Genomic DNA, 72,089 nt, shown 5'->3' with positions numbered 1-72,089 from the left:
CAATACTCGAGCTATTATTACTGGTCGCTACACTACAGACTCTACTAGTCTTACACTCATTCTTTGACACGAAGAAGTCTGGCCCTAATTGTGGAGCATATTTAAAATTGTCGTCCCCGTCGAATAGATGACAGGGAATTGGCAAATTGTTTAAAAGCAAAATTACTATACCATTGTCATCCTACGAGTCGTCAGAGAGGTCGGCAAGCTCGGTGGCATTCTGCTTTCCTTTTCCTAGGGGGGCCGACGGCCTCTCTGCTCGAGGAGTGCTAGCAGGTTCCCTGATTATGACCCCAGTCAGTCTTCTCCATGGAGGAGACGCTTTAGGTTGCTGCTCGGGTTCCTCTTCGGCGCAAGCACTCCTTGCCGAAGGCCCCCTCATATTCGATTGAGGGGCCCAGAGGCCAGCCAACCTAAGGTTAGCCTCTGTAACCAGATTCTTGACACTCTTCTCAGCATCTGGCATGCTGGCTAAGAGTGCCGATCTTGACTCTCCCGGAGTTCGGTTTGGTCGCAGCCACGGGCCTGAAAGACATCAAAAGTTTAAGACATTGTGGAGGAAAACACTAAGTGAAGAGGTCAGCCAGCGATACGAAAGTTTTACCTCCTCGTGCGAAAGCTAGGTTGTCTGGGACCAGGTCTGCCGTAAGGAAGTACTCTTGATAGTACCTCCCCACGTTTGAGATGTGGGTCGTGTCAGTCAGGAAAGTGCACCCATTTTCCTGATGGAAAAGGTGGAAGAACCCCGTGCCTTCATGGTTGGGGTTAGATTTGAGGTCGAATAGATAGTTGGCCTCATGAGGCGATGACACAGGCCATTTTTTCTGGTTGTATAGGATATAGAGTGCAGCAAGCATCCTATATCCGTTTGGGGTAATTTGAAAGGGGGCAACTCCAAAATAGTTGGCCACCCCCTGAAAGAATGGGTGAAGAGGCAAGGTGGCCCCTACCTCAATATGAAACCGCAACCAGCCGCTATAGGCGCCTCCAGGCAGATTAGCCCTTTGGTCTGGGTTGGGCTTGACTAGGGTCACCCCTGGCAGACTGTATTTCCTTAAGTAGTTGGCGATCATTCTAACTGTCACCCTACTTTCAGAGACTACATGCCACTCGACATCCAGCTGAATAACGTGTCAAGGGCGGGCATGTCTTTGGATGTTTGGATCGAGGGCATTATCGTCTCGACCACTAGTCAAGGGAGCATCAGCCGTAGCAGCAGGCTGATGAGAAGTTTCGAAGGTTTTTCTTTTTTGGGCCTTGGTTTTGGTGCGAGCCAGGTTTCGGGTCAAGACTGGGGAAGTGTTTGGATTAATACAAGAAAAGGGAATATCGGGTATCAATGTCGAGGGTTATTCTTTGTCCTCGAGCAGTTGAGCTAGCAGATCATCATCGATGGGTCTTTCTCCTCCCCACGGGTCTTGCATATAAACTGCAAACAAACAAAGGAGGAGATAAGACGCACAGCATGGGAGCTTATGTTGAAAGTTGGAATAACGTTGCTTGCGTCTATCGACCAGCAGCATTCTAACCAAAACACTAAGTTTTATGCGAGCAGTTTGAAAAATGGATCAAAAAGTAAAAAGTTTTTTCTGAAAAAAGCTTTTTCAACTCCAGAGGGGCGGGAAAAACCCAGTTTTTCAGCTAGCCTAAAAATCGAATTTTTACTTCGATTTTACGCCCTAAACCCATGATCCTGACTATCAAACTGATTCCTAACTTATATAGAGCAAACGTACACAACCCTATCAAGCATCAAACAGTATATGCAAAATTTTCACAAATTCCTACCCAAGAACACAAAAAGTTTCAGAGCACAGAAGCATCATGCATGGCATCTCAAAGGGTTAAACGTCGAAGAAAGTTTACTTGAATGAAGATTGGAGATCCTGAAAGGGAGAAGCTTTGGGTTTGCAGGCGAGAGATCCTCCGCAAAGCGTCTGAAACTTTAAAATCCTGGGCTCTGGAATATAGTTCTTGAGAGTTCTTGGCAAAAAGATGGTGTGTAAAGAGTTAATAGAAGAATGTGGGGATTATTTATAGAGTTGAGGTGTGCCGAAAAGGGGTAATCATGAGTTACCTTTTTCAAGGCATGGGGGAGTGTAACAGCAGTCGGAATGGTTTCTTGAAAACTGAAAAAGCATGATTGGACGTGATTAGGTCACTGTTTTCAAGAACGCACGAGAGCTCTGACAGATTTCATGGGGCATACGAAAAGTTATTTTCCTAAGTTAACTTATTGCTGGTCGCGATAAATAAACTTGGGGGGCAAATTTTTATCCATAAAACAGTTGCTGGTGACGTGGCAAGGATTTTCGACACGTGGCGGACACGTAGCAGAGATATGGCTCGCCTATCGACTAGCATTATTTCTACACGAAGAGATCAAGTTCCATATGCAACCAGTTTGGTCGCATACTCTGTTTATTTATGTAAAGATCTGTACAGTTGTGATGATATCCGAGAATATCTCTTCATTATGACTTGCAAATCCGATCATTAAGGATAGATATTATTTCCTAATTCATGTAACTCTTCCTGAGCCTATAAATACACAAGAGATAGCTCAAGGAAGGGGATCGATCTTTTTTGCTTTGAGAATTATATTACTATTATCCATCGTTGTATTGTTTTCTTCTTGGAAGGTCCGTGAAACTCAGGAACCCTAGTTCTTTGATCACACCTTGAGAGCTCAATATTAATAATAATATCAAGTGGACGTAGGTCATTACCAATCACTGGGGCCGAACCACTATAAACCCATGTGTTCTTTATCTTTCCATTAGATTATTTTCAAGCTCTATATCATTTTCTTGTCGTTTCCTAGACTCCGTGTCGTTGACCAAAATCAGAGTCAACAACAACAACAACAACAACAACAACAACAATAATAATAATAGAGAAAAATCTAACATTCCATTTTAAAACCCCTTTTAAAATGCTTAATTAAATAATTAAAAATAAAAATAAAAAACCAATTTTTGATAACATCAGATGTACCACACACATACAGCAGTCCAAGCCCTATGCGTGTGGCCTTGAAAAATGTGATTTTGATTTTTCATGTGTTTTTATTTTAATTAATTAATAATTAGATATTCAAATAAGGTATCATCTTTTTAAGGAATAAGATAACAACTTAAATTTCAAAATTCAAAATTTAAAATTTGAATTTCCATTATCATCTTATTATTAATTAAATAAATATAATAATCAAAACAAATTTTGACTATCCATATTTATTTATTCACGCTTAAATAAAATATTTGATTAAAATCAATTTCTTTTATTTCTACATAATTTCGAAATTGCGCAACTTCAATTATCACATAATTGCACATTTATCCCAAATAATAAATATTCTCTCAAATAGCCCATTCACAGTTTAACCCTTGTATCAACTCTTACCTTGATTATTGTTGATAGAGCCACCACGGGGACCTATGGACAAATAATTCCCAGCTCCAATAAATAAAAGATTATTAACCAAAACTCTTTGATTCAATAATCATATTTATTAATCTCATTATTATTCCACTATAAATATGAGATTGAAATCTTTAGAATTAAATACATATATTTACTGAGTACTTTATTGTAACCATAAATTATCCATTGATATAATCATTACATATAGAATAATCATCTATTCATGATTCATAATTAAATCAGAATAAAATTACCGTTTTACCCTTTTAGTTATATCTTGATTCCTAATGTACCATTGCCTTTACTAGTGAAGGTTAATTAATAATCTGATTATGAATTTGACGTCAGTAACCTTTGCAGTTCCAAAAGCCAACCCAATAAGGAACCATCATTCAATCTATAAGAAGGTATAGGTTCCATATCTGTTAAGTTGTGTCCCCAACCACATACATCATTAAGTCCCAAAAATAATAGTTCTTAGCTGATCATCTGACAAACCTTAACACATGAATCAAATGATCAAGTGACATATATAGGAGTTCATAGTAACTTCAGGATTAAGATCAGTTTGTATATGATCATTAGTTGGTGTGTTTTATAATACTACAAAATGGTATTTAAAAAAGTATTATAAAATCACATCTGGTCCAGTTCTACATATTCTCAGCATGCAAAGTACCTCCACTAGAAAGTCCTACTACACCAGTAACCTGGATCTAGGTCACATGTATTCATAATACTAGTGGACCGTACTAGCAGTAAGTAATCTAAAGATTCCATAACTTTATTTTACTGCGAACTATTTAAGTTCATTATCTCAATCTCGATCCTCTCATACCAATATGAGATTGAGATCACATAGATGAACTTGGGAATTTTTTTATATTTACTTAATATTATTAGCAATAATATAGTACATAATCTACATATATACAATAACTCAATTCATTTATTTATTTCATTAAAATCATTGTCTACTATAATTGGTTTAAGGGCACAATTCCCAATAATCTCCCACTTGTCCTAAACCAAACGAGGCATTTCCCTTAACCCCTGATTCTTACATTACCCTAAAAAAATTTAATAGATAAAGTCTTTGTGAATGGATCTGCAAGATTATCATCAAAGGCAATCTTCGAGACAACAACATCTCCTCGGTTGACTATCTCTTGGATCAACTGATATTCCCTCTCGATGTGCTTTCCCCTCTTGGGACTTCTGGGTTTCATTGAATTAGCTACTCCCCCACTGCTATCACAGCACAGAACAAGTGGCTGATCCATACATGGAACAACTTCCAGATCAATTTAGAACTTCTTGAGCCACACAACCTCTTTAGTTGCTTCACAAGCTGCTCTGTATTCAGCTTCCATGGTGGAGTCTGAAATACTGGATTATTTAATACTTCTCCAAACTACATCACCTCCTCCAAGTGTGAAAACTGATCCAGATGTCGACTTTCGACTATCTTTGTCTGATTGAAAATCAGAATCTGTATATCGAGTGGTGTTCAGGTCTCCACCTGAATACACAAGCATGTAATCTCTAGTATGTCTAAGATACTTGAGAATACTCTTTACTGCTGTCCAATGATTCAATCCAGGATTGGATTGATAACAGCGGACTATCCCTACTGCATGATAGATGTTAGGTCTGGTGCACAACATTACATACATTAGACTACCTACTGCAGAGGCATAGGGATATTGTCTCATGTCCTCCTCTTCCTGAGGTGTTTGTGGACATTGTGGACATTGTTCTTTAGACAATTTAACTCCTAACCAGGTAGGCATAGTGCCCTTCTTGGAGTTTTGCATGCCAAAGCGTTCTAGCACTTTATCAATATAAATTGCTTGAGACAGTGCCAAAATTTTGTTCTTTCGATCTCTACAGATCTGAATTCCCAAAACATATTTAGCTTCTCCCAAATCTTTCATCTGGAATTGTTCATCTAACCATTTCTTTACTTTTGATAATGTTTCTATGTCATTCCCAATGAGTAGAATATCATCAACGTAAAGAACAAGGAGTACCAAAATCTTATCTTTGATTTTTTTGTAAACATAAGGTTCATCAAAATTTTGTTCAAAACCAAACGTTTTTATTGTTTCATCAAATTTTAAGATTCCAAGATCTCGAAGCTTGTTTAAGTCCATAAATAGACTTAAGAAGCTTGCAAACTTTTTGCTCTTGACCTTTAACTTCAAACCCTTCTGGTTGAGACATAAATGATTTCGTTAAGATAGCCATTCAGAAAAGCTGTTTTGACGTCCATTTGCCAAATCTCATAATCCATGCATGCAGCTATGGATAAGAGTATGCAGATAGATTTGAGCATGGACACAAGTGAAAAAGTTTCTTCATAATCAACTCATTTCTATGTGTAACCTTTTGCTACTAGCCTTGCTTTGAAAGTCTCTACTTTCCCATCTACTCCTCTTTTCTTCTTGAATATCCATTTGCAACCAATAGGTTTAACATTTTCAGGTGGGTCTTCAATAGTCCAGACAGAATTTGAATACATTGTTTCCATTTCAAGGTCCGTGGTGTTTAGCCATTTTTCTTTGTCATAATCTTCCATTGCATCTCTATAATTTAATGGATCATCTTTGTTTGTGTCAGACACAAGCATCTGAACTTCATGTTCATAGCGTACTAGTTGTTTACCAACCCTCCTACTACGATAAAGTTTTCTATTGTTCTGAATAGAACTAGCGATATCCTCTAGCCATTTTTCTCTTGCCATTACTGGTGTTTGGTCTTGTTTACTTGAGACCATTTCCTCAAGTACGACTTTACTTTGAGGTTTATGATTATTTATATTGTCATTCTCCAAAAAAGTAGCATTCATAGATACAAACGTTTTGTTATCTTTAGGACTATAAATATACCACCTTTTGTTTCTTTGTAATATCCTACAAACATGCACACTTCAGTGCGTGATTCCAACTTACCAGTCTTTTCTTTAAGCACGTGTGTAGTACAACCCCATATACGAAAATGGTGTAAACTAGATTTAGTACCATTCCATAATTCCAATGGTGTTTTCTGAATAGACTTAGATGGAACAACATTGAGTATGTATAGAACACATTTTCTTGAATAACCCCAGAATGTCAAAGGTAATGATGAAAAACTAATGATCGATCTAACCATATCTAATAAGGTTCTGTTCCTTCTTTCTGAAACGCCATTTTCTTGTGGAGTTCTAGGTGCAGTGAGTTGGGATTGAATTCCATGCTCACACAAATGGTCCTCAAGTTCATAATCTAAGTACTCTCCACCTCGATCTGATCGAAGTACTTTTAGTGATTTACCTAATTGCTTTTTGTTGGGAATAGTGCCCTTAAAAAATTTTAGTTGACAAATGTTTCAAATGAAGTAAATAATTGAATTGAATTATTATATATATAGACTATGTCCGATATTATATGATAATATTAAGTGAATATCATAAAATTCCAAAGTTTATCTATGTGGTCTTTAGATTAATTACTACTAGTACGGTCCACTGGTATTATGAATACATGTGACCTAGATCCGGGTTACTAGTATATTAGGTCACTTTAGTGGAGGTACTTTGCATGCTGAGAGTATGTATAACTGGACTAGATGTGATTTGTTAATACTTGTTTAAACATCGTTTCAAAGTATTAATCAAACACATCAAATGATGATCATATACACGATGATCTTAATCCTGAGGTTACTATAAACTCCTATATATGTCATCTATTCCTTTGATTCAAGCATTAAGTTTTGTCAGAATGATCAGGCAAAGAATAACTATTTTGGGGACTCAATGATGTATATGGATGAGAACGTAGCTTAACATATATGGAATCTATACCTTCTTATTGTTAGAGAATATATTTTTATACTCAATAGAAATATGGAAAAACCAAAATACAACTCTATGAAAAAATACAATAGACAAGATAATATTGATTAAAGAAATATAACAACTCATTGCTCAAAATACAAGTAAATAGAAAGATGTAAAAGAAGAAGAAAATAAGATCAACAAGATCAAAAGAATGAAAATAAAACCAATAAAAAGAACAAACTCTCGCACAACCAAAGTGTAGAGTAGTGGGGATCACCAACTTGAACAATGTTCAAAACCTTTGTCCAAAAGCTTATTTCCCCCTATTCTCTAAGCACTAAGGGATCTCTCTAGGAAATAGCTCTCTGGAATTATCAAGCCTTTATGGTGTATCTTTCAGCCAAGTGCTTTGTGGATGGAAAATGGTGTGTCTTACAAGTGAGCACTAGGCTCGTATTTATAGAGTTTTGAGACACCCTTTGAATTTCAAATTCAACCAACCCCCATGGCTATTACCAATGATTAATTGGATGTTTATGGAATTAAAATAGAGATTTGGGAGTTACTTGGTTGTTGGAAACGTTCAAAATTGGATAAAACTGAAGTTTGGAAAATGTTGTCAGCCGCTCAGGCCGCGGCCTAAAAAATGTGGGTCACAGCCCACGATGTTTTCTGCCTCTTGGGTTGCGGCCTAAAAAACATAGGCAGCAACCCAAGTCGTTTTTTAGCAACCAATTTTCCAAATTTCCCAAAATGTTCCAAATTCATTCCCACTTGATTTTGTAACTTCCATACACATTATGGGAGTTAAAATCACATCTCTAACAGTCATATCTCTTATGACTTTTGAGAAATTCAAATCAAAATGTGTAATATCAAATCTACACATTATTGGGTAATATTTGAGAGTTACAAATTTGTAACTGTTTTTGTAACTTCAAAATATGTCACATTTGAGCACATACATGTGTCCAATTTTGTGACTCTCAATAATATGTTACAAGGTGTGACAAATCACATTATGTCACATTATTTAATCTAACATTATATTATTTAAAATAATATAACATTCCCCCACTTAGATTAAATAATCACCTTTTGTAACACTTATTTAATCAAACATTATATTAAAATATAATATTCCCCCACTTGATTAAATAATTACTCTCTATAGAAACCTTTGCATTGGTGCATAAAGTAAAATGTCTTTCAACTTGAATTTTACCTTAGTGTAATTATCACAAAGATTGTTGGAATTTTGGTTGCCGAAGCATTGAACCACTATCCCTTGATAACAAACCGGTGATAACACACACACTTTTGCTATGTTCACTTGAGATCTCATTGTCTCACTTTTGCACCGTTAATGGCCATGTGCACATTCCATTCATAGACTTTTCTTGATAATGACTCCCAATTCTCATGAGGGGCGGCACCACCCCTAGGTCTATATAGGTAGAACTTTTACAGTATTTTGTTACCCTAAAATACTTGTCTTTTCAATACTGAGTTCTATTAAAAAAACCTTTTTGTTTTAACCCTCATTTTGGTAACACTCTAGTACTCATATCCCAGATGGGAAATTTTTTTACTACTATTCACTTGATTGACTTGTTATTACCTATTGAACCTAATACTAGTTTGGTTACTAGTATTAAGATAGGTTACCATCAACCGTGAATCTCTTTAGGGAGTCTAAGTCCCATCCCTTGAGAAGTATAAATGATTCCATTTGAATCATTTCTTTTCTCATGTATGCATACTTAGAAACTCTCATTATTTTATTCAAACTTTGTTGCTAGCCATAGTTTGATTAAAATAGTTACCTCTTTAAAATAGTGATTTTGACCATAGTTAACACCCCCACTATTTTATAGTTTAATATTCAAGATAAACATTTGAATATTAATTCTAGAAACCTCTTTGTTTCTAAAATTATTCTTTATGTTTTAAATTGATTCCTTCTTGAATCAAAATATTACAAATAGTAACTAGACACCAAGCATGTCTAGATTTATCCATTCTATACACATATAGCCAATGTGATTAAGAATGTGGAATTCCAAATCACCTATTGGATAGGATGCCAAATTAATCAATTATTATCAACAAAATAAATTGATTAACTTTGGAGCATCACCCCCACATTTCTTACATAGTGATAATTACTTTAAATAGAAATTTCTTCATTTCTATTAAGTCATTTATCCTCCAAGATAAATCTAGACTTATAATTCTCAAAGTTCATCATGAGTCATCTAAGACACATGATAAACTCTCAATTGATCAAGATAAAAACCTCAATGTTTATCTCGATTTATTTACTTGCTAAAGCAAGGCACATTTCTTTCAAAGTATCTTTCACTTAGTTTCTTTCTTTTATATATTTCACAAAATAAAATATGTGAAAACATATGTCATGTGAAAATTTCTCAAAAAAATAATCACTAATTTTCACTTTTAGTTGTCTAAATAATCTCAAAATCACTTAAACAACTTTTGTGTATTTCTTAAGAGTCTCTTTGAGATTCTTTTGAAAAACCCAATTTCACATCCATTGATTTTCTCATTAAAATCAATTTGAAGATGTTAATTTTTTAAACACTTTAAATCAAAGAAAATAAATCCTCATTGTTTTATTAAAACACTTTAATTTCTTATGTTTTAGTTTAAATTTATCTCCTCATCGAGATTAATTTAAACATATCACCATCTTGAACCAAAATGAATAAAGTTCTCTTTTATTGACCATTGGTGTAAAGATTCAAAATTGCTTCTCCAATTTTGAAATGTCTCCTCATTGAGACATTGAATATTTAAGAATTATTGTCACTAAATAATTCTCAAATATATTTCCTTTGACCACACTCTAGACTATAAGTCTATTGAGTCAATATGTCATCCCACAATTTTTGAATCCACATTGATCCATTTTCTTGCAATGGCAAGACACAACCATTAAAAGATGTAACCCCCTTAGGTTCATCTTTTCTTATCTCATAAAATGAGATGGTCAACAATTAAATGAGAATTTTAATTTCCAAATAATACACTTTATTCACCAAATAAATGGTAACTTATTACATTCTAATGATATAGGATAAAACATATTATCATCTCACAAATATTTGAAATATAATTTCACATAGTTGTCAACATACATGACTAATATCATACTAATATGACTCTTTATTAATATGAAAATATGAATTAAAAATATCATACACATATGATTTCACATTTCTATTGATTCACAAAATCAATATATTTATACATGTCATATAAAACTCATATAGTTGTCATTCTAATAATTTCCCATTAACACAAAATAAGACAATTCTATGACATGCTAGCATATTACCCTATAATCTACTAGATTATTTATATATTAATCACATATAACAAAAACTCAAGATATTATATTATCTTCTAATCTAACCACTAAAAAACAAAGGAGATTAGAAAACAATGAATCTCATTTATAAACTTTTCTTCTTCTCATTTCTATCACTATATGAAAACCATTAGATCTTCTAAGAAAACCAAAGAAGAACATTACCTTATCTTACCCTCTTTTCAAAGTTGGATCCTCACAAGATCTCTATGGTTTCTCCTTCCATTGAAAAGGAAACTAAGCTTTTGATTGTTAGAGAATATATTTTTATACTCAATGGAAATATGGAAAAACCAAAATACAACTCTATGCAAAAATACAATAGACAAAATAATATTGATTAAAGAAATATTACAACTCATTGCTTAAAATACAAGTAAATAGAAAGATGTAGAAGAAGAAGATGACAAAGTTAAAACCATAACAATACAAGTAAATAAGATCAACAAGATTAAAAGAATGAAAATAAAACCAATAAATAGAACAAACTCTCACACAACCAAAGTGTAGAGTAGTGGGGATCACCAACTTGAACAATGTTCAAAACCTTTGTCCAAAAGCTTATTTCCCCCTATTCTCTAAGCACTAAGGGATCTCTCTAGGAAATAGCTCTCTAGAATTATCAAGCCTTTATGGTGTATCTTCCAGCCAAGTGCTTTGTGGATGGAAAATTGTGTGTCTTACAAGTGAGCACTAGGCTCCTATTTATAGAGTTTTGAGACACCCTTTGAATTTCAAATTCCACTAACCCCCATGGCTGTTACCAATGATTAATTAGATATTTATGGAATTAAAATAGAGATTTGGGAGTTGCTTGGTTGTTGGAAACATTCAAAATTGGAAAAAATCGAAGTTTTGAAAATATTGTCAGCCGCTCAGGCCGCGACCTGAAAAACATGGGCCGCGGCCCACAATGTTTTCTGCCTCTTGGGTCACGGCCTGAAAAACATAGGCAGTGGCCCAAGTCGTTTTTTCAGCAACCAATTTTTCGAATTTGCCAAAACGTTCCATATTCATTCCCACTTGATTTTGTAACTTCCATACACATTATGGGAGTTAAAATCACATCTCTAACAGCCACATCTCTTATGACTTTTGAGAAATTCAAATCAAAATGTGTAATATCAAATCTACACATTATTGGGTAATATTTGGGAGTTACAAGTTTGTAACTGTTTTTGTAACTCCAAAATATGTCACATTTGGGCACATACATGTGTCCAATTTTGTGACTCTCAATAATATGTTACAAGGTGTGACAAATCACATTATGTCACATTATTTAATCTAACATTATATTATTTAAAATAATATAACAATTATAAATTGAATAATGGTTCCCTATTGGGTTGACTTTTGGAATTGAAAAGGTTATGAGCACTCATGTCGCAAACTTGTTGTGACACAACCTTCACCAGCAAAATGGTACTCTAGGAACAAGATATAGCTAAAAGGGTAAAACAATAATTTTATTCCAATTTAATTAGAACCATTAATAGATGATTAACGTTGTATGTAATGATTATATGAATTGACACTTTATTCTTAATAAAATACTCAGTAAACATATGTCTATAATTATCAAGAGTTCAATCTCATATTTTTAGTGTAGTAATCATGAGATTAATAAATATGATTATTTAATCAACGAGCTTTGATTAATAATGTAATATTTATTGGAGCTTGATAATATAGGTCCATAGGTCCCAAGGGTGTCTCTATCAACACCATATCAATGTAAGAATTGATACAAGGGTATAATTGTAATTTGAGAATTTGAGACAAATTTTATTCTTCGGGTCAAATATGTAATTATATGATATTTGAGGTTGAATAATTAATTTAGAATTAATTATTAATTATTAACTTTGAAAATATATTTATTAATTTAATATATAAAATTTCGAATTTCATATAAATAAAATTTTGAAATTAATTATTTTATTTGAGTGAGAGAAAATAAATTTGGTAAGACAAAAAATGGTTTTTGATTTATTGAATTTTAAAAGATGATGATAATGATGATCATCAATTTCAATTTTGAATTTAGAATTTAAATTTTGAAATATGGTTGTCATCTTTTCCTTGAAAGATATATACCTTATTTTGTGGGAGATTGAATTAGTTAACTAATTAAAAAAAAGAAAAATACAAAATCCCTTAAAAGGAATAGCAGTACACGCCTAACACAATCCAAGGACTGTGTCATGCGTGTTCTACTTGTACTAATATTGTATCAGTGTAGTTTTGTTTTATTTATTTAATTTTTTAATAATTTGAAAATAGTTTTTTCAAATTTGGTAAGTTAGATATTTACCTAAATCAAATCCTATCATCATTATTATATTATATTATATTACTATTATTATTAGGACTAATAAGGTAATATAAATCTCTATATATATGATATAGAAGAAGAAGAGAAATGATTCACAATTCACAATACACAACATACACACGATACACAGAACACAAATCATTCAGAGCTTTTTGTTAGACAAAAAGTTTTTCCTTCTTCTTCTTTATTAAAGTCATTCTCAGACCATAATCCAAGTTCTCATGTGTTGAAAAGTACTTGTGATTCCTAAAATATAAATTCATGTTCTCTATGTGCCCACACATCTTGTGGTGTAGAGAACACTCCAGAAGATCGTGATTTAAGTGCTCAAAGTTTTGGATAGGAAGATTGTTAATAATACAAAAAGACTCAAGGACACTTGATAGACTTCAAGAGGTAAAAGTTTATGTTCTTGATTTTTTTTGTATATTTATGTACATATTTGTTGCATGATTAATATTATTGTATGATAATGTTTCTAGATAGTTTTATGGTCATATAAATTGTTTATATAATTAATGAAATTTTTTTATTAGTGTTGTTCTCTTGTTCATAATAAAACATTACAATCAGCCCACCATGCAAAGTTTTCGCTACATGCTCTCAATGGTTTTTCTAACAATTGGTACCAGAGCAGGTCATTAATCTATACATATTATTAATTGATGTGTGAGGTTATATGCAATTTTGTATTATATGTGATATATGCTTGAATGGATGTATGTTTATTTTCATGATGATAGATTCTTAAGGGTTGTATATAGCCTCGAGACTAAGCTCGACCCCGAGCTGCTGCCAGGCACCGTGCCTGCTGCCCTGTAATGACCCAACTATTTCTAAGACCTTGGACCATTAAAAAATACTAGACTTAACTACTACTTTTGAAGGAAACATAAGAAATAATCATAACTTTATTAAAACTCCAAAATAAATATTGTATCAATAACATAAAATTATAAGTTTAAAATGTAATATGGCATGGCTACCCATTGTTTGTAAAACATAAAACATAACTTTACATTAATTGTTCAAAAACTAAATGCGAAATTTCAAAAGAAACATAATCAAAAAGACTAAATAAACGTCATCCTCGATCGACACGCAGTCCACTCAGTCCATTCATCCTTAACACACAAGCCAAGCTACCAAGGATCCTTCTGCCTCCATATCTATTTTCCTGCATCACACTAAAAATAAAGGAGTGAGCCTAATGCCCAGCAAGGAAAAAATCATAGATAAAAAACATAAGGCTATAAACATATGACTAATAAAACATATATCATATAGGACTATAATGGCCGTCATACTTCTTGGGGCTTGTTAACTAAGCAAGTCATATGCCCATAAATTTTGTGGGGCTTGCTAGCTAGAAAAGTCAAATGCCCAAGGACTATAAAACTTACTATACATATACATATCATAACATAAGCTTAACATAATATAACATAACATAAAAGCACATAAAGTCTATCCTATTTTCCTTACCAAAAGCCGAGATATTTGGAAACAAGAACGGGATTAGAACACTCCATAAACCAACAGTAGAAGAGGTGAGAATATCTAAGAATAAAGATGAATATGAAAACTAAACCATCAAGAAGAAACTTACCAAGAAGGACCTTAAGTTTCAAGAACATAAATACCTAATCAAGAATCATAAACAAGAGTTAGGATCTGAATAAAAGAAACTAAAGAAAACTAAAGGATTATAAAGAACTGAACTTAGGAATAGGAATACCTTGATTGATCTTATGGATTGATCTAAACCTTTATACCAAAATCACATTATTTCTCACTTCCCAAGTGTTTAGAAAAGCTTAGAATGATAAAGCTTTTATCCCAAACCCAAGTGTATCTCTCTATAGTAATACTAGCACCTTAGAGGCTATAATCAAATGCTTGAAGAATGAAGAAAATGGCTGAGCACTCGGTCCTATTTATAGAGTTTGAGGAGTGAAACTATCCTATTAAAAAAAATACTTAAATTCTTAAATAAACATGATTATGATAAGTGTCATGCTCTTAATGGTTCTGGAAGGTTCTAGAGTTTATAGATCTTTCTTTTATTTAAAAATACTTAAACCTTAAATAAACATGATTATAACAAGTGTCATGCTCTTAATGGTTCTGGAAGGTTCTAAAGTTTCCAGATCTTTCTTTTATTTAAAAATACTTAAATCCTTAAATAAACATGATTATGACAAGTGTCATGCTCTTAATGGTTCTGGAAGGTTCTAGAGTTTCTAGATCTTTCTTTTATTTAAAAATACTTAAATCCTTAAATAAACATGATTATGACAAGTGTCATGCTCTTAATGGTTCTATCTAAACCTTAGGTTAATAAATATATTTCTTGGAACAACAATATTAATCAAACCTTATGTTATAATTACTACTACTACTGTTATAATTACTACTACTACTACTACTACTACTACTACTGCTACTGCTACTGCTACTGCTACTGCTACTGCTACTGCTGCTGCTGCTACTGCTACTACTGCTACTACTACTGCTACTACTACTGCTACTGCTACTGCTACTCCTGCTACTACTCCTGCTACTACTACTACTACTACTACTACTACTACTACTACTACTACTACTACTACTACTACTACTACTACTACTACTACTACTACTACTACTACTACTACTACTCCTCTCACACTGCCTCCCTTTCAGAACTATTACTCCATAAGACTTTGACTATCAGAATACTATTAGATCGTAATTCCTTCATCCCTCTATCTAGGATGCTAACCGGCCGTTCCTTGTAACTCAAGTCTTTCTGAAGTGTTATCGTATCATACTTGAGGACGTGAGATGGGTCTGACACATATCTACACAGCATCAAGATGTGAAATATATTGTGACTATCTGCTAAAGTTGGCGGTAGGGCTAATCTATATGCAACTGTTCCCACCTTGTCCAATATCTCAAAAAGACCTATAAACCGGGGACTAAGCTTGCCTTTCTTCTCAAACCACTTCACACCTTTCATAGGAGATATCTTTAAGATGACTTGATCTCTGACTTTGAATTCCACATCACGCCGCTTGGCATTCGCATAACTTTTTTGTCGACCTTGAGCAGTGAGCATACACTTTCGAATCAACGCTACTACATCCTGAGCTTCTCTAACAACTTCGGGTCCAAGAAGTTGCCTTTCTCCTATTTCATCCCAATGTAACGATGATCGACACCTCCTTCCATAGAGTAACTCATAAGGTGCCATCCCGATCGTTGACTGGTAGCTATTGTTGTAGGAGAATTCTATCAGCGGCAAATACCTACTCCATGATCCTCCGAAATCAAGTACACAAGCGCGCAACATATCTTCTAAAATCTGTATGGTACGCTCAGACTGACCATCTGTCCGAGGATGAAATGTCATACTAAGACTTAAGTTGGTACCCATAGCTTGCTGTAAGCTTCCCCAAAATCTCGATGTAAACACCGATCCTCTATTGGACACTATTGTCTTAGGGATTCCATGCAGTCATACTATCTCCTTAACATAAATGTCTAAGTATTGGTCTGCTGTGTACGTAGTCTTGACAGGCAGGAAATGAGCTGACTTGGTTATTCTATCTACTACTACCCAAGATGAGTCATGCTGCTTACTTGTTCGTGGTAGTCCTGTCACAAAATTCATGGCTATGTCGTCCCACTTCCATTATGGAATACTAAGCGGTTGCAATAAGCCTGCAGGCCGCTGATGCTCTGCTTTCACTTGCTGGCATGCTAAGCATTTAGACACATACTCTGCTACATCTTTCTTCATTCCTGGCCACCAATACACCACCTTGAGGTCATGAGTCGTCTTGGTCGACCCTGGGTGAACTAAGTATAGGGTATTGTGCGCTTCTTCTAAAATATTCATCTTAATTCCTTGATCATTCGGTATGCATACCCGATCCTTATATCTCAAGAACCCTTATCCTGATATCGAGAAATCTGTGGCCTTGCCTTTTTTGACTGCATCCATATGTGCTACTAATGTGTCATCATGCCCTTGCCCAATCTGTATATCTTCTAATAGACTTAACTGGATGGACAAGTTAGCCAGTTTACCAATGATTACTTCTACTCTAGCATTGATTAGCTCTTGCTGTAGCGACTTTTCTATTCCAGCTAACGCTACTAGACTTCCATAACTCTTCATGCTTCGTGCATCAACAACTACATTTGCCATTCCTGGGTGGTATATAATTTCGCAGTCATAATCCTTTACTAGTTCTAACCACCTGTGCTGCCTCATGTCGAGATCCTTTTGCGTGAAGAAATACTTTAAGCTTTTGTGGTCCGTATAAATCTCACATTATTCTTCATAAAGATAATTGCGCCAGAATTTTAATGCAAAGACCACTGCTGCCAACTCCATATCATTCGTGTGATAGCGTTGCTCGTATTCCTTCAACTGCCTTGAGGTGTAGGCTATTACCTTGTCATTCTACATCAGCACACAACCCAAACACATCACAGTAGACTACAAACTTGTCATTGGGTGTCGGTACACAGAGTACTGGTGTTGAGCATAACTTATCCTTAAGCAACTGGAAGCTCTCTTCACACTTATCCGTCCAGCTGAACCTCTGCTGTTTCCGGGTCAGGTTGGTGAGTAGAGTGGCTATCTTAGAAAAGCCCTCTACAAACCTTCGGTAATAACCTGCTAGTCCTAGAAAACTTCTTACCTCGGACGCATTCTTAGGTCTTGGCCAATCCTTCACAACCTCTATCTTAGATGGGTCTACAGCAACTCCGTCCTGGAATACTATATGGCCAAGGAACGCTACTTGTGACAGCCAAAATTCACACTTCTTGAACTTGGCGTAAAGCTGGTGCTCCTTCAGTCGTAACAAGGTCATCCTTAAATGTTCCTCGTGCTCATCTTCGTCCTTTGAATACACCAAGATATCGGCAATGAATACTACGATGAATTTATCCATGTAATCCTTAAAGACCCTATTCATTAAATCCATGAATGCGGTTAGAGCGTTGGTAAGACCAAAAGACATAACTAAAAACTCAAAATGTCCATAACAAGATCTGAAAGCTGTCTTGGGAATATCCTCTTCCCGTACCTTGAGCTGGTGATACCTGGATCGTAGATCAATCTTTGAAAACACAGTTGCTCCTCAGAGTTGATCAAACAAGTTGTCAATCCGGGGTAACGGGTACTTATTCTTAATCGTTACCTTATTCAGCTCACGGTAATCTATAAGCATTCGCATGCTTTCGTCCTTCTTCTTCACAAATAGAACCGGTGCTCCCCATGGCGAATGGCTTGGTCTAATGAAACCCAAGTCTAAGAGTTCTTGCAGCTGCATCTTTAACTTCTTGAGTTCGGTAGGTGCCATCCGATATGGTGCCTTGGAGATAGGCTCGGTGCCCAATACTAGCTCAATTGTGAAGTCAATTTCCCGAGTCGGCGGCAACCCTAGTAAGTCATCAGGAAATACTTCTGGGAGTTCCTTTATAATGCGGACGTCTCCAACCTTTAATGGTGATTCCTTTACCACATCCGTGTAACGACCCAACTATTCTAGACTTTGGACCATTAATAACTACTATACATAGACATTAATCTTAAGGAAAACATACATATGAAATAACCACAACTTTATTATAAACTGTAAAGCAAAGGTTAAATACATAAAAATGCAGTTTGGGTATGGGATCCCATTGTTTGAAAATAAAATAGAACATAACTTAAATATTAAAATTCGTTACTAAACAAAGTGCGGAAAATATATAAAGCATAATTTTAAATGACTAGAAAACAACTTCATCCTCGAATCGTTCACGCAGTCCACCGATTTCCATTCTCCCTCAATACACATTCCCAAGCTGCCAAGAACCTTCCCGCCACCAAAACTATTTTCCTACACATATAAAACATAAAGGAATGAGCCTAATGCCCAGCAAGGAAAATCTACTACAAGCATGAAACATAATCATACACATAGACTATGAACATATATTATATACTATAACACATATATCATAATTCTAACCCATGTACATGGTGACTATTGGGGTTTGCTAACTAAGCAACTATAAGCCTCGTACTATAATGAGGTTTGCTAGTTAAGCAACTATAAGCCCCAAAAACATAAAAGTGTTGGGGTTTGCTATATAGCAACTATAAGCCCCAAAACATGCATATATCATAACACATAAAATCATACTATAGCATAATCATAACACTTTTATATAAACATAGCACATATCACATAAGAACTATCCTATTTTCCTTACCAAAATACCGGGATGATGAGAACAAGGTCGGGATTTTGGAACACTCCTAAAAACCATTAATAGAGAGGTGATTTTTCTAAAAGAAAAGAGATGAAAAGAATGAACTAAACCATCGAGACGATACTTACCAATGAGAACCTCAAGTTCAAAGAACTTAGATGCCTAATCAAGAATAAAGAATACCGAGTTATGATTTGAGTAGAGAAAAACTATAAGAACTAATGAAACAATACAGAAAAGGAACTAAGAATAGGAATACCTTTGAAATTGCTATGACCGAACTACACCTCGAAACTGAAATACACACTATGAACCTTACTTCCCAAGTGTCTAATAAGATTAGAATGATAAAGCTTATAACCCCAACCCAAGTGTTTATCACTCTATAGTCTCACTAGCACCTAGAAGGCTCTGATCAATGCTTGAAGAATGAATGAAAAGGCTTGGTGCTAGGTCCTATTTATAGAGTTATAGGAATAAAAATCTTATTTTTGGCTTTGAATAAAAATAATGAAATTAATTGAAAATATTTGAATATTCTTCAGTCAAAGGCTTAGGACTTGGTTAAATTGTTCAAAGAGAGGTTTAAGGAGTCAAAGATTGATTTTTAAAAATTAAAAACAAATAGAATCCTAACTTCTAACTCCCTAAATCTCGTAACTCTAAACTCACATTCAGTAAAATCAACATAACTGAAGTTGTAGGACTCCGATTTAGACAATATTTATACCGTTAGAAAGCTAATTCAATTATCTACAACTTTATAGAATAATATTTTTCTAAATTCATAACATAACTGGGTCAAAAATAGGTCGGAAGTTATAGTACCCTAAAGTTACCAAAAATCTATTTAATTATCTAAATAACAACCTAATCCACAAATAAATAAAATTGTGACAAATGTCATGCTCCTAACAGATTCTGGTGAAGAATAAGTCTTATATTTCCCTTATTTTATCATTAAAATAATAGTTCCTTAATAACCATGCATATGACAAGTGTCATAATCCTATTGGCTCTATCTAAACCTTAGAAATAACCATGCTCATGGCAAGTGTCATATTCTTATTGACTCTATCTAAACCTTAGGTTATAATAATTATCATATTAATAACCAGCAATATTAATCAAACCTTATGTTATAATTAATATTCTTAAACTATAGGTTAAACTTATAAAATCCATAACTATTGCTAGGAGTTCCCAACTAAGTCCCGGCTTGAACTAAAATCCACAGTAATAAACACACTATAACTACTACTAGCTATTACTATTACTATTACTACTACTATCTAACTAGCTAAGTAAAGTTCTTGGACTCTACAATCTGTGACGCTGGCTAAGAATGCGTGACATCCTTTTTCTATCATCCTCTAAGCTTTGAGAATGAAATAAGCGGCGTACATAGTCCTGAAACCTTTCCCATAAAGCATAGTCTCTGACCATTAGGAGTATCGAACGTCACTTGCTTGCGTCTATAGTCAATGGTTGCGCCATGCCTTGCTAGCCAATCCATGCCCAGTATCACATCGAAGTCTTTGATATCTAACTCTACCAGGTCTCCTTCTAGTTCTACTTCACCCGAAGGCAACTCTGTTACAAACCTAGTTCTAAATCTTTCACAAGGTTTTTCTAATTTCTCTATCATTCATAACGAGATATACGAGTGTGTTGCTCCCAAATCAAATAATACAGAACATAAATTATCAAGAATAGGAATTTGACATGTGACCACTTTATTGCTAGCTTCAGCTTCTCCCTAGGTTTAGGTAAAGACTCTAGCAGGAACCATCTTGTTGTCATTTTTCTCTTCTGGCTTGAGCTGGGGACATTCCCTCTTCTGGTGGCCTTCCTGACCATAGTTGTAGCATCCCTTGGTGTTTGCACGACACTCACCAGGATGTTTCTTTTGGCACTTAGAGCATTGCGGGTATTCTACATAACCTGACTTATTGCCTCAATTGTTTGTTCGTGCTCTTTTATCGTTGTCGGACTGCTTACTGTCAGAATGCCTTCTCTTCTGACCATTATTGTTGCTGGACTAATGGATGTTGTTGTGGTTGTTCCAACCGTTCTGAGGTTGGCTCTGCTGCTTAGGCTCAGGCTTATTGGCTTCCTCCTTACTAACATTCGCCTAAAGCCTTTCCACTTCTATAGTCGTTTCTAGAGCATTAGCATACGTAGTAGTTCCAGGGTTTGCTAGCTTAACCCTTAACTCAATCTTTGGTCTAAGTCCTCTAAAGAACTTGGTAACCCTCAGAAAATCAGTTGGAACCAACTCTGGCACAAACTTGGCTAATCGATCAAACTGCCGAGCATACTCTGCTACCGTCAAGTTGCCCTGCTTCAGACTAGTGAACTCCTCGACCCTTATGGCAATGACTGCTGAGTTGTAATACTTTTTGTGGAACAGCTCCACAAATCTGGTCCATGTCATGGTGGCGACATCGTGAGTCTGCTGAACTAAGTCCCACCATATTCTAGCATCCTTCTTAAGCAGAGAGGACACGCAGGATATACGATCTGCGTTGCCGAGATTCATGTGCACTAGGATCGGCTCTACATTTCTGAGCCATTCTTCCGCCTTGAAGGGGTCTGTTTTCCCTTCAAAGTTAGGAGCGTGTTGCTTACGAAATCGCTCGTAGATTGGCTCCATGTACAGAGCTGGATATGGCGCATAGTTTGCCATTTGCCATCCCCCATAAGGACCTACTTGATGGGGTGCTTGGGCCATTGTCTGAGGGTGTGGTTGCGGCTGAGCCTGTTTTCGTTGTTGTAGCAATTCTTCCACTTGTTGTCAAAGTCTAACAATTTCTGCAGTGTTGTCAACCGGCGGCAGCGGTGCACTTTTGTTAGCAGCAGCATTGGTTTCACGCCTTCCCCTTCTTCGAACTGGAGGGGCTTCATTAGTCTTAGGAGCAATGCTGGAGGCATTGGTGCGTGCAGACCTTCTAAGCGACATCTTCAGCAAAGTTCTAACAATCGAGAAAAACATGTTAGAACTTACCCTAATAGGCTCTAAAACAAAACTTAATCTAAGCAAACATAACTCGGACCTATTAATTATGACTTCTTATGAAAAATTATGTAAGCCTTCTTTATAATTAGGGTGTGTTTCTCAACATAGAAAAATAAGCCATCTTTATTATTTTCTAAGTGTGTTTCTAATCATCCTATATGACTTAGTCCTCAGGCTCGAAACTCATCGTTGTTCCAAAGTTAACCATATTGAGGGAGGGTTGGGATCAGTAAAATCGTTCACACTACTATGGCCCCTAACTCTCAATATAGAACCCGATTCATTGATTTGTATCCACCCTCACCGAACTTGGTCATTATTTATTAAATTTATTATTTATTATGATTGTAAAAAAAATCAAACTTATACATGGCATTCAAAAATAACAATGATATTTATTTGGAAAAACAGTTTTCACTAAGTACAATCATAAATGCAAAGATAATAAATAAAGAAACTAATCTAATCTAAAAATCAAGATCTTCTACATCTGACCCTTCATCTAACATATCATCATCTATCTCCTCATAATAATCATTATTGTGAGCCTCAAAATTCCCTCTAGGAAGATTTGTAAAAATTCTATTTTTTTGCTCATTTGAAAATTGGAATTCCATCTTAGAGGTGAACCTAAGGATGAGAAAATAATATCTCATAGCTACTGGTAATTCATCTTCATCATCTATAGTCTCCCATATTTCTTCTAAAGCTGTAATTACAATAGGATAATCTTTAAAAAGTCTAATCAATAAAAAATATTGCTTCGTTGCTCTCATCATGATTTGCTTAGTTGTTTGGAGGTGACCTATCTCATGGTGGAATAAGAGTAATCTCTGAGTGATTCTTTCTAACACTCCTACTATATTTCTTGGCTTTCTAATTCTTTTCAAGGGCTTAATGGCTCAGATATCCTCATAGGTTAAGGCTCCATCCATTCTTAACTGAAAACATAAGGTTAAACACATAAACATAATAATAAACACTTATCTTGGCGGTAGATTCGGAGCTTGAGCGTGTGTATCAAGGAGAACTTCATGCATATGGAACGTTGCTCTGATACCAACTGTAATGACCCAACTATTTCTAAGACCTTGGACCATTAAAAACTACTAGACTTAACTACTACTTTTGAAGGAAACATAAGAAATAATCATAACTTTATTAAAACTCCAAAATAAATATTGTATCAATAACATAAAATTATAAGTTTAAAATGTAATATGGCATGGCTACCCATTGTGTGTAAAACATAAAACATAACTTTACATTAATTGTTCAAAAACTAAATGCGGAATTTCAAAAGAAACATAATTCAAAATACTAAATAAACGTCATCCTCGATCGACACGCAGTCCACTCAGTATATTCATCCTTAACCCACATTTGTGTAGAGACATGCTATTAGGAACATCCTATATTTTTTTTATATGTTTATATATGATAATTTATATAATAATAAATTTAGTCTTAATTAGTTAAGATGTTAAATCAAAATTAAAGTTGTTTAATTTGTTGTTATAATGAAAATATTTTATTAAAATAAAAATGATGTTCTCTTAGATAAAGAAAAATTAGAATTAGAATTAAGGGCACAATTTTTGTTTTTGGTTTTGCTTAATAAGATTAGTAACTAATAGAATATCATTTGGTTAAAATAATTAAATTTATTTTTACAAATAATTAAAAAATATTGATTTTGTGATAAACACACTTTTCCAAAATAGTGAGTGGGAGAGGGAGTTATGACAATAACTCTCATGGTCTCTGTTGTACCCTAAAATTAGAGCGAGTTCAATTACTCAGCACGAGCAAGAGATGGCAGATGAATGTATGGAAAAATAGCCAAGTAGAATACCTGGTTAACAATGGTGTGAACAACTCGAGTTTGGGGGTTCGACAGCACGATACATTCAACTTTGGGCACTCTGAGCTTACTCGAGCTAGGGTTCAGATAGTCGTTGAACACGAGCTCGGGTGAGATATTCAGCTCGTGAGAACATGGACAGAACACATACTGAAGGATCCCAAGAGATTTGGAGACTATTTATACGCTCATCAATGCCCAGCCTGTATCACATATCTATCATTTATTATCTGAGATAGCAGGAGTATCTTTATCCTGTTATCAAATCATATCCCAATGTAAATGGGAATAATCTGTATTAATTATATACCTTATTTATTCACACGGTTACCCAAACCTGTCCATGGAATTCTCCTATAAATACTAGGAATATTGGACAGGATATGGTACGAGTATTTTTGTATTACCAAAACTCTGCAGAAATTGAGAGAGAAAAGTAATAATATTGACTCGTGGAGTAGGTGGATTTGAACCACTGAACCATGTAAAAATTGTGTGTGTTCGAGAGAGTGTTTAATATTTTCATTACGGTTTATAATCTAGCACTAATCTACCTGTTTAATTTCTTTATACACTGTTGGCAAAAACTGCGTCAACAGTTTGGTGCTTTCATTGAGAGGAAATTAGTGCTTCACAAGTTTCAGTCGACTTTCATCATGGTGCTCACTCGATCGATGCATGATAATGAGATGGATCAACCTGGTGGGCAGGTGGCCCATCATATTGCTATTCCCAATGAAAGGGCCCCGGTTGTTCAACAACATCCATGAAAACAACCGGTGGGTCAAGATGACGCTGGGAGTTCAGCGTCACTACCACAAAATCCTAATCCAGGATACTTGATTTCCGTCGAGATGGAAAACGCCCAGTTAAGGAGCCATCTCGCTAGGGAAAACAGGCATATTGAGGAGGTCTTGGCTCGGTTACCCCCTTTTGCAACCGACGTTAATGTCAGAAAGAGGAAAAATGGGTCTCATAAGTCCCAAAGGAAAAACTAGTCTAAACCGAGTCATTTTATCAACCACCACTCTGAGTTCTGCGCCTTCAGAGCGAAACCACCAGAGTGCTCAGCCCACTGGTCATCACAGGGGTCATAATTAGCATGTTAATCAGTCGGTTAGGACTATGATCCCAAGCTCTATGCCTTCTTCACAGATTCCCAGAAATGGCCATAACAACTCGCGTGGAGGGGCTGGATAAGCTCACGAAGGAAAAATGCCCCAGCAAATCCCTCTGTGCCACGGTCAGAGCCCCAGGCACAGAGAACTAGGGACATTGGAATAGAATCGAGGTGGGCTAATTTAGTCTGTCCTGATGGAACGAGGATAGCCTCACCAATAAGGCATCCTCCATCAACTATTCCTAGTGCGCAACGAAAATTGCGGTAATGGTATACAACAAAAAATTTCATATAAACAATCTTTATATGAGGATCCTTTAATATGCAATATGTTAATCAATATATAATATGAATATGAAAAATAATACAAAACGATTTACCTCTTGTAACCTATCAAGAATCCTTGAATCTTTTCATATATGTTTCGATCTTCCTATCCTTGCTAGAGTACTCACGCCTAGATCTTCCAAGATGTTCTCTACACCTCAAGATGTGGGTGGGCACATAGAGAAGAATGATCATTTTTGTGAATAAAAAATATTATCAACACACGAGACTTTTGATTATAGGCTAGAGAGAAAAAGTTTTTGCTTTGTGAAAATGATGATAGTTTTTCTTCTCTGTAAAAACTTTTTCAAACTTGTTTTTTTCTATTTTCTATCATATAGAATATATAGGCATTACCACAATCATAATAATTAAGAAAATCAATCATCTTTTATAATAATAATAATAATAATAATAATAATAATAATAATAATAGATAAAAATCTAACATTCCATTTTAAAACCCCTTTTTAAATGTTTAATTAATTAATTAAAAATATAAATATAAAAACAATATCTGATAACATCAAATGTGCCACATGCATAGAGCAGTCCAATCCCTATGTGTGTGGCCTATCCCTGAAAAATGAGATTTTGATTTTTCATGTGTTTTTATTTTAATTAATTAATAATTAGATATCCAAATAAAGTATCATCTTTTTAAGGAAAAAGGTAACAACTTAAATTTCAAAAATTAAAATTCAAAATTTGAATTTCCATTGTCATCTTATTATTAATTAAATAAATATAATAATCAAAACAAATTTTGGCTATCTATATTTATTTATTCACACTTAAATAAAATAATTGATTAAAATCAATTTCTTTTATTTCTACACAATTTCGAAATTGCACAAATGCAATAATAAATTATGCAACTTCAATTATCACATAATTGCACATTTATCCCAAAGAATAAATATTCTCTCAAATAGCCCATTCACAGTTTAACCCTTATATAAACTCTTACCTTGATTAGGGTTGATAGAGCCGCCCCGGGGACCTATAGTTCCCAGCTCCAATAAATAAAAGATTATTAACCAAAACTATTTGATTCAATGATCATATTTATTAATCTCATGATTATTCCACTATAAATATGAGATTGAACTCTTGAGAATTAAAGACATATATTTACTGAGTACTTTATTGTAACCATAAAGTATCCATTGATATAATCATTACATACAGATTAATCATCTATTCATGATTTATAGTTAAATCAGAATAAAATTACTATTTTACCCTTTTAATTATATCTTGATTCCTAATGTACCATTGACTTTACTAGTGAAGGTTAATTCATAATTTGATTATGAATTTGACATCAATAACCTTTTCAGTTCCAAAAGTCAACCCAATAGGGAACCATCATTCAATCTATAAGAAGGTATAGATTCCATATCTGTTAAGCTATGTCCCCAGCCATATACATTATTGAGTCCCCAAAACAATAGTTCTTGGCCTGATCATTCTGACAAACCATAACGCATGAATCAAAGGATCAAGTGACATACATAGGAGTTCATAGTAACTTTAGGATTAAGATAAGTTTGTATATGATCATTAGTTGAAGCGTTTTATAATACTATGAAATGTTATTTAAACAAGTATTATTAAATCACATCTGGTCCAGTTCTACATACCCTCTGCATGCAAAGTACCTCCACTAAAGTGTCCTGCTACACTAGTAACCCGGATCTAGGTCACATGTATTCATAATACTAGTGGGCCGTACTAGCAGTAATTAATCTAAAGATTCCATAACTTTATTTTACTACAAACTATTTAAGTTCATTATCTCAATCTTAATCCTCTCATACCAATATGAGATTGAGACCACATAGATGAACTTGAGAATTTTCTGATATTTACTTAATATTATTAGCAATAATATAGTACATAAGCTACATATATACAATAACTCAATTCATTTATTTATTTCATTAAAACCATTGTCTACTACAATTTCTTTAAGGGCACAATTCCTAACAGTGCTTCCACCCATGCATTTCTTGTCAATCTATATTTATTCACAACCACTTTCCAATTATCCTCCTATTCTTCCTCCTTGTAATACCTATATTTTTTGTAAAAAAGAAAAAAAATAAGATAAAACACCATTTAATGTATTACATGAAAATAAAAATTTTCAATTCTTGATGGAATGCTATATTGTGTACTTGGTACATTGCATTTTTGAGTATGTGCCCGAGCCTCAAGCACAAACCCCGAGGCTCGAGTTGCTGCCCCTGCAGCCGTGTGCACCCTGGCGCGCCCAGCGCCCCTGTGCCTCTGCCCAATGAGCAACACCCCACGCCTGCACCCCTATGCTCGAAGAACCAGCGCTTGCATCCCTGCAGTGTAGCGTCTCAGAATTTTACTTAGCTAGATAGTAGTAGTAGTAGCTTAGTATTTTAGTTTTCGTGGTTATTGGTTCAAGCCAGGATTTAGTTGGGAACTCGTAGAGATAGTTATGAATTTTATAAGTTTAAACTATAGTTTAGAAATATTAATTTTAACATAAGGTTTGATTAATATAGCTGGTCCAAGAAATATTATTTATTATAACCTAAGATTTGGATAGAATAATTAAGAACTGTAAATGTGGGAATTCTTCCCTTGTGAATTCCATTCACAAGGGAACCTCTACACTACGAGGCATCCTAAAGGCTACTTATTGCATGCACAAGGGGACAAGGACGTCACACGGTGTTGAAGGAATTGGGCTAAGAGAGCCACCCTCGCTACACGAGGGCCCTCGGCCGCTTACCAATCCGAACGCCATCCTCGCTATGCGAGGGTCCTTGGCTGGTGTCCCATGCGCGCCGTGTAGCCTTTGCTGTGCGCGGGTCCTCGGCCGGCCGTCTGCGTAAGCCGCGTCAACTCAAGCATCGATCCTCGCCTCGCCTCGCCTCGCCTGCACACGAGAGAAGAAGACCAGCCTCGCTATGCGAGGGTGTGGCCTTGTTGCGGCGCTCGTATCCCGAGCCTCGCCATGCCTACACCCTGGGGAAGAGGGCCAGCCTCGCTATGCGAGGATGTGGCCTCGTTGCACCGCCCACATCCCGAGCCTCGCCTACACCCGGGGGAAGAGGGCCAGCCTTGCTATGCGAGACACCCTCAGTATGCGAGGGTGTGGCCTCGTTGCACTACCCGTGTCCTGAGCCTCGCCTCCATGTGACCTGCATAGGCCAGCCTCGACCCCTAGCACCTTGGCTTCTCATGACACATATAGGTTGAAGCCTCCTTGACATAGGCACGAGGAGCACTTGGAGACACCTAATGGGTGCGCCAAACGAACATTAGGCATCGAACGAGGATTGATGAGGACGGCCGGGTACAGGACACGTGTACTGACACGAGGCGTACGGTTGTGAAGAGAACAGAGGCATGGCCCTGTCATCTGCAGCTGAGGAGTAGTGGCAGTACGGACCTGTACGAAGAGTAGTGGCACCACTTGAACATCCCCGACCATACACTAGAGCCGACAGTACTATGTCCTGAGCCACGACTCTGGCATTGTCAGGGTAGACACCACTACGCCCTGAGCCACTACACTATCAGTGTACCCGCGTACGTCCCTGTCTCTTGGGACTTGTTTGTATCAAGGGCCAATAGAGCCCACCTATAAATAGGCCTCAACCCCTCAGGTTAAGGGGTTGGAAAACTGATTATATGAGAGACACTTAAGAAATATATGATCCTGATTCCATTGTTGCTCTGGTTTTTCTGTTGATTCTTGTTCTTTCCATCTGATTATAAGCTTTCCGTAGTATAAAAATCTGAGTTTTCTAACCTTTAATCGTTGACGAGTTCCTACTGTCAACAAGAACGTGTCACTTGTCACATGTATGTTTATTAAGGATTTAAGCATTTTAGATGAATAAATTAATAAAGGATAGATCTAGAAGGTCTAGAACCTTCCAGCAGCTATTAGAATCACATTTCACTGAGTCAAAGTGGTTTAAACAAACTTCAAGTGTGCTAAAAGTGTGCACAAATGTGTTTAAAATATCAGCATATGCTGATATATCACAACTATAGGGGCCGATATATCGCCTATGTTTGATAAGGAAAACACGTCGACTTCGCACAAACGAAACCACGGACCCTAGGTATTATGGTGTAGGCAATATATCACCTATAGGAGGTGATATATTGGCTCCAGTAGCCATTTTTTAATTTTCGTGAAATCCTGAACTAGAAACAGCCCTCAACAACTTTGACTTGTTCTTGAATGTTTTTGACTGAGATATGGGCATCTGTTGAACAAAAAATGTTATTTTTAATCATTTATTTATTCATTGAAGTGGGAGTTAGTTCCATCCCTTGATTTCTATAAATAGAACCCTTCACTCAACCATTTTATTCATCATTCATGCAGAGTTTAGAGCCTCCAAGCTGCTAAGTTCATTCTAGAGAGAAACACTAGGGTTTTGGGGTTAAAGCTTTCAAATCTAATGCTTTTCTAAACACTTGGGAAGTAAGTTTCTGTGTGATTTCACTATTTGAGGTATAGATCGAAGCTCTAAGGTATCTAAGGTATCGTTAATCTACAGGTTTAGTCCATTTCAATTCTTCTTATTCTTTCCTTTTCTTTTAATTCTAACTCGTTATAATGACTTTTTGTTAGGTGTTCAATTTCTTTGAAACTTAAGGTTTTTGGTAAGTCTTTATTTCAATGGTTTAGATCTTCTATTAATCTTCTTTTTGCTAGAGGACTTATGGTTTCTTATGTTTGGTTTTAGGAGTTTCCAATCCCGCTCTTGTCTCCAATACCCCAATTTTTGGTAAGGAAAATTAGATAGTTTAGTTTATGATCTAGGCTATGTTTTTGTATGACCTAACATTTCAGGTACAATAAAAGGGTAAGTGTGTCTGGACCTAAGGTGTCCAATGATGTATAACGGACTTATGTCTGGTAGGCTTAGTTGCCAAAACTTTATGACGGACCTAAGTTGATGTCCGGTGTATGACAGACTTTTGTCTGGGGCTTAATTTCCACTCCCTGTATAAGTGCTTATCTTTTTATTATATCTGACTTGTTATTATGATCTATGACCTATAGTTACGATTATGACTTATGACCTATGATTTATGACTATGATTATGACTTAGATTATTATTTATGACTATGATTATGACTTAGGCTATGATATGACCTATGGCTGTGTGATGTTATATGATTAATATAAATAAGTTTTTGTTATGACTCTTGTGTAATTTAGGATATGTTGATTAAATGATTATATGACTAACTCTTGTTTATATTTTCCTTACTAGGCTTAGAAGCTCACTCTTTATGATGTTGTTGTACAGAAAATTGATGATAGAAAGGTTGGTGGCGAATGGGACCTAGGAGCTTCGTGATGTACTCGTGGGGATCATATAGTCGAGGAAGATAAAGTGGGCCTATTTCTTTATTTTTATTAAAGAATGTGTTCTTTTGAAGTTTTATTTAAATGTTGCTCATTTTAATATGTTAAAGACAATAATTTTATTTTTGTAAATCCATGAATCCATATTTTTATTTTCAAGTTTTTATTCAATAAAGGAGCAATATTTATTATTATGATCCAACGCTGTGTTCTCGATAATTTATGAGAAATTAGGGCGTTACATGCAACCATGCGCCCCAGCGCACCTCCAACTGCACCCCTGCCAGCTGCCGACCACCATTGACACACCCATTAGGGTTTGTGTCTTGCAAACCCTAATGGTTGTGTAATTATTCGGTTGGGCTATTTTAAGGCCAATATAATTAAAAGAGTTTTAATTATAATTTTTGAGTAAATTGTCGGGAGCTTAAATTCCAATGGGGCCTCAATAACTTGTTGGGTATTGAAGCCCAAACTTTGATTATTTTAAATTTGTTTAAAATAATTAAAATTTTATTTAACACATAAAGGTTAATTAAAATGGTAATGGCCCAAAAACTAAAAGAGAAGGTCCAAGATCAAAGGAGTTGCTCGTTAGTAGGCCTTAGTTAGTTTACTTATTTTTGTGTATTTTTTGCAAGTTTTGTAATTTTCTAGAAATACCAAAAACACCCAACTCGCATTTATTTATTTATTTGCTTGAACATGATTAAATTATTTAATACTTTATCATGCATAATAATATGCCATACGTATGACTCACATAGTCCATATTAAGCATGCATTTTTTTTTAAACATGCTTAGGATTGATTATATGTTTTTTATTTGATAACTCATATAATTAATTTAGTCTTAATTAGTTAAGATGGTAAAGAATTTAAAGTTGTTTGTTTTCATATTTAATAAAATTATTTTATTAAATAAAATGATATTCTATTTAAAAATACAAAATAAAATCTACGGCACGATTATTTATTTTGGATAATTGAATTAGTATTAATTAGAATATCATTTGGTAAAATAAAAGTAATTAGTTTTACAACCTAATTGAAAAATATTGATTTTGAGAAAAACACAAAATTTTAAAATAGTGAGTGGGAGAGGGAGTTATGACAATAAGTCCCATGATCTCCATTTGTAAAAACGCTATAAGCTAGTGCTTTGTAAAACATTCACATATTCATAGGTTTATAAGAGAAAAGCCACTTATTATAAAAATCTCAGGGGGGTCTTGCTAAAAACATGCAAGTTGGGCCTAATTGTTTAAAAAGAAAATCGTAGTTTTCATGCAAAGTTCTCAAAACAACCAAAAGTTCAAGTCCCATTAATAAGTTTAGAAAGTCCAATTTAACATAACATTATTAAAAGAAAATTGCATTTAAAACTGATCGTTTCTCATCCATAGGATGCCCCCACGCCATACACACCATGACGATAGAACTCCCCACATCACCACGCGTGCCATAGAAAAACCTATTTGCTACCTGGAAGGGAAAGTAAGGGGGTAAGCTAAAAGCCCAGTAAGAAAGTACAAACAGCACATAGGTAAATCAAATAAATCATAATCGCATCATACATCGTCACACATCATAGCATCATTATCGTAATAGCATCAACATTATAAACATAAACACAATCATAACAACATTGGCATCATATGCAAAATCATCATCACATAAACATCATATCCTTGTGAACATGACCCGCTAACTTGTCCATGTCACCCTTTGAGGTAAACAAGATCTCTGGTCCTTGAATAACCTAGGTGCGTTCGCCCTTGGAGTTATGTCTTCTTATTCTTAGTAACTCGGGTTACGTCTTCATATCCTTAGCAACCCCATTTTGATGTGTCGCGTTCATCACGCTAACATCCATTCATATCATACAACATCCAAAATGACATACAATCCAGTCACATCATCATAATAAAGCATCTCATAATTCATAGCGCTAAGTATCATTCATCATAACATTCTCATTCATACAAACGATCTTACCATTCACACCATTAATAAACAAAATTTCTATCTAACTTTCTTACCTCAGGTCCAAGCAAGGTAAAATGACAACTTCACAATGAGCCTATACCATAATCAAAATAATATTTCTTAGCATCACATAAACTCTACTTTGCCCACTCATATAACCCATGTGTGCATGGGCCATGCACACATCGTGAAAGTTATTCACAACATCCAAACAAGGCATATTTACACATAAGGTCATAAAAGAATAATGCACATTCTACCTATATTACATGCATCGTCTTGCTATAAAAACTATATGGTTGCATAATAGACATATTTTTTAACGTAAAAGTGAAATTGCATGCGACATGCATACATGGGAACGTTGTTAAAGGCGGCGTTAAAAATGATAATTCCTACGCGCTTATTTCTATCATCTTTGAAAATAATGAAATTGTAACATGCTTGATTACCATTGTTTGTTCTCTTAAAATTATTAGGTTGATTAAATCTCTCATGACATTATTTTATTTCATAAAATAATTTATTTATCCAATTTAAAATATAATAATCCCATTATTTACTTTTAAATCCCATAAAATAACAAAGACAACAAAACTATGTGAAATACTTATAGTTTAACATGTTTGCTTAGAAAATAACATTATAATAAAATTATCAAATTTATAAATTTAATGTGAGAAAAATATAATTTTAGATGTGAAAAATATATTTTTTACTTGTATTATTTTTTAAGACTTAATTTTAAAATAGAATAAATTCATAAGCAATAATTTGATAATTATTTTTAAAATATTTTATTAAACTTTCAGCCATTATTTGATTTACTTAAATATTCACAAAAAAACTAAACTTACCATTATTCTTAACTAAAATAAAGGAAAATCATAACCATTAGAATAAACACTCATGTTATATTAAAAATATCACTTTTAATATTTCCATAGTTTAAGGCTTTAACTTATTTCAACACACTCATCAAATTCCTTTTATCAAAATATAACTTCATATTTTTTTTACAAAAATTCTAGCAACCAAATATACCATTAAAATCACCATTTTTATTTATAAAAACTCATATTTTCATCAAAATATAAAAAAAAAAAATTGTAAGTAATTATTTGTGCAAAAATATCATTTTAAGTGTGAAATAAAACACCCTTTTATTCGCATAAATACAACACATCATAAAAGACATTTCTTATGCATGCATATCATTATTTCATCAAACTTTTCACCAATTATTCACAAAATCAGCAAGCATAAATCTTCATGAAATTCATATTTAGTTGATATTTCTCAAAACCCAATCCATAACCTTCATGAAATTATTCATATATCAATTCATAGAAATCCAAAACAATCCTTTCTTTTATCTAAATAACCTAGCATGTTTCTAAGATCACAATTAAAACATACAAGGAAAACAAACATGCTTGAACATCACCTTTGCATGCCTTTACATAAATCAATAGTTTCAAAGTGATCATAGCAACATAGACACAAAACACAACCTTCACATAAAACCTAGCATGTTTCTAACATGTATGTGACACAAGAAAAACAATCAACACAATACACCCCAAACCCCATAGGCACATCTCAAGATCAAACATGCATATAACACACTATAAGATACCCTAGGACCGAAACCCTTAATTGACAATCTACCCTTCTCAAACTCATCACCAATGAACATATGAACATTATCATTCCAAAAATTGTCATACAAAATCATAGCCATGCCTAGATCAAATCTCCCATACATGCACCCAATACAACCCCTTCAATCCCAACATCAAAAGAGTCAAACATCAACATACCCATTCATACAAATCATCAATACATAAAGACATAAGGGCTAAGGGTTCATTACCTTTCATGATTGATAGAATCAAGAACACAAGGTGTCCAATACCCAAACTTTACCACCCCTTGTTCAAGCCTAGGGTTTTTTTTCGAAATCCACCATGAGACGAAGAAGAGATTCAACAACACACAATAAAAACCATAGTTAAAATTACTAGAATCAAAAGAAGAGAATAAACAACCATAAACACAAAAAGGCATACCCTAGACTTAGTCTTCCCTTCTCCTTCTTCTTCCTTTCTTTCTTCATCTCCTTCTCTCTCTAGCTCGCGTCCTTCTCTCTCTTTCTCTCACAACAACATTTTTGACCAAATATTACGGCAAAATCTTACATAATTTTAGAAGTGTTATTAATACATGCAAATAAAAATATACGGACACAGTATAGGCGCCAAATGAAAAGTAACAGGTGCCAAATGAAATTTTACTTAACAAATAAAAAAGCAAAATAAAAAATGAAGAAGGGTTTTCTCTATTCTCTCGTTCTCACAGTCTGAATCCCTAATCTCCTCAACCTCTTCCCTCTCTCCCTTAGGCTGAGACCCTTCATCTTTGAGCTTCCAACCCATTCTCCTTCATCTTGTTCTGTCTGAATAGTTGAGCCCAATCGTCATTCATCTCTGTTCTTGAAACCCAAAGCATGTTCTGCGAGCTTGAACCCAGATGGCTCCATCTCTGTTCGTGAACCTAAACATCTCATCTCTGAGCTTTAATCCAAACACCTTCATCACCGTTCACGAAACCAAACACCTCATACCCAGAATACCGTCGTTTGATTTCCAAGCCACCGCCATCCATTGTCCAAGCTGCTGCCATTCGTGGGTGTTGTTTCTGATTTTTCTTCTCTGATGTGTTGTAAATCATTAAAGCAGAAAGGCGGAAAGAGACCATGGCTTCTCCTTCTCCTTCTCACCTCACAGTTATCCCACAACGCCTCTCAAAACCCTCCCTTTCCCACTGTAAGTAAATCTCTCTCTTTCTCTCTGTATATATATAATATATATATATATACGTGTATATATGACACTACTAGTACCCTTAAGATGAACTAGTTGAGAATTTTTAATTATTAGCCATTTCTTGCACATAATTCTTGTATAATAAGGATACTGCTTACTTGAAGTCTTGGTTGTTACCATTTCTGGATGATTCTGGTTTTTCTTATTATCCCCTGTTGGAATAAGAAAAAGTTTATGGACAATCATCTACTTTGTCACATTTGGTGTTATTTATGAGAAAATTTATAACTAATATGAAATTGGGTTTTATTTGTTTTGTTTAAATGAGACTCAACTCAAAAGTGTACACTACTCAGTGCTTAGTTTGTATTTGTTAATTACTTTAATTTAAATATGTCTAGAAAGTAAAGATTTAAAACTGTCATATAATATGATGAGTTAATTCATTAGCAACCTAGATTGGTTTACTTATGTCACTAAATGTTCCACTCACATTCCATGGATTGTAAACAATACTTGATTTCATTTCTGTAAGATGTTTTAGTATGAGAAATAACTTAAACCCTTAATTTCATTGCTAAATTTGGTAGTAAACTCGAAGCCAGTCGAGCTCCGTGTGAGGTCGAGTTTGGAAAATGAGAGCAGTGGCACTGAGGATTCTGGTCACTCATCATCAAAACCTCTGAAGGTAAGGGCTTCATGCATTTTGGTATCTAGCTAATTATCTCTTATTATATTTTTTATTATCTTTTACTTGCAAATCACTTATGTTTTCTTAAGAACATGGTCTTAGTTGCTAGCATTGGGACATGTTATTGTGCTATTTTGGGCAATTTTCATGCTGTTTAAACTTCATGATAAAATTTACTTTTAATGTTCTGTCTTCTTTGTAAGATGGTGTAGATTTTCTTTCTCATGGTCATGATTTAGTCTTTTGGGGAATTTTAGTTGGCACTTCAGATTTGATTGGCTTACAATATTCTTGTACAGTTAAAGAGTACACAAAATTTGAACTCAAGGGCTTAACTTTCTCTTGGTACTTTAGCTTTAATATGCAAAATTTGAAACCATAGACTTCAATTTGAGTCCAATATGGGCTCCTTTCTGACCACAGGGATCTCAGCCAGCAATCAATCAGATTTTTTCTGATCCCTGACACAATAAAATATAATTGTGTGTACTACTAGCTACTCTGACAATCAGATTTTGTCTGATCCCTTCTTCATGACCATCAGACACATAGAACCTTCTTTCTAATGTGTTACAAATGATGGTTTATTTTCTTCTACTCATCTATTAGGATCAGAAGGCTCATGAAGCCATCTTCCAAGCTCTTAACCTTCAAAGGTTTGTTGGATAAGTTTTAATCTCTTAGCATATAGGAGTAGGTCATATTTTTGGTTCATTTTATAGTAGTTAGAATCTACCTCACACAAAAATATGTTGAATAACTTGCAGCATAGCTAGAGAGCTTGATTTGGAGGAATGGACTTCCAGGACTGAAACTACTAATGTGCTGCATGAGCCAGTATGTATCTTTTCATCTCATCTCATCTCATCTCATCTCATCTCATCTTGCAAGTCATTTATAATTTAAGTAGTTTCTTTTTCTCTAGAGTTAATTATGAGAAATTCATAAACATTGTTTGGTAAATGAAAATTGTATTGTTCTGCTTTACTAACTCTGTTAGATCATTCCTTTTATTCTGTTAACTTTCAATTTTATACATATTTGTAAAATTTGGGCTCCTTAATCTATTTCTAAAATTTAAAATGTATTTGAATGAATTAGTTTAGTGATAGTGCTAGTTCTCTCAATATCCTATCTTTCCATATCAATTTTGAAATTCATGTCTAGATCATTTCACTGGTAGTCCTGTGCATATTTTGTAGATGCATTCATACTGATATTGATTGGCATTGTGGCTGTTAAGTTGTTAGTTGCAATTTGGTACAAAATAATAATGCAATTTGGTACTCATTGGCTTGCTATAGTAGTATAAACCATGCACGAATATAATATTTATGTCCTTTAATATTAATAGTGCTTTAATATTATTGTTGTTTAATTTGGTGATGTCATATTGCTAATATATGTATCTATCTCTGTATTTTTTTTTCTCTCTTTGTAATTTAGTTAAAGATTTTTTGGTTGGTTGCATCCGAGAGAAAAGACAAGATACTTGGGGTGCAAGCAATCTCTCACGAAAGATCTTACTTTTGTTTGCAAGAGGTATGCCTCTTACCTTTGTTTTAATATTATGCAACTGCTAGAGGAGTTTGGATATTTTAAATATTCATCCATAGTGAAGTAGGATCTGAGAAATTTGTGTGCTGTGGTGAGATAAGGAAGAAAATACGTGTGTTGTTTGAATTATTTGAATTGATATTGGCAAATAATTGGTTGCTAGTCTAGAGGAATGGTGTTTGATTTTATGTAGACTTATCTAGTATGATTGTTTTATAATTGAATTTTGTTTGCGTGACTTATTTGATTATTGAGGCTATTTCTTTAAAAGTGAGTGGAATAATTTTTTATTTCTTGTTTTATATATGTTAGTTTTATTCTTGTCCCTTCTCACAAAAGAAATAGTTTCACATGGAAAAAAGAGAGTGGTATAGACACATGAAAAAAAAAGACTGATGAAAAAGGTAATAGTTTCACATACAAATTTTATTCCTCTTCTTAACTAAAGATTTGTGTTTGTCAAACATTTTGATAAGGCATTTCAGATTTTTTGGGTTATGAATTCTCATTTTAGCTCATAGATTCAAGAAACACCACACAAGAGACACTATAAGTTCATAGTTCAAAGCTTCAAGCTTTGAAGAATATATTTTTCTTCTTCTTATTCAAGCTAGTTTTATAACTTTTATGATGTCAGTCTACGTGGGCATTCTTGTTTTAAATCCATGGCTTCAAAACTAGTTCACCCAAGCTGAGCTTCGTAGCTTGAAATCTCACATGAGTCATGGCCTTGATATTCTCGTGTGATTTTTTTCTTTTAACATAATTTTAAAAGATTGATGCTCTCTCTCTATATATATATATATTTATGTTCACTAGCAAAAGGAAAGTGGTATCTTTGAGTTTGGATTACAATTCACTCGTATAGAATTGGAAGAGAATTATGTAACTCTTTTTTTTGGACTTTTCTTTGAACTTTCTTTGTTTCATGTACAAACCTTGTTGTTTCTTTTTCATAGTTTAGTTAGCAAGAGAGTAAATAAAAGGTTGTGCTTTTTATGATTCATGTTTCATATATTTCAGTTTCAGTGATTTTCTGGTCTTTGATTTTATTTTGTGATTAATTTATTTGTGTGATTTTTTTCATAGTTTCTTATCAATGTTTCATTTTCTTTCTTTCTTTTGATTAGGTTTAAGAAATTATGTGTTCTATATCCTTTCTTATGTAGTAACTTGTATGATTCTTACCTATTTGAATCTTACTTGGTAACAAATTTATGTGTTTGAAACATAAAAGATGATACTGACTGCATGATAATAATAGCTGAGATGTATTTTCAAAATTTTGCTCTAATCTCAAGTGTTTTTCTAAAGCATATATGACGTTTATAAAGTAGTTTGCTCTTTTTTGGTAATTGTCTATTATCTATATTAAGTATTTTTGTGAACTTTCTTCCTTGGCTTTCATTCATTAGAGTTGGTGTTTGAATTTTTTGGGGTTATTTCACTTTTACTTGAACAAATATACTCATTTTATCAATTATTCAATTCTTACTTCAACAAAAGCTTCAATACAAGTAAATCTAGACAAATCTAAACATGGCAGACCCTCGGACTATAGAGTGGACATTTGAAATCCTTGCTATTGCTCAGTAATAGAGAGAAAATTTTAGTCGCTATTTCATAGAATATTAGGTTGATATGCATACATATATATGGTATGTCATTAAACCAGCTTTTTTCTACTTCCTTGGTGATGTTAGGCTATCATTTGGTGAGTGACTTTATGCAAAGAGTAGCAGCAAGTCTTTTCAACTGAGTAACATTTATGGATTTAATTCATAATTAAATATTTTGATACCAAGACCAAATCTAACACCAGACGAAAGAAAACCCCAATATTAGACATTTACCAAAACATATAACAAAATAATAATAGAATAAATCAAGTGAGAATTATTTTTTGTTTTATCAAAAAGAAAGAAAGGGGGCCTAGTTCCATTACCCAAGTGTGTAAACTTTGTTGAGATCCATGATTTAGTTTCTACGCCATTAATTTTTTAATGCTTTCCACTATGAATTGTGATAAGGTATTTCTTTTGTTTCCAAATGATCAAGTAGTTGAGTCTTTAGAGACCTTGAATTTGATTGATTTACTTGTGGCTTTTCTTATTGATGCTATACATGTTTAATGGAATAGTTAAATCCTTTTGTAAGGTACTTCTTTGATCACTCTGATTACAATGTGATTGAATCCTACATTGCTTTGTTTTTTTTTTCACTATTAATGGCAACTATGAGGAATTGTATTGCATAAAGATACTCTTTAAATCTCCATAGAGTTATCTGTGTTTTTTTTCTCTTCTGTATTTTAAATTCTTTCATCTCCCTTTATGGGCTTATTTTTCTTGTTGTATTTTATCTTCTAGTTTTGTACAAGTTAAGCATTGTCAAATAACCTTTCATATTCGTATAATAAACATTCCACTAGAAACCAAAATAATTATACTACCAAATCATACGCATCAAAACCAATACAAACAATTTATTTATCTCTCCCCACTTAAATGAGTCAAATAACAACAATATCAATTTTTTTTTTATTTAAACTAATAACATACAACAATTGAGAATTGATGCATTTATATAAGTAAATATCATCACCAATAACTAAATAGAAATCATTTTCTTGTAAATGGAACCAAGCCACTTGATAAATGTAGTTTATTCTTGGAATTCGATTCTTTTTGACATTTTTTTGCAGAAATAATTCTTTTATCATTAGAATAAGCAAAAGCCCTTAAATAAGCTTTTTCTACAATTTATCTTTACTGGTTTGAGCATAAATTAGTCATCATGTGCATAACAACACATTAGAAACACTATATTGAGGAAGTTATCTTATTGTTTGTCCCTGTTTTGAATATTTCTTGCTTAATTGAGGAAGTTTTAATGTTCACCATGTTCATGACTAGAATTTTTATGTATTAACGATCTTGTCGTTACTAAGAGGTTTGATGAGTCCTTGGGACTTTTTCTTTTGCATGTTCATTTCTTTTTAAACTTAAATATAATGGACATGTTCACAATAATTAATTGATATTGGGTTTTACTTTTCTAATATTATACGAAGGCCCCCATAATTTTATGAGTATCTTTCTGTAATGCGTTAAAGCTTTTTATTTTAATAATGTCTTATGTTATAGCTTCACTGATTTTTGCTTGAATATAACTTGCTTCTTATCCTAAAGTAAAAAATCATAAACATACCCTAGGGACTTTCCATTTTCCTGTACTGTTTTCTAATTATTTATTTATTTTTTTGATCAAGAAGAAGGTTACTTCATTAATCAACTAGCAAACCAAACAATGACCAAATCAGTCAATACTTATAACCGAAACCAAAAGGGAAAAACCCTCCAACCCAAGGTAAAAGAAACAGCCAAAAAACTCAAAGCTAGAATTACATGGTTAATCTATCTAAAAACCTATGCTCTTGAACTGAGAGTTTCCTATTATTTACAATGAAAAATATATACTTCATCCTTAATTTTATATCAGTAGTTATGCTATTTGCTGACCAAGAACAACTATCAAACACACAACGATTTCGGTTCCTCCATATTCCATACACCACAGCGGCTAGCACTGAAATAATGATGTCAGCTATCACACGAGACCTCCTGTTAGAGAGCCAAACCAGCCAGCTAGGGAAGTCAATTGGCCATGCTTGAAACCCCAGCCAGCTGAAAATAGTTATGAGGACTTGCCTAGATAGATAGCAATCAAAAAACAAGTGGCCATGGGTCTCATTAACTACTCCACAGACTGGGCAAAGATGGGATTCGAGCATCACATTGAACCTGATCAAATTATCACATGTTAATAGATGAGCGTTAAGTGTTTTCCAAAGCAGAAATCTATGCTTGGGTAATGAAAGCCAGCACCAAACAGCTTTGTGATAGCCTATTTGTTGCCCGCAAAGTGAACTGTTATACAGCTTAGAAGGGTGAAACTTCCCCGCATTACCAGCAGCCTTGATCTCTTCATAGCTGTAGATATCCCTGAGGTTACAAAGTTTTCTCCAATACCAGCTAGTGTCAGGAGGAATCTGATAAGACCATAACTCAGTCCCTTTCAAGTATACTGCATTTATCCACTTAACCCACAGCAAGTCCTGCTTCTCAGTGATAGCCCAAATGTACTTAGCTAAAATTGCTTTGTTCCAAGCTAAGCCATTCTTGAATCCAAGACCACCATAAACTTTTGGGAGACAGACCTTATTCCAAGAAGCTAAATGAACTTTACTTCTGTTTCCATTTACTCCCCAAAGGAAACTTCGACATAATTTCTCAATCTCCTTGATAATACTTTGCAGAAGTGTAAATATCCCCATCCAATAGTTTCTTAGACCAAAAAGCACAGAATGAATAAGCTGAATTCTACCAGCAAAAGATAGATGCCTACTAGCCCAGTTATGAATTCGCACTCTAAATTTTTTAATAATGATGCCACAATCTTCATGCTTCCATTTTGTTGGCCTCATAGGGACCCCAAGATATTTAAGGGGAAAACTGCCTTCTGTCAGCTGCAACTCAGTAGCTAACCACTTCCTGTCCTCGACTGAAACCCCTCCAAAGTACACATGAGATTTGCTAGTATTTATTTCCAGCCCAGAAACAGAGCTAAAATCCTCAAGAGCTTTCTTCAGCACTTGAACAGAAGCCATTGTGCCTTTACAGAACAAGAGTAAGTCATCTGCAAAACAAAGATTAAGTAAATTCAAGCTTTTACACATCGTATGGTGTCTAAAAGATGAGTCAAGTGCAGCCATTTGGAGCCTCCGAGTTAGATACTCCATGATTAAAAAAAATAAAAGGGGGACAAAGGATCCCCTTGCCTAAGCCCCTTTTCACCCTTAAACTTTCCTTGAACCCTGCCATTCATAAGTAATAAGTAAGATGTGTTTGTCAGGCAGGTCATTATCCATTTGATAAATCTCTCAGGGAAACACAACGCTGATAACAGATCTCTAATAAACCACCAGTCAACTGTGTCATAGGCTCTGCTAATATCTATTTTAATAGCACACCTTGGGGAAGTAACTGATCTCCCATAGTTCTTAATAAGGTCTTGAAAAATCATTATGTTGTGAGCTATTGATCTGCCTTTCACAAAAGCACCCTGATTAGAATGAACCAAAATGGGAAGAACCTTAGCTAAGCGATAACAAATTAGCTTGGAGATACACTTATAAATGGTAGAGCAGCAAGCTATCGGCCTATAGTCACCAGCCCTTGAAGGGTTCTCACACTTGGGAACCAGAGATAAAGTGGTGTCAAGGAACTCCTCAGGGATTTTGCCATTATCAAAAAACTGACTGATAGCTCTACATATTTCATTTCCAATCTCTTGCCACATGACTTTGAAAAACCCGGAACCAAAACCATCAGGGCCTGGGGATTTTATACTAGGAATACTGAATAATGCTGCTCTAATTTCTTGATGAGAAAACGGCTTTAACAAGGAAAGTTGCTGGTCAACATTCAGTTTGGGACCTAGCTCTACATAGTGGATATTAATCTTCTTCTTAACTGAACTAGGCCTACCCATAATATTCCCGAAGTGGTTCAAAAAATGAGTAACCGCCTCAGAGAAATTATCCACCAAATTGCCCTACTCATTAATAAACGAAGCTATTCGATTTTCTGCTTTTCATTTCTTCAAGTATGCATGGAAATAGGTTGTATTCGAGTCTCCCTTCCTTAGCCAATCTATCTTACTTCTCTGAGTCAGAAAACTGTAATACATATGTTCCTGCCTGCTGTACACTTCAGCAGCTTCCTTGACATTAATTTGGAGAGTTAAATCTCTTGGGAATTGCTGAGCAAGAAGACGAGCATCCTGAAAATCTATTTTTGCCTTCTGAAATTGAGATACAATATCTCCTATTTGATCCCTATTAAACTTTTTCAACTGATGTTTCAGCCACAAAATTTTAAAGTAAAGGGCCTTTAATCCAGCCCCCTTAAAATGCTTACTCCAGCTATCAATAACCATATCTTTGAAACTTTTATGGTCTGCCCAGAAATTATAATACCTGAATAATTTGACACCCAAGAACTCCATTGTCTAAATAGATATAGTGCAAGAACAGTGATCCGAGATTGTTTCCCATTTGAACACTGCTGTGGAAGTAGGAAATAATTCCTGCCATTTCTCATTACCAAACGCATGATCAATTTTAGAGTAAATTCGAGCCTGGCCTTCTTGATTATTCGTCCAAGTAAAAAAGGAACATGTTTGATTAATCAAATCAAGATGAGAACTAGCTAACCATTGAGAAGAGTCAACTAGCTAAACTTTGGAAACAGGCTTTCCTCCGTCCCTCTCATTAATTTTAAACACTGCATTAAAGTCTCCCAACATTACCCAAGCATCAGCTGTACTCATAGGTAAGTATGCCATAAGTGCTTCCTTTCCTCCAACGTGTTACGCCCATATACAAACATAACACTAAATGGGAAATTCAAACCAGCCATTCTAACTTGATAGTGAACAAACTGACTAGTTTCTTCAACCACAGTGACCTTAACAAAGACCCTTCTCCAAATTATTAGAATTCTTCCTTCAGTAATCGAACTAGAGTAGTAATCCTAGTTCAAAAACCTATTAGCCATCATCTCAGTAACCTTTGACCCCCTCATTTTTGTTTCCAAAAGAGCACCCACTTCAACTTTATTCTTACTACAAAGATTCAAAACTTCAACCTGCTTTTTCGGACCATTCAAACCCCTTAAGTTCCAGCTCAAAACATTACAATTATCCATGAGATGAGCTAGGATCACTTAAACCTCATTTTCCTCTCTCTACCTGATCTTGCAGAACCACAAAGTAACTGGACTGAGGCTGTCCCGATTCAGCTAAGCCTAAGTTATCCCTCTACTTTCCCCTGCTTATAAACCACCTTCTTAGGAGATTGCCAAACTGTTTTAGACCCAATTTGGCCATTTTCATCTGGCGAATCCTCAGTAATAAGTTTTATCTTACCAGCAACCATTTCCTCATTAATAGCACTCTTTTTTAAAGAAGAATTCCCAACAGAAATAACAGCATCTTCCTTACCCTTTTCTCTCCCTGTCATAGCAGAAATAACAGTATCTTCCTTACCCTTGTCTCTCCCTGTCATCTCAGAACTCTTGGAAGGAGTAATCTTCAGCATCCCCTGATCTTTCTATTCCTTACGGCAATCAGCCATAGTGTGGCCATATCCCGCACAAGTTTTGTACTTCACATGTAACCATTCATATTCTACCCCTTGTTCTAATAACTGGCCATGCTCGTTCAAAAATTGTATTGTCCTAGGTGGATTATCATTAATCTCCATCTCCACCATGATCCTCGCAAACTGAACTCTAGAACGTTCACGAGTAAACTTGTCCACCATGATCGGCTTACCTAAAGTACTAACAAGAGCACTAAGGCATTTGCTTCCCCAATATTGGAGACCAAGATCTTGTAAACGGATCCAAAGTGGAACTGAACGTATCATTCGAAAAGCACTCAAATCTGAAGACCAAGGCCGAATGATCACTGGTTTCCTATCAAAGTGAAGAATTTCAGTTTTCAAAACCTGATCTCTTGTGGCATCATCATTAAATTTAACCATAGTCAGTCCCATTGTCATCCTAGCTATTTGAACAATCCCTAAGTGACCCCATACCCTTTTGATAAACCCTTCAAACACAGCCATGGGTGGATTTGCTCCAAGCACCATGCAAATTACAGCAGAACTCCAATTGGCCGACTGGCTTTTAACTTCCTCAACATCCACTTGAGCAATTTTCTTACCATCCTTAAACAACGGCTCAGTATACTCAAGCTTTTGGTCAGAAAAAGAGGGATTACCCAAATTGAGATTCTTCCAATGGCTTTGGGCTGAAGCTTGAAAATCTTCTGCATCCATGGAGTCTACCCAGCTAGACGATGACTTCCTAGCAGTTGTGTATTCACCATTCGTATTTGGAGCATCTTCCGTCAAATCCTTCTCTTCAGAAGCATGGGGAAAATCAACCTTCTGTTCGTGACCATCCATCAAAAGTTCCTCATCAACATCTCTATCCAGCGTAGTTTCTTCTTGGATTGAAGGCAGGCTCTGTGAAACCGATCGAGTAACAGGCTTCCTTGCTGATTTCTTCCTCTTCGCCATGGAAGAGAGGGAAACGAGCCAAATGAGCCTATTCTCTAATTATTTATTTACAATGAATATAATTTTGGAATTTTTATAATGGAATTTCCTGAATTTGCATCTGTTTGTCTTTTCTCTTATAGTACCTTGTGTATTTAATTCTAGTTCCTATACAATATTATTTGGTTCAGTAGTATATTTTCTTGGCTATGCAACCTGTAAAGTCAAAATCTTTCATAGATGCATTCTAAGATTTTGTGATAGGTTGCAGTTTCCACTACAAAGGCTTATATAGAATTTCTTTCTGATGGATTTGTGTCTCAACTTGTTATTAAACTACATAACATATTGATTTGGATATAAATAATTGTCAAAAGTTCTTGATCCATGCAGCTGGAATATGGTCACTTGCTCTCCTGATGGTTTGGTCATTAGTCTGTAAGTAAATTCATGGCGAAAAACACCAAATTTGAGCTTATATCGGAAAAATTTGAGCTTATATGTCACACACAAATTTGAGACTTGAAACTTTAAGATTTTTTCTAAGTAGTTGGGAATGGTTTTTGGTGCTACAGAGGAACTCCAAGCCAGAACTTATCAGGCATCCTTTCTGCAAGCATAGGAAACTTAACAAATCTCCGGAGTGTGTAAGTGGAAAAACCAGTGTTGTCATTCTCATTTTGTTTGTCTTCATAATTTGTTTGTTGCTGACCCTTTATTTATTTGTTTATTATTATTATTTCTCTGTCTGCATACTATTACAGAGCAATAATATAACAAGTCCTATCCCCTCTAAGATTGGGAGGCTCCAAGGTTGCCTGCGAAGACCTTCAAGTAAGTCATTTTCTATATTGTAATTGTTGTTGTTGTTATTAAGATAGATTATTTGAGAGATTATCATTAAATAACATGTTACAACTGCTCTAATTTGCTTCTTTATGCCACTTTTGAAGATGCTCAAACTGCTAGGAGACCCAAAAACCATAAAATTGCTTTAGCCTTTGCTTCAAGCTTGGGCTGCATTTGTCTACTAATTCTTGGGTTTGGTTTCCTTCTTTGGTGGAGGTACAGACACAACCAGCAAATTTTCTTTGACGTCAACGGTTAGTAAACCTAACTCACTTTTTAAGCAATATCATTAAAAAAGAAACAGAAGAAGAAGAGATTAACAGTTGTAGGCTTTAAAAAATTTCAGAGCAACATCATGAGGAGGTTTGCCTTGGAAACCCGAGGAGATTTCAATTTAGAGAGCTTCAGATGGCAACAAACAACTTCAGCAGCAAGTACTTGGTTGGAAAAGGTGGTTTTGGAAATGTATACAAAGGTTGTCTTAGAGATGGTACAGTAGTAGCAGTTGAAAGGCTTAAAGATGGTAATGCCATTGGTGGTGAGATTCAATTCCAAACTGAAGTTGAGATGATCAGCCTGGCAGTTCACATGAACCTTCTTCATCTTTACGGGTTTTGTATGACGGCCTCTGAGAGGCTCTTAGTTTACCCTTATATGTCAAACAGCAGTGTTGCCTCCTGCCTCAAAGGTAAGTTGGCCTGTGATGTTCTATTTTTTTGATCAAATTTATCTTATGATATTTTGCCAAAGCACTACTTTTGAGAAATATAGGTTTTCATCACTAGTATCTTATTGGAAATAGATATTTCTACTTTGGTATCTAAGCTCATAATTTGTAATCATTCTATCATTTTTATCAAGTAGACATCTCTATTGAAATGCCATTGATTGCCAAACCACTACATATTGGCAACTTTAAGTCTTGGAATCTTTTCATATTCTCTATGAAATTAGGCACTCATGATAATTATCCTGCAATCAAGGGAAACCATCCATGAAAATTGTTGATTCATTTTTGTTAGTAGTTCTATTTGTTCTATTTTACAGTTCACTATCAGGTATGAGTTTGAGTATTAATCATTTAATTTCTTATGTAGTTGAGCAAGCTGATGTCACAATGGAAACAAGAGCATAATGAATCGACTTTTTTATGTACTCTTTTAGTTTACTATTAAATTTAAGTTGAAGCATTAATTATTTAAATTTTGTTGTAGCTAAGCATATGGACTCACAACAAAGACAAGTGCACAAAGGATGATGAATTGACGGATGGAGCAAGTTTCACACATGATTTACTTTTGTGTATCGTGTAATGTTCCTGTTTTTCATTTTTGAAGTAAAAAATGTTCAAGATTATAAAACTTTATTATGTTATGCTTTCAAACTTAAGTTAGAACTAAGATCTCATGAAGTAGACACATTCATGGTTTGAATTAGTTATTATTTAATGTAATACTTATGGTTTATCAATCTATTGTGAATTACATTTTATGATTAATTTTGATTTTGTTTTTTTATCAAAATACAATAATGAAAATCTTTTAAATAAAAAAAAATCTTATAAGTATACTTATCAAAATAAAATTTAAAATATATTATCCACACTAAAGTAACAAAATTTTATTACTAGACTTTTAATATGTTATGATTTAGAAACATATTATAAGCATAACAAATTGTTATGATTTATATAATATAACAAACTAAAAACGCTATCAAAATAATCAAATGTAACAGTGGAAAAGTGTTATGCAAAAAATATAAGATTAAACATCAAATTTATAACCAAATACTCTAACTAAATGTTATTATTTGAATATTATAGCAACTAAAAATGTGTTATTGAATAGTTTAAGATAACATCGAACATAACATCTGAATACTGTTATAGAAAAGACAGGACTTTTAATAATAGGGGCTATGTTAGCGTTTTTAGAAGCGTTATCAATACTCCCGGATAGCAATTTTTAAGTGTTATGAATATTGTTTTTTCTTGTAGTGTCTCTTTAATTTCGCCAGCCAAGAGCATAATGGCTCTTCTCCAATTTTCCTTCCCCCATTATCTTAATTCCCTCATAATAGCCTAATAAAATAAAAGGGTAAGTTTCCTATTTCCTAGTATTTTCTCTTATTTTTTATTAAATTGCTTTTATCTCTAATTGGTATGGAATAAAGATGACAACATCTTTTCCATTTTAACCAATATTTATCACACAAAATAGGTAAAGAAAATCCTCCTTTCCCATTTACTCTACACGTCCAAGCCTATCATTTCCCCTTTTCTTTTATTTTTTTATAAATAATTAAATCTAATAAAAGGAAACCACAAGTGTGTAGAAAATTCTACACTTGTGCACCATGCAACCATGCACTTGCACACACTTAATAACTAAGGTGCATCACTACCTACCATGCACCTTAGTGCATACAACCAAAGCTCAAATACTCACATTTTTAAATAAAATAAATAAATAACATTTAACATTTAAAATCACAAAATTCAACCAAACAATTTTAACAATTAATTTAAACAAACAAACAATTAAATAAAATAATTCACAACACTTAACAATTAATTAAAATAAAACACAAAAATTTAATAACTAAAAAAAAAAAAAATTGGTGCACTACAATATACCCTCCTTAAAAGAAATTTCGTCACGAAATTCTTTCTTACCAAATAATTCAGGGTATCTTTCTTTCATGTCTTCCTCCAATTCCCATGTTGCATCTCGTTATGTACTATTCTTCCACAGGACCTTAACTAGCGGAATCCTTTTGGATCTCAGTTCCTTGATTCCCTTTTCAATAACGCGCTCATGTTGTTCATCAGAACTCAGGTCATGCTTTAGTTGTAATGGCTCGTAACTCAAAACATGAGAGGGGTTTGACACATACTTACACAACATCGAGATGTGAAAGACATTATGTGTTTCAGCTAATGCTGAGGGCAGTGCCAAATGGTAAGCAACTTGCCCGACTATGTCCAAAATCTCAAATGGACCTATATATATAGGGCTTAACTTCCCTTTCTTTCCAAAGCGCATAACATCTTTCATCGGTGAGACTTTCAAGAAAACAAACTTGCCCACTGAAAACTCGATGTCCCTTCTCTTAAGGTCAGTGTGGCTCTTTTGCCTACTCTGCGTGGTAAGCATCCTTTGGCGAATCTTCTCGATCGCCTCACTGGCTTCCCTAACTGCCTCAGGGCCTAAAAGTTGTTTCTCCCCAACTTCATCCCAGTGCAAAGGAGATCTACACTTACACCCATAAAGCATCTCATAGGGAGCCATCCCAATAGTAGATTGGTAACTATTATTATAAGAGAGCTCCATTAGTGGTAAGTATCGATTCCAAGACTATGAAAAGTCCAAAGCACAACACCTCAACATATCCTTTAAAATCTGTATAGTCCTCTCAAAATCCCCATCGGTCTGAGGATGAAACGAGGTGCTAAACTTTAGTCTTGATCCCATAGCTCTCTGTAGCCCTTTCCAAAAGTTCGATGTGAAAACTGACCCATGATCAGAAATTATCGACTTTGGCACCCCATGAAGTCTCACGATCTCACTAACATACAAATCAACATATTGATCCGCTGAGTATGTGGTCTTGACTGGCAAAAAAATGGGCAGACTTAGTGAGTCTATCTATTATTACCCACACAGAGTCATGCTGCTTAGTGGTTCTGGGTAACCCTACCACAAAATCCATTACTATATCCTCCGACTTCCATTCAGCAGTGTAGAGCGGTTAAAGCAACCCCACTGGCCTTTGATGTTCTGCCTTGACTTGTTGGCATGTCAAACATCTAGCAACAAACTCAGCAATATCCATCTTCATTCCATGCCACCAATATAACGCCTTAAGGTCTTGGTACATTTTTGTGGACCCTGGGTGTAAGGAATAATGTGTTGTGTGCGCTTCTTTCATAATACCTTCCTTAATCTTAGCATTGTCCGGCACACAAATTCTATCCTTATATCTCAGCAATCAACCATTAGATATTGTGAAATCACTGGTACCACCTTCTTGTACCAAAGCCCCTTGTTTCACTAAGGCTTCATCCATTTTCTGTCCTTCTTGAATTTGTTCTAGTGGGGAGGATTGCAATGTGAGGTTCGCTAAACTTCCTGTAACAATTTCGATGCCGGCATTTATGATCTCTTTTTGAAGAGGCATCTCTATTGTATGTAGTGCTGAGACATTCCCATGTCCCCGCCTACTCAAGGCATCTGCAACCACATTAGCCTTGCCTGGGTGGTATGAAATTTCACAATCGTAGTCTTTCACTAATTCCAACCACCTTCGCTGCCTCATATTCAGTTCCTTTTGAGTGAAGAAGTATTTCATACTTTTGTGGTCGGTGTATATCTCACACTTGTCTCCTTACAGGTGATGTCTCCATATCTTTAGTGCGAACACTACTACTGCCAATTCAAGGTCATGAGTGGGATACCGTTGCTCATAATCCTTGAGTTGTCTGGAAGCATAAGCTACCACCTTCCCATCTTGCATCAACACGCATCCCAAGCCATTCTTTGATGCATCACAATACACCACAAATTTCTCGCCCTCAGTGGGAGCACAAAGGATCGGCGTAGAAATCAACTTATCCTTCATGGTCTAGAAGCTCTCTTCACATTTTTCAGTCCATGCAAACTTCTGATGTTTGCGGGTTAAGTTGGTCAATAGGGTGGCAATCTTCGAGAAACCCTCGACAAACTTCCTATAGTAACCTGCTAATCCTAAGAAGCTTCAAACTTCTGAGGCATTCTTTGGCTGGGGCCAGTCTCTAATGGCATCGATCTTTGATGGGTCTACTGCTATCCCATTCTTGGACTATATGCCCTAGGAAAGTTACCTGCTCCAGCCGAAACTCACATTTAGAGAACTTGGCGTACAACTGATGTTCTTGCAATCTGTTCAGAGTCAACCTCAAATGCTCCTCATTTTCCACCTTGGTCTTCGAGTAAATAAGGATATCATCTATGAACACTACCACAAACTTGTCTAAGAAATCCTCAAACACCATGTTAATCATGTCCATAAATGTTGTTGGGGCGTTCGTAAGTCCAAAAGACATCACTAAGAATTCATAGTGCCCATAGCGAGTTATGAAAGACGTTTTCAGAATGTCTCCCTCTTTCACTTTCAATTGATGGTACCCAGATCGCAGATCAATCTTCAAGAATATTGCTGCCCCTTGCAGTTGATCAAAAGGGTCGTCTATCCTAGGCAAATGATATTTATTCTTAATGGTGACCTTATTGAGTTATCGGTAATCAATGCACATCCTCATACTCACGTCCTTCTTTTTCACAAATAGGACTGGTGCTCCCCACGATGAATGGCTAGATCTTATGAACCCTTTGTCCAACAACTCCTGTAGCTGGCTCTTAAGTTCCTTTAACTCTGCCGGCGCCATTCGATAGGGTGCTTTAGAGATCAGTGTTGTTTCTGGTGCAAGCTCGATTACAAACTCGATTTCTCTGTCCGGGGGTAATCTAGATAATTCCTCGGGAAACACCTCCGGGAACTCACAAACAATATGTACATTTTCTGACTTTAGTTTTGACTCCTTGGACTTATCCACCACACTAGCCAGGAACACCGAACAACCATGTTGCATCATATTTCGTGCTTCCAGTGCAAATATTATGGGTGTCCGAAAACCATTTCTTGTTATGGGTTTCGAAAAACCCCTAGGGTGCCCAAAGTTATTGTGCTCTTGTGTTCTTGAACACAATCAAGGAAGGTAATAGAAATTTTACCCTATCTCTTGTTGTTTGGGTGATTGTAATCTCTTGGGTCATGTTTGGGTTTTGTTTCAAAAATATGATTATAACCTATGGAAATCTAAGTGCTTGGTCATTTTGATGAGATGGATTATGTTTTGGTTTTGGTTGAATTTTTCTAAGATTTCTTGAAGGGGGCATATGCGAATGGTAGTGATGGTTTTATTCCTTATGAAGAGTATATGGTTTGTTATTAAGACCCATGGGAATGTTTGGGAGATTATGTGTTTGATGAGATTTATGTGAAGGTTGGATTTTATGTTTATGTTGCAATGATCATTTTTTTTAAAAACTATTGATTTATGTAAAGGCATGCAAGAATGATGATTGATACATGCTAGGTTTCATGTGAATACAAAGGAGGATTTTGGCATTTTATGTTTATGCTCATATTGGTTTCGGTCTAGGGAGATTCTTGATGCATGTTGGCCATCTTATTTTATGTCACGTACACTCATTAGAAATATGCTAGGTTATTTAGTTAGTTGGGAATTTGTCTCAAGTCTCTTATAAATGATGATACATAAAAGTTTTGGTTTGAGTAATTATTTAAGAGCATGATGTAAAAACGAATTTCATAATGATTTATGCTTGCTGATTTTATGAATAATTGGTGAATAAGTTTGGTGAAATAATGATGTGCATGCATAAGTGATGTCTCTAATGCTGTGTTGATTTTATTAGAATAAAATGGTGTTTTATTTCACACTTAAAATGATATTTTTGCACAAATAATTACCTACAGATTTTTTATATTTTTGAGAAAAATATGAGTTTTTTTTTTTTTTTAAAATGGTGATTTAAGGATATATTTGGTTACTGGAATTTTAGACAAAAAATGTAAAAGTTGTGTTTTAAATAAAATGATTTTGTGTGTATGTTGTAATAAATCAATACCCTATCCCATGAAATTATTTGAAGTGGTGTTTTTAATATAACTATGAGTGTCCATTTCAATTATAAAAAATGGTGAATTTAATTTACTTGTGAATTTTCAAGTGAATCAAATAGTGGCTGAATGTTTATTAAAATATTTTAAAATAATTATTGGATTATCACTTATGAATTTATTCTAATTAAAATTTAGTCTTAAAAATAATACAAGTAAAAATGTATTCTTCGACATCTAAAAATTATACTTTTCTCACATTAAATTTGTAAATTTGTTAATTGGATTATAATGTTATTTTATAAATAAACATGTTAAATTATGAGTATTTTTCATAATTTTTAGTCTTGTTTATTTTATGGAATTTAAAAGTAAGTAATGGAGTTATTATATTTTAAATGATTAAATAAATTATTTTATGAAATAAAATAATGTCTTGAGAGATTTAATCAACCTAGTAATTTAAAAAGGACAAACAATGGAAATCAAAGCATGTTACTTATTCGTTATTTTCAAAACGATAGAAATAAGCAGGTAGGAATTATCGTTTTTAACGCCGCTTTTTAACAACATTCCCACGTATGCATGTCGCATGCAATTTCACTTTTACGTTAAAAAATATTCCTATTATGCAACCATATAATTTTTATAAAGAGACCATGCATGTAATAAAGGTAGAATGTGCATTATTCTTTTATGACCGTATGTGTAAATATGCCTTGTTTAGATGTTGTGAGTAGTTTTCACCATGTCTGCATGACCCATGCACACATTGGTTATATGAGTGGGCAAAATAGAGTGGGAATTAATTGGTTAAGAGTTGGGGAGTTTTGGGATGGTTTAAGGTGAGGTTTTGAGCTTTAGAATGGTGAAAAATCTGGGTTCGAAGGGGAGGGTCGCGGCTCTGTTCTAGAGCGCTGCGGCCCTAGCATGCAAGGAAGCCAAGGGGGCTCGGCCAAGGGGGCGCGTCGCGGCACCCAAGGCAAGGGTCGCGGCGCGTGTGTGGTTCAGTGAGGGAATAGGCTCTGTCTTGAGGAAGGGCCGCAGCTAGGCTTTGGGGGCCGCAGCCCTTGGTTGTACACTTGGGATTTTGAGGGTTTTAGGCATGGGAGAGTGGTCTTGGGTGCTCGGGTTTGGTTTCACCACCGTGCTTGGTGGAATTAGGAGTCCCGGGAGTTAGTTTTGTAATTGGGAACCTATATTTGATTATTTATGAAACCCTATGCTTTGGTTGTGGCTAGGTGATAAAAGCTTAGGCTCGGGAACGAATCGTGCTTGAGGGGCGTTGCTCGTAATTCGATAACCGTACAGACTAAAGGTAAGAAAACTGCACCTGGTTGAATATATCTGACGGGACTAAGGGCTCCCTATTGTAGATGCTTGAAAAGATGATATTATGCCATGCAAGCCATTTAGTGAACCAGCGGCCTAAGGGTGCCAAGGGTCTCACTAGCGCACAAGGCGCGGCTCGGACACTGGTATCCGAGGACAGCTTAATATGCACTGAGCTTGGTTTAAGCGGGCCAGAGTCAGTGGGTTAAACAGAGGGTGCGGCCTAAGTCGTCGGCCCTGAGCAATATGTGAAATGAATTGTATATGCTGATTATCTGTTGTGGAATATTTGATGAGTATACATGCCTACTGAGCTATTTGTCTGTTGTTGTTGTTTGAGTTATCTGTGATGTTTTCTTGCTGGGCCTTGGCTCACGGGTGCTACGTGGTGCAGGTAAAGGCAATGGCAAGTTAGATCAGCCCTGACTGGAGAGCTCAGCGAGCAGAATGTACATAGCCAGGTGCTCGGCCGCCACGGTTGAGATCTAGGCAAGGACTTGGAACCTGAAGACTGTCTGTTTTGGCCTTAGTATGGCTAGTGGTTTCTTATGTATTTTGGGAGTCTGTAAACTTTCTTTAACTTCGCTTTGTATGGGATCCCATGTTACTACAGTTAATATATGCTAAATGAGTCTTTTGAGACCAAAACCTTTTAAACCCTAGCTCTTACATGTTTAGCGACACGATTTCAAATTAATGACTTGATTAGCGAGTCTTGCACCTTTATAAGTACACAGTGTATCAGTCTTGGCTATCCAGAGCGTTACACTTATAATATTTAATATTATATTAAATATATAATATATAATATCATGATGTTACTTCCAAATTAAAAAATTAGAACAAACATAAACTTAAATAAAAGTAGATAAATTATTTATTAAAATAGAATATTTATTTCAAAATTTATATAATGTTAATATAAATTTAATAAAAATAATTAATAAATTTTATAAATAAAATTAAATAAAGATGGATATTGCACGTTAATTGTATCTCGTACGTGAAATTCGTACGTGAAATGTAAAAAAAATATTACGAGTATCCCTCACCATACCACACTTTGTTATGTCGTCATCCCAAACCCAATCGCAATATCGCATCTTGCTGTGAATTTAGAAATAGTAATAATTGATTTTTTTTTTATTCTACGAGGCTCCTTTTTGTTTTTGTGGCAGCTTTTATATTTCTCAACGTTGTTTTCTTATTTCTTATTATTCCAAAAACGGAAACGATATGAAATTTGATTTCTTTTGATAGACGAATATACACGGGTGAGCCCCTCTCTCACTCATTTTTTAGTTTCTTTCAACTTACACCTTACATGCTCTTCCTCCTCCACAGGTGAGACACGATTACAATTCCAACCGGTTCTTCTCCTTTCTCTCCAAATTTTCTGTAATTCTTTTGCAATTTCTATATATTAATGGAAGAATTACGGTACTCGTAGATAATTTTGGAGATTTTAGGCGAACTCTCAAAATAAGTTCCCATTTTTAGGGTTTTGAATTTCGATCCCTCTAGCGTCTGTTTCTTTCGTAAATTTCTAATTGGTTTTGGGAGATAAGTAATGATCAAGATTCAAATTAATTGGTTCTTGTCCTAAAACTTCTGCGATAACCTTTGTAATTTTGTTTATTGCTAACTGGAACCGTGAACTAGCTTTTGCCTTGATATGAGACCATCAAATACCTGTATTTAATTATTAATTGGTCTTAGCTGTCACCATCGTTGATTATCACTTATTTAACAATTATATTTTTGTTTCTCAGGCCTTAGGAAGAAATAAAGTATTAGGTTGAGTGTAGTATACGCAATAAACAGTAGCCACTAAATTATTAACATTTTCATATTATTCTAGTCACACTGTTCCATTGTTTTTTGGAGAAAGTCTATTTGTCGATCATGATTTCTGCCGTTTATTTCTTCTGCTTTACATATTCCTTGACATTTTATCTTGTTAATCGTGATTATTTTTACAAAGAAATTGAGGTGGCCGATAAACTAATTTTTGGACAGAAAAATAAAAATAAAAAGGGTATTGTTTTATAAATTCTATAACAGCTGTTGGTGTTCTTTTTTTTTTCTTTCTTTTTAAAAAAAATATATATAATTTATAATATTAACCAATTGTACATGATTTCTTAAACTTAACTATGGCTACTGATTTTATATTTAATTTCAAAGGTAAATTTGACTTTGGTTCACATTGGTTAATCTGGTGAATCGTGGCAATGTAGTGGCATGTTGCTTGTTGAAAAGTTTGGTTTAATAACAGTCCTTTAATAAGGACTGCTTGTAGCTCTTACGTATGTCTTCAGACTCTTCTAGTACTTCAATTAAAGTGTTACTGATCTTTACAGTTGTTTGTATCATTTTAGGTGAAAGACAAAATGGGACAAGCCTTAGGCTGTGTTCAAGTGGACCAGTCTAATGTAGCTATTAAAGAAACTTTTGGGAAGTATGATGATATACTTGAACCAGGATGTCATTGTGTGCCCTGGTTTATGGGAAGCCGCTTGGCTGGGCAACTATCGCTTCGTGTTCAGCAGCTGGATGTCCGTTGCGAAACAAAGACAAAGGTTGGGTTGCTTATAATTCTTCATGCCCTATATGTGTAATTATTACTATTAGCTTCATATTGCTCAACTAAAAATTAAGCAGCAACACCATATTTGTGAAAGCAACAGAGTAGGGGGCGATTTGAAAGCTTCTTTATTGTTGACTACTAACATTTAACAATTTAGCAGCATCAAAACAATTGGATAGACTGACAAGGATGTATTTTGCAACTTATATGTTTCAGTTACAAATATTTGGCTCATATTGATCCATGGTATTCTTCAGGATAATGTCTTTGTCACTGTTGTTGCTTCAATTCAATACCGTGCTTTAGCAGAGAAGGCTTCTGATGCTTTCTATAAGCTCAGCAATACCAGAGCACAGATCCAATCTTATGTTTTTGATGGTAAAGAGTACAAACTGAAGCTTGTTCATGTAGTAAATTTCAGATTACCAGTTTTTGTACACACTTCTAATTCCAATTCTTTAATAGATACGTAATTCATACTTGCACACGTCCTCAAAAAGAAAATAAAAGGATATGCAGTTTAAATAGGACTTTTTAGTTTGATGCCTTGTTCTATAATTTAAGAACTTTGTGTATTTTGCACCATTCTAAGTTCAAACCTGCTGTTTGGTCTTAGAGAAACTGATTTGAGGTGGCAGCAATATGATTCCCTTTGATTTTCAGTTATCAGGGCAAGTGTTCCAAAGTTAGACCTGGATTCAACTTTTGAGCAGAAGAATGATATAGCAAAAGCAGTGGAAGAGGAACTTGAAAAGGTCAAAACTATCATTTTTGTTCTGTATAACTTAGTTCCACTGGATACCCCTCATTTCATGTGATCGGTTCTCAATATTCTAGGCCATGTCGCATTATGGATTTGAGATAGTCCAGACGCTTATTGTTGATATTGAACCGGATGAGCGTGTGAAGAGAGCAATGAATGAGATTAATGCAGGTTTAAAACTCTTTCTGATATAATGATTGGCATAGCAATAGCCAGATTCCATAATTTTCAATTTCTATTATGTCTTTTGCTTTTTCCCATACAATGCCATCTGGAAGCTGAAGCTTAATAAACAGGAATCATACATCTGTTCAATGTGTTTTAATCACAACTACAAAGTTTTTGACATAAGTCTCTTGATCAATAGCTTCTAGAATGAGGGTGGCTACTAACGAAAAAGCTGAAGGAGAGAAGATTCTGCAGATTAAGCGAGCTGAAGGAGATGCAGAGTCCAAATATCTGGCAGGGCTTGGCATAGCTCGGCAGCGCCAAGCAATTGTTGATGGGTTGAGGGACAGTGTGCTAGCCTTCTCTACAAACGTACCTGGGACATCAGCAAAGGATGTCATGGACATGGTTCTAGTGACCCAGTATTTCGACACAATGAAAGAGATTGGTGCATCCTCAAAGGCCAATTCAGTTTTCATTCCTCATGGACCAGGTGTTGTGAGAGACGTTGCCTCACAGATTAGGGATGGTTTTATTCAGGCAAATGTCGATTAGGAGTGATGTAGGGATAAGTACATAACCATAGTTGGTTTTTGGATGGACATATAGACATCGTAAGATTGTTTTAGCGTGTGTAATCTTTTATATGTGGTTCAAATTTAAGTTGATGCATTGTGCGAATAAATAAACCTGGAGGGATAGGTATCCACCCTCGTAGATTGTTATTGAAAGATAATATCGATATAAAACATATTGATTTTTTTTCCTTACTCCTACTTTTCTTGCCAACACTTTACCCCTCTAATCTACAAAGCATTGAAACGTTTCGTATCAAATACTTGTTCTCAATACCGTATATAACCGACGCCGATATCAAGTTTGGAATATGGCGAAACCAAAAACTTATTCCCAACAAGAGTTTAGGACCCGTTTGGCTGCCTGGATTGGACTGAACAATTGTTCAAAATAGTGTATATACTAGTTAGTCCTCCAAAATAATCCTACTTACGCGGGATTTTGTTTTAATCTTTTTTTCAATTTTATTTTTATATATTTTTTAAATTAAAAATGAATTTAAATAGAAGAATTAAAAAATTATTTATCAATTTCTTATAAAAAATTGTTCATTAAAATGAATGAAAATGTACATTTTTGAATTGTTTTCTCATGGCGAAGCATTAAAATAATATTAATTAAACAATAGATATCAAATTGGTTCTAAGACAAACGTACTAAAATTGTATATTTAAATTAAATAATTAATTTAATGTCATTTAATATAAATATATTTTTTATTATTTAAATATCTTTATTTTATCATCTTTAATTATTTATTAGATAAAAATGTGATAAATTATTTTATTATGGATTTAGTCCTATACTACGTTGCACTAAACACAATATACATAATTCGGTCCAATCCCAATCCCAATCCCAATCCAAATCCAATAGTCAGCCCAATCCTATTTAGCCAAACAGACCCCTAGCTCGGTATAGAATACGATGAAGCCACCATCTTAACCAGACTATTTGCTTAGTTTCCCGCCAATTGTGACAATAATGTAAAAATATTAAAAAACAATGGGAAATTGACATTGGTTTGTGCCAATTATTTTACAACCCATAACCACCAAGATATAAAGAAACCAATAAGCATAACCGCCGAAAGTTCATCTGAAAAGTTACGATGCCATTCCACCTTTCCCCTTATTCCTGTCCTTGAAGCTGAAAAAAAAAAACCAACCTTCCAAATGGCAATAGTTTCAAGGCTTGAGTACCAAGGCTAGACCAACCTTTGCACTCTTTTCTATTGCCCTGGTATCCACTTCTCCTGAGATGGTGAAGAGAGACTTTGGGCGCCACTCATGCTGAATAAGAGCACTTGCCTTTCCATAATTGTTCACTCGAGCTTTCACATTGGTCAAGGGATCAAGTGCGTGTTGTGTGCCAATAGTGAGTGTGTTTTCATTGCTTGAGAAGCTATGGGAAAACTCCGCACCAACGTTAGTGTTGGTCAGGGGGCTTACAGTGTGGTAGTACGATGCAGTAAGTGTGTCACCTTTATCATTTCTGCATAAATCAACAAAATACACAACTTGGAATAAATATTTACCTAAAATTACATTGACAGCAGCATTTCTAACAAAAGATTAAGCAAGTAATAGAAAAGAAAAGCAACTCACAACGTCAGGGAAGCAATGAGATCAGAGTGAGTGAAATTCAATCCCGTATTGAATTTGGTGAAGTTCCCAGATGCAGTATCAAATGACAAATCTGTTCCAACAGCCAAAGAATTGTTTCCAATCACACCAGAAAAGTTGACACTAGGATTTGCGGTCAATCCAATGCTAGTGCTGATTCCAGCATACTCATGCTGATATTGGAGCTCCACCTATCACAATCACAATCATGAAATGGTTATGGAAACCGAAAAGATCTGCCCATGAATAAGCAGATATGTTCACATAAACTTGAAAACAAAAATATTGCTCCTCACCTTGCCAGATCTCTGATCAGGAGCAATGAAGCTAAAGATTGTCTTAAGTCCAGGTGCTGGTTCATCAACAGTGATGGTTGTGATCAGCTATATATTCACGCTCCAATATTAGTCAATAGACCAGCAACAGAAAATAAAATAAAAAACCTTATGATTTATCTAGATAATAATTAATGTAACTCAACAAACAAAATTCCATTAGAAATATTAACAAAAAAGTGTACATGTAGTTTTTCTAAACTTACATTAGAGTTGGTGTCAACTTTTATGTCAGTCGTGATATTCTTGTTCTTCAACTGAGTGCTCAAATCTGCCAAAAATAGCTCTCCTTTCTTAACTCCAGTTGAAGTGATTGCCTGTGACAAGTAATGAATTTACATATTATAACATATCATAACAATCCAAAATTAAGACTAATAAGTAATAACAGACCATCCAAAATTAATGCTTTTGCAATTTCATATCAAAAGCAAGAAAAAACAAACAAAGCCAGAAGAGGTAATAATAGAGCAGGAAGATAAGAACAGACATTGCATAACTATTGTTTGCATCAGTACATACATATTATAGAAACACTTAAAACTCATGAAACTAGTATTGCAGTAGTTTAACTTACGATGGTTAATTTTCACAGAAACATAATTAAATATAAAGCCAAAATTGGTTCAATTGTTCAACTTGTTTCGTATATCAGCAAATTAAACAGTCCAGAAACACGGTTTCACAAACATACACGTTCAGTATCCAATTACTCTAAAAATCAATTTACTAGTAACAATTAACAAATCAACTAATCTTTCCTTTTAAGTTTCTCAAAAGATGTAAGCTAAAGCCTATCCCAACATCTTAAAGTTCACTATGGACCATAAAAGAGTATATAAGAATATTTCACAAGAAAACGTAGTCAACTCTAAATAATTAGTCACATATCGATATTCAATTGTTCTTCCTCCACATTCTAAACCTCCATTTAAACACATTTATGCATAACAAAAAAAAATAATGGATATGCAATAATAATCACAAAAAATCAATAACAAAACAAGAAAATGGAAATTAAATAGAAAGAATTTAAAAAAAAACATTCTAGAAAACTTACAACTCCGGTAGAAGTGTATGTAGTGACAGTGAACTTATGATCAGCCTGATAATCCTTGTACAGAAGATCTACGCAACATAATAGATTTCACAAACAGATAATAAGACCCTGAATATACATACATACGTTTAGATATAACAAAAATCAGAAAGACTGACCTCTGGCTTTCTTGCCAATATCGGTATAGAGACCCGGTCCTTTCACCATGTTTTTTTCTCGAGAAAATTCCAAGGACAATAGAGGGAGAAGGGAGATAGTGTGGAGGGACTAGTTGTATTGTACTGTTTCAAATTAGGGGAAGAAAAAGAGAGAATTGGAGTGTAGGAAGACGAAACCCTAGGTTTCGGTCTACGGTGCGTTGTTGGATGTGGACCGTTGGATTTTATATTGGGAAAGATTCGCATCGCTGGCCGTTGATCTGAGAATGATAGGGGTTTTGGGAGCTGATGAATTTTATGACCTCGAGAATCGGGACAAATTAGGTTCGGCATATTCGCCTCTTGGTCTTGTTCTGCGATGTGTTTGGTTTATAAAAATTAAAATGGGACTTTTATGAAACGACCAATGTAGGGAAATTTATTATACATGAAATTATTCCGAATTTATTTATATTAATAAGTTATTCTAAATAATTACAATATATATTATTATCATAATACAAAATTAAAATTTATAACTATTTATATGCCTAAACTAATTTTTGTCAAACACTGATGTTGACAAAAACACTATAGTCGTTACCATAATATATATATATCGAAGTAACACCTATATTTTATTCACTAGAAAACAAATGATGAAGTTCAATATGGCTCTCTCACAAGTTAAAATGGTAAATTTACTACTCCAAAAAGCAAACAAGTGCTTTTTGAAAAAAAAAAAGTGAACAAGCCATAACAAATGCTAAATGATCAACAAATAATGACAAACACATCAAAATTATTATTATTGTTGTCAATACAAGCCATATTATCTAAGATATTTACATAGAATTGTAATCGAAATTGGAATTGGAATGAATGGAAATAGAATTGATCGGAATCGGAATTGGAATGAATGAAAAGGGAATTGTAATTGGAATTGGAACAAATCAATAGGAGAAATGAACGAGAATACTATATATTAGAATCAGAATCAATATTTTGTTAAGTTATTTGCTAAATCTAATTGGAAAGAGAATTATAATCATTTTATATTGTTTACATAATCATGAAATAGAATCGAAATACTAAGATCGTTTAAATTGCCCTTTTAAAAATTATATATATTTTTTATTTATTTTTTTCATATGTATTATTTACATATATTAGCATGGTAGAAATGTCTTTTAATTTTTAAATATAAAAAAAAAGTTTTCACCTTAAGCACATTTCTTGAGCATTCATGTTTCTGTTTCCCAGTTTTTGTGGCAGGAAAAGGTTTGTGCTCTGCCTCTGGTGTTAAAAGGCCTCGCTTTAAAAAACAATTTGTTGTTGTTGGTGGAACTGCTCGTTCCATTTTCAAGCACGCTCGTGGTCAATCTGTTGAAGATGTTGATGATGTCTCCTCTGATTCTGCATAGGCGGGTGTTGCTAGGCACTCCCACCAGGAAAAATGAGTGTTATATGTTGGAATGATCGTGGATTAGGGAGTTCTCGTGCATTCCGTCAGCTCTCCCTTTTTGTTAGGAAATTTAGACCTTCTCTTTTGTTTGTAATAGAAACTAAGTTTCTAGTTCTGTAAATAGGATGAAGTCTATGCTTTCTTTTGACTTTAGGTTTGAAGTTCCTAGGAAAAATTTGGGGGAGGGTTGCTTCTTTTGTGGTCCAAAGATATTAATGTAAATATTTTTTCGTACTCTTCTAATCATATTGATAGTTATGTTTCAGTGTATAATAATTTGTCATGGCATTTTACTTGCTTTTATGGTTCTCCTTATCATGATAAATCTAAAACTTGGTGCCTACTCTCTAGAATTTTTTACTCATCTCCTAAATACTCCTTGGTTAATTTTGGGTGATTTTAACTCTTATCTTGTTGTTTATAAGCAAGGTGGTAACAAACCTTCTTTTACTAATATGCAAAAATTTAATGACTTTCTTAATAAACACACTATGTTCCCTCTTCCTTTTGTTGGACCTAAATTTACTTGGCATAACAAATCTATCTTTGAACGTCTTGATTGGGGCATAGCTAATGTTGAAGGGTGTAATCATTTTTCCAATGCCTCTTTGTTTCATTGTGGTTTTTTTTTTTTTTGCTCGGATCACCAATTTTGCATCTTTTATTAAATGATATTATTCCTTTAGCAAATCAGTTACATAAAAAAAAAGTTCATGTTTGAAAATATTTGGTTAACTGAGGCTTCTTTTTTTTATACTATTAAAGAATTCTTGGTTAATTGCTGCTTACACTGATCATTTCCCTTTGGATGATGGTTGTGTGACACTACTACAAAAATAGGCTTTAACTTCGGTTTTTATACATAGAATTGTTGGGAAATACATAAAAAGTGAAGTTAAAGCTTTTGATGGACTTTTAACTTCAATTTTTGGTTTAGCACTCATTGGAATTAACTTATTACTTCGGTTATTTACGTAAAGTAAAGTTAAAGGGTAATAGGCGAAGGGACATTTTTGTGAGAAAAAATGACAGAACCCTTTAACTTCAGTTTTTTTGCTAAAAACCGAAGTTAAAGGTGCTTATTGTTAGGAAAACTTATACAGGATCTTGTTTATTTTCATGTAAATCCTGTATCAAACATATTAATATAAGATAACCTAGAACATGTTTCTAAAATTGAATTCAAACATAAATAATGATAAGGACACTTACATTATATGCATCGGAATGATTGAGTCTTTCCTTCAGTTTCTCTAATCCTTGTATCATTTCTGTCCCAAAGTATTACCAAGAAACTGACCCGTTCTTCAATTTTCTTCACAGCCTTCCAAAGTATCTGTAGCGTCCCAAATTTGCTAATAAGGCTTAGGGCCTTGATTAGCATGTCAGGAGGGCAATAATTGACTTAATTACATTAATATATGAATTTGATAATTATGTGATTAGAAATGCATGTTTAGGTGAATTAAATATGCATGGGGGCCCAATTTGTCTATTAAAGGCATATTTTTAATTTTAGCCCGTTAAGGGCATAAATGCAATATTTGTTTATATTATGAATGATACCATGAGTGAGTGGTGATATATTTGTGATGCACGATCCGAGACGGTCCTAGGGAGCAGTCTAGCTAGAAAGTCACAACGAGGTCGAATACTCGGCTCAGGAGGAGCCTAGTGGTATTTTGGGAACGTAATGTGTGTTTGGGATTTATCGAATAATGGATAGTAATTTAGAAATGATTTGGACATGTCGAGATTTAACAGGGATTTATAGGAACACTCGAGGAATTAGCGGGAGCTGGTAATTGAAGAAATTTCCCTTAGTGGCACTTGAGGGTTTAGATAAGCTTAAGGGCATTTTAGAATTTTGGCTAAGATTGGATATGCACTTAGATGGCTTGAGAAACCACTGGAACTAAGAATAAGGACAACAATAACTCTCAACCTTCTTCTCTCTCTCGGCTCACTCCTCTCATTGAAGCTTAGAGGTTTTTTTAAGAAAATTATCCAGAGACTAAGGATTCAAGGCTGGAATTTGGGAGGCTAGAAGCTTGTAGATTTTGGAAGTTAGCTCAGGATTGAATCTGGTACAGAGGTAAGCTTTTAAACTTGATCATCATGTTGAATTCTGCTAGGATTGAAGGTTTGCATGAGAGTTCAATTTTAAGTTTGATTTTGGATGTTTGATGAGTGTGAGGAGTTGTGTTGTGGTTCTGTTATGATGTTTAGGTTATATGAAAGGGAATTGTAGGCTTAAATCTAAGTTGGGTTTATGATTGGGGTGTGAATTTGGGGCTTAGGCTCGAGGAAAACGCAGGAAATAGTTTGATTTTCTGAGTTTGGGGGCTCAGGCCGCAGCCCATGTGGGTCGAAGAGGCTGGGAAGCCCTTGTTTGCATAGGCACGCCGCGGCGCAAGGTATAGTGCGTCGTGGCCCGTGTCCCTCAGCAGAGAGGCATTTTGCCTCTGACTTGAGCATGTCGCGGCCCTGAAGGGGCTGGGCCGCAACTCAAATGCAAAATAATGGTTGTTTCAAGGTTTTTAGCTTGGGAACTCAAATGTTAAGGCTCAGGAAGGATTTTACTACTCGGTTAGGTAGAATCCAAGGTCCCGAAGGTTAGATTAATATTCCGAAGTTATTTATTGGATTAGAACTTGATGGATGGTTATTATGAATATGTTTTGACTAGGTTTTCAACGAGGCTCGGGTTAGAGGACTATGCTCGGGATCGCGGTGCTCAGATAACTCGGGACTCAGGTAAGGAAACTGTTGTACCCATAGAACAGGGTGTGGCCCTATTGATTACATTGCAGGGCGCAACCCTATTGTTTGTATTGCAGGGCGTGGCCCTAATGTTTATATTAAGTGTGTGTTTAGATATCTATTGATATTGTGTTATGTGATGCATATTTGTGAGTGAACGGCGAAGGTTGGGAACGGCGAAGGCCGAGAATGGCAGGAAGCCAAATACGGCAAGGGGTTGGGATCAGTGTTGAGCAAGCTAAGTGCATGCCATTAGGGTGAGATCCTCCTAGGGTGCTGGAGCCACCCTCTCAGTGAAGACCGCGAACCCAGGGCCTGGTAAGCGCCTGGGACGGCGCTGGCCGCTATATGTTTAGCCCGTTGGTTTTTTGTTATATATTGTGGATTGTCATATATATATATATGTTATATCCTTTGTGTTGAGTTTTCTTGCTGGGCTTCGGCTCAAAGGTGCTCTATAATGCAGGTAAGGGAAAGAGAAAGGTTGACCAACCATGAGTACGGAGAGCGTGGAGCGACGGGTACATGTTTGGCCTGTCTGGCCGCCAAGGCTAGGTTTATTTTTGGGAAAATATATTGTAATAGTTGTTTTATCACCTAAGTCGACCTTATGTATATTTTGATCTATAATGTATTTTCTAAACAGTATTTTGGGATCCTAACTGTAAAATTTTCTAAGGTTTCAATGAATAACCAAATATTTTATATTTAATGTCTTTAAACGAGTTTTGTTATAGTTTAGTCACACTTTTAACCTAAAATCTCAATTAGCGAGCTAATGGCACATTTTTAACTCACTTAGTAACGACTCTAATGAAGTAGGGCGTTACAACTTGGTATCAGAGCGAGCCAAGGTTTATGGTTCCCGGAGATCAACTGAACATGTACGCTCGCTGCCAGTGACAAGCTCGACTCAAGGTTGGTTGGTATTTAATGAATTATATGCTTAATTGCTTGTTATAGCGCCCTGTTTTTCCTGAATATATTTAAATAGAGGATGATGAATAAGTTGACATATGCATGATGCTAGGGCATGGCCCCCTTGATTATTGTATGCTATCTATGATATGTGGATTTGCTGGTTGTGATTGGTTGATGAGTTGGGAGGTGGTTTTGGATGTTGTTATCATGCCTGATAAGCGACATCATTGATTGCAGGCATATTGTAGTAATGCCTCAGCGATCAATCAGACTCTGCGGCAATAGGGCCGAGGATGACAACCAGGTTCAAGACCCTCCACCTGCCCCCACCAAATTGACAACAATTATTTGCCGAGATGGAAGCTAGACTTCACCGAACAGAAGAAAAGCTTCGACAGTTGAGGCAATAGGCCCCTCCTCAGGGCATTGGGTTACCGGTTCCACAGGCTGTGGCACCAGTGCCAGCCCAGCCTGTTGTGGAGAATAGATGGGTGTAGGGAAAACTTATACATGATCTTTATTTATTTTCATGTATATTGAATATTAAACAAATTAACACGAGATAGCTTAAACACATGTTTCTAAAATTGAATTCAAAGAGAAACAAAGAATAGAATACTTACAGTATGCGCAGCGGAATGAAACAGTCCTTCCTTCATTTTCTCTAACTCTTGTATCCTCTCTGTTCCAGAGTATTATCAAGAAACTGAACCGATCTTCTATTTTCTTCACAATCTTCCAATGTATCCTTAGAACTACCTAGACTAGTGTGGGCAATTCTCAACACATGAGATATATATAGAGAGAGAAGAAGAGAAAATAACAAAGAGGCTTAGAAAATGACTTGTGTTTAAAGAGAATCTAAAACTATCAGAAAACCAGTGATTAAACTTATGTTTTGACTTCTCTCTAAGCACTCCTTTTATAGACTCAATTAGGCCATTTAATTTAATTAAAAAAATCAATAAAATAATAGCAATTTTGAAGCCCTAGGTTGAAATTATCATGGGCTTTAGGCCCGTGAAATTTCCCATTTGATTATAAGCTCATTTGACTTAAAATCAAAGCATGTATTATTTTCTATTGATTTAATTAATTAAATAATTATTTAAATCCTTTATCAAATTAATTATTTATAATTTGAACCTTGATTTAAACTTATTTATTAATTTAGATACAAATTTATCTTAATTAATAAATCTGCCATAATTTCTCTTTTCTTCTCAAAATTACACAACTCTGTGAAACTATTCAAAATTGACCTAGTCAACTTTGATAATTCTAATTGATAATTAAATCAATTAATTGAGACTATATAGATGATTTTATCCAAGGTACAATGGGGACCATGGGCCTATGAAATCAAGCTCCAATAAGTTATCATAAATCTAACAAATAAATTTACTAACTTATTAATTCCTCGTGACTTCACTATAGACTCGGAATTGCACTCTTGAATTCATAGAACGCTCTATAACAAATATAGATACGCTATTAATTATCCATTATTACAACCATAATTGTCACTCAATCCTCTATAGACGGTCTACAATGAGATAGGACTAAAATACCGTTTTACCCCTCATTGTATTTTATCCTTAAAACACTTAGTTCCTTGTAAATGATATTTCAGTAAACTAATTTAATTACTGAAATGAGATCTCTATCATTTAACACCCTAAACCAAACTAAAAGGAAACCATCGTTTCACTTCTTCATCAGAAGCTATAGATGTTCATATCTATGATTAACACTCCCACTCAATTATACTACCGAGTTCCCAAGATGTAAGTATGGTCTAGTCCGTAGGGTAAGCTGGTAACGAACAAGTCAAAGAACTCAAATAATACAATCAGTTAGAATACTAACTATTATATTTTAATATAATGTTTGATTGATTAAATAAGTGTTATAAAAGTGATTATTTAATCTAGTGGGGGAATGTTATATTATTTCATATAATATAATATTAGATTAAATAATGTGACAAAATGTGATTTGTCACACCTTGTAACATATTATTGAGAGTCACAAATTTGGACACATGTGTGTGCCTAAATGTGACATATTTTGGAGTTACAAAATCAGTTACAAATTTGTAACTCCCAAATATTACCCAATAATGTGTATATTATATGTTACACATTTGAGATTGGATTTCATAAAGTCATATGAGAAATGGCTGATAGAGATGTGATTTTAACTCCCATATTGTGTATGGAAGTTACAAAATCAAGTGGGAATAAATTGGAACGTTTTGGAAAAAACACTAAAAAATTGGTTGCTGAAAATGACCAAGGGCCGCGACCCTAGTGGCTTAGCTTCATACAAATTCGGTTTTTTTCCAATTTGAACGTTTCCAACAGCCAAGTAACTCCCAAATCTCTATTTTAATTCCATAAAACATCCAATTAATTATTGGTAACAGCCATGGGGGTTGGTGGAATTTGAAATTCAAAGGGTGTCTCAAAACTCTATAAATAGGAGCATAATGCTCACTTGTAAGACACACCATTTTCCATCCACAAAGCACTTGGCTGGAAAATACACCAAAAGGCTTGATAATTCCAAAGAGCTATTTCCTAGAGAGATCATTTAGTGCATAGAAATAGGGGGAAATAAGCTTTTGGACAAAGGTCTTGAACCTTGTTCAAGTTGGTGATCCCTACTACTCTACACTTTGGTTGTGTGAGAGTTTGTTTTTGTTTTCATTCTTTTGTTCTTCTTATTTACTTGTATTATTATAGTATTGAGTTTGTAATCTTCTTCTTCTACATCTTTCTATTTACTTGTATTTTGAGCAATTGAGTCGTAATATTTATTTAATCAACTATCTTGTCCATTGTATTTTTGCATAGAGTTGTATTTTGGTTTTTCCATATTTCCATTGAGCAATAATATATATTCTCTAACACTAACCACTCAGAATTGAGATTGAATTGACCTATGGTCAACTATATGATATGACTAGAATAGATAATAACGGTATGTTTATTTATCTTATCACTGTCAATATCGGTCCTGTCCGATGTAACAAATACATCCGATCTTATCTACTTTGCTAATGTTTTGGAAAGAACATAACACTATAATATGTAAGTAGATCATATCGTAGATTGGAAAGTCAGTGTAAATCCTGTGCACTAACTAATCTTAGGACTAACTTATTTTGAACATATAATCATATTTATATTCCACTGTGATTACGTCACTATAAATAAGATTAGCTATATGCTCGGGATTTAATAGAAGTTTATATTAAAAAAATAATCATGAAAATAAAACATGTGAGCAAAGTGATTAACCAAGTCAAAAAATGATTTCTATTCTTTTATTGATAATAAAATGAGATTACAAAGAATTTGGGTTTTAATTAGGGCATAAAACCCCAACAAACTCCCACTTTCACTAATTGAAACTAATGCCTCGATTCTACGAATCTCATTTCCTTGATATGCTTATCAAATGTAGCTTCTAGTAGTGTCTTTGTAAACGGATCCGCAAGATTGTCTTCAGTTGCAATCTTCATAACCTTCACATCTCCCCTAGCCACATATTCTCGGATAGTGTGATACTTCCTTTCTATATGCTTACTCCTCTTGTGACTTCGAGGTTCTTTCGAGTTGGCTATCGCTCATGTATTGTCACAAAACAACACAAGTGGTTTATCCATTTCTGGAATAACACCAAGATCTGAATAGAACTTCTTTAGCCAGACTATTTCCTTAGCTGCTTTTGACGTGGCTATGTACTCAGCCTCCATGGTGGAATCTGAGATTGCAGACTGCTTTACGCTTCTCCAAATCACAGCTCCACCCCCAAGAGTAAACACCATTCCAGAAGTAGATTTCCTGTCATCGACATCAGTCTGAAAATCTGAATCGGTGTAGCCTGCAGGGTTCAGAACACCACCCTTGTAGACTAACATATAATCCCTAGTTCGTCTCAAATACTTCAGGATATGCTTAACTGCTATCCAATGTTCCGGTCCAGGGTTTGACTGATACCTGCTCACTACTCCCACTGCATAGCAGATATCTGGTCTAGTACACAACATGGCATACATCAGACTTCCAACTGCATATGCGTAAGGAACTTTTCTCATTGCATCTTCCTCTTCAGGAGTCTAGGGAGACTTGCTTCTTTGAAAGATAAATTCCATGGCGGGACGGTAGACGCCTTGTCTTGGAATTCGTCATTGAGAAACGTTTAAGCACTTTATCTATGTAAGCTGCTTGAGATAGAGCTAAGAGTTTGTTCTTTCTATCCCTGATGATCTGGATACCTAGAACATAACTTGCTTCACCCAAATCCTTCATTTGGAATTGGGTGCTCAGCCAATTCTTCACATCTGATAATTTCTTAGCATTGTTTCCAATGAGTAAGATATCATCTACATAAAGAACGAGGAATACCACTATTTGATTTGCCTTCAGTTGGTAAACATAGGGCTCATCAATATTTTGTTCAAAGCCATAGGTTTTGATTATTTCATCAAACCTAAGATTCCAGGAACGAGAAGCTTGCTTAAGTCCATAGATGGACCTATTCAACTTGCAAAAATTTCCTTCTTGTCTAGATACTTTAAATCCTTCTGGCTGATCCATATAAATGACTTCGTCAAGCTTTCCATTAAGAAAAGCTATCTTGACGTCCATTTGCCAGA

At 34.9% G+C, this 72,089-nt stretch overlaps 2 protein-coding genes and 1 long non-coding RNA gene across 6 annotated transcripts; 2 read left to right on the top strand and 1 right to left on the bottom strand.

Moving 5' to 3' along the window:
- Positions 1–35,614: 35,614 nt before the first annotated feature.
- Positions 35,615–36,912, top strand: LOC133821334 (uncharacterized). Its single transcript, XR_009887488.1, has 3 exons — positions 35,615–35,776; positions 36,367–36,464; positions 36,891–36,912. It is a non-coding gene; the product is annotated as an uncharacterized LOC133821334 (long non-coding RNA).
- Positions 36,913–56,141: 19,229 nt separating this feature from the next.
- LOC133823115 (hypersensitive-induced response protein 2) lies at positions 56,142–59,311 on the top strand. 4 transcript variants are annotated; one of them, XM_062255713.1, is made up of 7 exons: positions 56,178–56,294; positions 56,365–56,390; positions 57,402–57,602; positions 57,868–57,988; positions 58,274–58,365; positions 58,448–58,544; positions 58,741–59,311. In XM_062255713.1, the coding sequence occupies exons 3-7, from the start codon at positions 57,414–57,416 to the stop codon at positions 59,094–59,096; spliced, it is 855 nt and encodes a 284-aa protein (XP_062111697.1). In that variant the 5' UTR covers positions 56,178–56,294; positions 56,365–56,390; positions 57,402–57,413; the 3' UTR covers positions 59,097–59,311. The 4 variants fall into 4 exon arrangements, with proteins under 4 accessions (XP_062111695.1, XP_062111697.1, XP_062111694.1 ...); XM_062255712.1 differs by having other exon boundaries at positions 56,207–56,294; positions 56,365–56,418; XM_062255711.1 differs by lacking the exon at positions 56,365–56,390 and having other exon boundaries at positions 56,142–56,294.
- A 574-nt stretch (positions 59,312–59,885) lies between these two features.
- Positions 59,886–62,487, bottom strand: LOC133823117 (mitochondrial outer membrane protein porin of 36 kDa). Its single transcript, XM_062255714.1, has 6 exons — positions 62,296–62,487; positions 62,138–62,205; positions 61,284–61,394; positions 61,039–61,125; positions 60,725–60,933; positions 59,886–60,611 (listed from the first exon to the last, which is right to left on the bottom strand). The coding sequence occupies exons 1-6, from the start codon at positions 62,342–62,344 to the stop codon at positions 60,305–60,307; spliced, it is 831 nt and encodes a 276-aa protein (XP_062111698.1). The 5' UTR covers positions 62,345–62,487; the 3' UTR covers positions 59,886–60,304.
- Positions 62,488–72,089: the final 9,602 nt, after the last annotated feature.

This window comes from Humulus lupulus, chromosome 3 (genome assembly GCF_963169125.1).
Source record: "Humulus lupulus chromosome 3, drHumLupu1.1, whole genome shotgun sequence".
Taxonomy (NCBI): Eukaryota; Viridiplantae; Streptophyta; class Magnoliopsida; order Rosales; family Cannabaceae; genus Humulus; species Humulus lupulus.
The sequence above is the reverse complement of the archived record's forward strand: the minus strand, read 5'-3'. Positions and strand labels throughout refer to the sequence as shown.

Coding starts and splice junctions, on each gene's coding strand:
- LOC133823115 (XM_062255711.1), top strand. CDS start 57,414: ATGGGACAAGCCTTAGGCTGTGTTCAAGTGGACCAGTCTAATGTAGCT. Junction 58,366..58,447: donor TGGAAGAGGAACTTGAAAAG/GTCAAAACTATC, acceptor TCAATATTCTAG/GCCATGTCGCATTATGGATT. Junction 58,545..58,740: donor AATGAATGAGATTAATGCAG/GTTTAAAACTCT, acceptor CTTGATCAATAG/CTTCTAGAATGAGGGTGGCT.
- LOC133823117 (XM_062255714.1), bottom strand. CDS start 62,344: ATGGTGAAAGGACCGGGTCTCTATACCGATATTGGCAAGAAAGCCAGA. Junction 62,206..62,295: donor TATTGGCAAGAAAGCCAGAG/GTCAGTCTTTCT, acceptor TATGTTGCGTAG/ATCTTCTGTACAAGGATTAT. Junction 60,612..60,724: donor CTCATTGCTTCCCTGACGTT/GTGAGTTGCTTT, acceptor TGATTTATGCAG/AAATGATAAAGGTGACACAC.